General features: G+C 41.5%; 1 protein-coding gene across 2 annotated transcripts; it reads right to left on the bottom strand.

Moving 5' to 3' along the window:
* Positions 1 to 7,598: 7,598 nt before the first annotated feature.
* Positions 7,599 to 30,832, bottom strand: LOC110529330 (tumor necrosis factor alpha-induced protein 2). Of its 2 annotated transcripts, none has more exons than XM_021611462.2 (12): positions 30,679 to 30,832; positions 29,479 to 29,661; positions 25,964 to 26,651; positions 25,106 to 25,220; positions 24,681 to 24,803; positions 22,815 to 22,909; positions 19,704 to 19,796; positions 18,976 to 19,102; positions 12,419 to 12,544; positions 12,165 to 12,320; positions 11,296 to 11,417; positions 7,599 to 8,259 (listed from the first exon to the last, which is right to left on the bottom strand). In XM_021611462.2, exons 1-12 carry the CDS (start codon positions 30,728 to 30,730, stop codon positions 8,088 to 8,090), a joined length of 2,052 nt encoding a protein of 683 aa, XP_021467137.2. In that variant the 5' UTR covers positions 30,731 to 30,832; the 3' UTR covers positions 7,599 to 8,087. The 2 variants fall into 2 exon arrangements, with proteins under 2 accessions (XP_021467137.2, XP_036840587.1); XM_036984692.1 differs by lacking the exon at positions 30,679 to 30,832 and adding an exon at positions 30,086 to 30,183 and having other exon boundaries at positions 7,818 to 8,259.
* Between the last annotated feature and the right edge of the window lie 30,116 nt (positions 30,833 to 60,948).

Genomic DNA, 60,948 nt, shown 5'->3' with positions numbered 1-60,948 from the left:
ACACATTTGCTGATAACTACTTTATTGAGGCAAAATGCACTTGATATGTGGTTGTCTCACCCAACTATCTTAATAAGATGAATGCACTGTAAGTCACTGGATAAGACTGTCTGCTAAAATGACTGAAAGCTAAACAACATGTTGACAACATACAGTGGCTTAGCTGCAGAGTGGAACACAAAGACCGATGCAACACTGTCTATATCGATTCATAAAAGCCCCTCAAAACAATTTGATGACATTCGGATGTTATATCATTACAATAGATAGACATTTTTATCATAGTTCCAATAAATGCCAAAAGAACAACAGAAAATACATGACATGTTCACAATAGAATTGAAGGCTATTTGTAGTATAATTCTACAAGAAATGGGAAATTATTACATTAAAAATATATAATCTTACTCCTTTTCAAGTAATATCCATTAGGGGGCAGCATAGTTTCAAATATTACATTTATGAATGTATCTAGGAATGGTCTGCTCACCAAGGACACACTGGAACCAGGCAATGTAAATGAAACATAATTTGACATTTATTTTTCATGTAGTCATTTTTTACACATTTGTGTTTATAAGTGTCACAATCCATCGTCTGCTGTTGCTAAATCCATCTATCAAGAGAAAGCCTTTAATGAACATTTAGAGAAATACTAACTTGACATGTTGTTATTCATTAGGGTTAGTCTGGAAATGCTTGAGCTGAGGTAATGGAAATGTCAGCATTGTTCTACAAAATCAGGAAAATAATTCTGCCAGTCGTTTCTCCTCTATAAGCAATCATCACAGTCATAAGAACAGATTTCCCTCAACATCATCAACAACAAGAACACATTTCCTTTTTCACAATATGTTAATTCCCCCCCCCCCCCCCCTCCCCCCTCCTCCCCCCTCCCCCCAGAGTCTCATCTGAGAAATCATTCTGTTGAGTGAGTTCTCTTTATAGGGCTATTGTCATTTCTATTTCCTAGTTTTGATTAAATCAAATAAGTAGACAAATACTTTTTATCCCCAGAATTGACCAACAACTTCACAGAGGAAGGAGATTTCTTCTATTGGTCTGTACTGTGTTTCCCCTTATTCTAATGGTATGTATTGTATTGAAATATTGTGATACAAAGCCACTATGGCATTTTGACTTGACCACAAAACACCACCACCCTCTTCCTGAGGTGTGGCACAGTGAGAACAGATCATTGGCACCTATGTTTAGAGACCTATGGTCTCAATCTAATGTTAGTGTCACACCCTTATCAGTTTCCCCTGTCCTTGTTATTGTCTCCCCCCCCCCCCCCCCCCCCCCCCCCCCAGGTGTCACTTGTTATCCCTGGTGTATATATTCCTGTGTTTCCTGTCTCTCTGTACCAGTGTATTTATCCCTGTGTTTCATGTCTCTCTGTACCAGTGTATTTATCCCTGTGTTTCATGTCTCTCTGTGCCAGTTCGTCTTGTATGTTTCCAAGTCAACCAGCTGGGTTTTCCCATGCGCCTGCGTTTTCGATGATCTTTTACTAGTCCTCCCGGTTTGGACCCTGTTTTCTGGACTCTGTACCTGCCTGCCTGACCATTCTGCCTGCCCTGACCTTGACCCTGCCTGACCATTCTGCCTGCCTTGACCTTGACCCTGCCTGACCATTCTGCGTGCCCTGACTTTGACCCTGCCTGACCATTCTGCCTGCCCTGACCTTGACCCTGCCTGACCATTCTGCCTGCCCTGACCTTGACCCTGCCTGACCATTCAGCCTGCCCTGACCTTGACCCTGCCTGACCATTCTGCCTGCCCTGACCTTGACCCTGCCTGACCACTCTGCCTGCCCTGACCTCGAGCCTGTCTGCCACACTGTACCTCCTGGACTCTGACTGGTTTTGACCTTTTGCCTGTCCACAACCATTCTCTTGCCTGCCCTGACCTCGAGCCTGTCTGCCACACTGTACCTCCTGGACTCTGACTGGTTTTGACCTTTTGCCTGTCCACAACCATTCTCTTGCCTACCCCTTTTTGGATGTAATAAATATCAAAGACTGAAACCATCTGCCTCCCGTAACTGCATCTGGGTCTCGCCTTGTGCCGTCATAGTTAGATTATTATATAATGGTAATCACTCACGCTGGAGGGTAATGTAAGTATGATGAGTGCGAAAGGTTTATGGAATGTACTTTCAACACACTTTTTTTCAATTTCATCATAGCCTTGTCCGCTTGAAAACCTCTTTTGGCCATTTCTGGAAAGACTACAAATGTGTTAAGTAAGAATACAGACATAAATATTTTGGGCTGGTTTCACACACAGATTAATTCTAGTCCTGAACTAAAAATCATTCTAAAAGGACATTCTCCATTAAACATGTTTTTTAGTGCACGACTACATTGCCCTCCAACTAATATTCACACCTTTGGTAAATACGAGCAAAACGGGCTGTGAATTTTTTATTTGCTGTTTATCCTCTTGGTCCTTCATTCAAAAATATTCACATAAATCGAGCCTTTTAATAAAAAAAAAAAAGAAATATTTTTCTCCGAAACTTGTGTGCCACAATTATTGGCACCCCTAGAAATTCTTATGAGTAAAATCTAGCTGAAGTATGTTCCCATTCATATTTAATGTTTTAAGTTCACCCAAGTGATTAGCAACACTTAAGTGGTAAGCCATGGCTTCCTGTTTCACTGGGGTCTAAATGTGAGGAGACACACAGGCCAAGTTTCCTTAGTCATCCATCACTATGGGAAAGACCCGAGAATACAGTAATGATGTACAACAGAAGGTTGCTGAGCTTCACAAATCAGGAAATGTCTACAAGAAAATATCTCAACGGTTGAAAATTCCCATTTCCACGATCAGGGCAATAATTAAGAAGTTTAAAACAACTGGAGATGTTAACAATCAACATGGAAGAGGACGTGTGTCCTATTTTGAACCCCCCACGCACAGTATGGAGGATTGTGGTCAAAAAATCTCCAAGGATCACAGCTGGAGCATTGCAGATGTTAGTTGTGTCTTGATGTCAAAAAGTCTCCAGCACTATCAGATTGCCTTTGTCTGATACTACAGGCTAGTTATCTCAAAGCAACATTTGTCTCAGCACTCCTGTACCATAGAACGCTACTGTCATCGTATTTCCTGTGATACAAAATATCCCAGGAGACAGCAGTGGCTGTTACCCCCTACACCAGCATGGTTGGGTTGTTTGTGGCAGGTAGGACTGATGCTCCCATAGTCACTGTAATATCAAAACTGTTGTTGTGAGAGCACGTGCTTCTCTTGTTCTTTGGATCCAGACAGGGACAGGGTTCAAATCCACAGTTGAGCAGTTAAAGCCTGTACAATGGAATGTGGGTGATGACACATTTTCCACTCCGCACAATGGCTAGTAGTGACAATAAGGTGCATTTTCACTGAATTTGCACATAAACCAATACATCAAATAGGCATGAGTTTAGCAGGCAGACATGACCAGGCTCAAAACCAAATGACACAGTAATTTATGCGGAACAAAATTGCCTCGTTGGATTTGCAACATTAAAATGTTGACTCAGAGAGACCAGCTGCTATTGCTCATAACAGATTACATTCATATGCAAATATTTTAGTCAGAGACAACATTCAGGAGAATAGACAACAATTCTACGATAGAAACTAGAATAAAAAAATGTTGCGGGATGAATCTGTTAATCAATTTTATGAATTCCAGTGGAACCATTTTTCCTGTTGCTCAATTGGTAGAGCATGGCGTTTGTGGGGTTATGGGTTTGATTCCCACTGGGGACTAGTATGAAAATGCACTCGATCTGGATAAGAGTGTCGAAATGCATGACGTAAACAGACATGTTCTCACTTCAGTTTGATGTAAATCAGTTTCATGCTTCTCTGAATTTTCTCGTTTCAGCAAAATGTTTATCTGGATCTCAATGTTTTCAGGGTGTAGTTTTGTTTGACAATCTTCTTCAGCAACAAAATAGCTCACTTGTACAATATATCCTGCACACACACACACACACACACACACACACACACACACACACACACACACACACACACACACACACACACACACACACACACACACACACACACACACACACACACACACACACACACACACACACACACACACACACACACACACACACACACACACACACACACACACACACACACACACACACACACACACACTTCAAACATCTGCAAGATACCAGTCCAGGAATCCACTCATTTCTGTAGCAGAACATTCCAAGCAACCTACTCGGATTCCTTTGCTACTCTTCCAGATTGAGTAACTTCTAAAAATCTATCATATCATTGGTATGTGGATGACACCCAACCACTCGCTGTTGGCTGGACTCCCCACTTCTGCCATCAAACCACTGCAACGTATCCAGAACACCGCAGCCGCTCAACCTTCCCAAGTTCTCTCATGTTACCCCTCTCCTCCGCACACTCCACTGGCTTCCAGTCGAAGCTCGCATCCACTACAAGACCATGGTACTTGCCTACAGGGCAGCAACAGGAACAGTCCCTCCCAATCTTCAGGCTATGCTCAAACCCTACACACCAAGTACTCTGTTATGCCAACTCAGGTCTCTTGGCTCTCCCACCCCTACGGGAGGACAGTTCCTCTCAGCCCAGTCAAAACTCTTCTCTGTCCTGGCACCCCAATGGAGGAACCAGCTTCCCCCTGAAGCTAGGACAGTAGAGTCCCCGTCCATCTTCTGAAAACATCTGAAACCCCCTAACCTCTTCAAAATCCCACAGCCACCACCCCCTCTCCTTGTACCCCTCCCCCACCCAACATGTGTTTTGCCCTTTCATGAATTCACACTTGAGGGATATTCACCACGTCACTTACAGAACTGAGAGGAGGACAGAGAGTGGTTGTGTAACATGGGAGTCCATTAACAAAGTGCCTTTTGTAAGGGAGTATGGGAGGAAATCATATGGGTTGCATCTCAAATGGCCCACTATTATCTATTTAGTGCACTACATTTGACCAGGGCTCAAAGGGTCACAAGTAGTGCACTATGTAGGGAATAGGGTGCCATTTTGGGATGCAGTTTTAGAGTAATAAAGAAGCATGGGGGAGTAGCTATTGTCAGTGCCCTGGTGACATATTCGCTGTTGATTGGCTGAGGCATCGATTAATGTGAGGGTTGTGTGAGGAGATACTTGTTGCTTCAGACAACAATAAGGTCATTTTGAGAAAGTGTCGTGGACAGGGTGCAACACATTCACACATACGTACTATGACAATGGACCCTCTCATTTTACATGTCCAGGGGCTGACACTCTAAATTAAGATTATGTCATCAGGGTTTTTGTTGTTTCGTTTTACTAGAAAACATGTGAGTTATGAGTCAAACTGAGACAGACTGAGTCATCCATTGAAACAATTTAATTTATTCCACATTTGATATACAGTACCAGTCAATAGTTTGCAAACACCTACTCATTCCAGGGCTTGTATTTACAGTGGCTTGCGAAAGTATTCACCCCCTCTTGGCATTTTTCCTATTTTGTTGCCTTACTACCTGGAATTAAAATCGATTTTTTGGGGGGGGGTTTGTATCATTTGATTTACACAATATGCCTACCACTCTGAAAATGCAAAATATGTTTTATTGTGAAACAAACAAGAAATAAGACAAAAAAACAGAAAAATTGAGCGTGCATAACTGTTCACCCCCCCCCCCCCCCCCCCACCCCAAAGTCAATACTTTGGTAGAGCCACCAGTCTCTTGGGGTATGTCTCTATAAGCTTGGCACATCTAGCCACTGGGATTTTTGCCCATTCTTCAAGGCAAAACTGCTCCAGCTCCTTCAAGTTGGATGGGTTCCGCTGGTGTACAGCAATCTTTAAGTCATACCACAGATTTTCATTTGGATTAAGGTCTGGGCTTTGACTAAGCCATTCCAAGATATTTAAATGTTTCCCCTTAAACCACTCAAGTGTTGCTTTAGCAGTATGCTTAGGGTCATTGTCCTGCTGTTAGGTGAACCTCTGTCCCAGTCTAAAATCTATGGAAGACTGAAACAGCTTTCCCTCAAGAATTTCCTCATATTTAGAGCCATCCATCATTCCTTCCATTCTGACCAGTTTCCCAGTCCCTGCCGATGAAAAACATCCCCACAGCAAGATGCTGCCACCACCATGCATCACTGTGGGGATGGTGTTCTCAGGGTGATGAGAGGTGGTGGGTTCGCGCCAGACATCGGGTTTTCCTTGATGGCCAAAAATATCAATTTTAGTCTCATCTGACCAGAGTATCTTCTTCAATGTTTGGGGAGTCTCCCAGCTGCTTTTCGGTGAACACCAAATGTGTTTGCTAATTTTTTCTTTAAGAAATAGCTTTTTTCTGGCCACTCTTCCTTAAAGCCCAGCTCTGTGGAAAGTAAGGCTTAAAGTGGTCCTATGGACAGACACTCCAATTTCAGCTGTGGAGCTTTGCAGCTCCTTCAGGGTTATCTTGGGTCTCTTTTTTGCCTCTGATTTATGCCTACCTTGCCTGGTCCGTGAGTTTTGGTGGGCGGCCCTCTCTTGGCAGGTTTGTTGTGGTGCCATATTCTTTCAATTATTTTATGATGGATTTATTGGTGCCCCATGGGATGTTCAAAGTTTCTGATATTTCTTTATAACCCAACCCTAATCTGTACTTCTCTGACCTGTTTGGAGAGCTCCTTGGTCTTCATGGTGCCGCTTGCTTGGTGGTGCCCCTTGCTTAGTGGTGTTGCAGACCCTGGGGCCTTTCAGAACAGGCGAAAATATACTGAGATCATGTGATAGATCATGTGACACTTAGATTGCACACAGGTGGACTTTATTTAACTAATTATGTGACTATGTGAATAATTTTGCACGCCCAATTTTTCAGTTTGTTGATTTGTTTGTTTGAAATATCCAATAAATGTCGTTCCACTTCATGATTGTGTCCCACTTGTTGTTGATTCTTCACAAAAAAATACAGTTTTATATCTTTATGTTTGAAGCCTGAAATGTGGCAAAAGGTTGCAAAGTTCAAGGGGGCCGAATACTTTTGCAAGGCACTGTAGTTGGTTGCACCAGCTCTTATTTAGGGGCTTCATATCAAAGGGGGTCAATACACATGCACGCACCACTTTTCTGTTGTTGTTTTTTTTAAAATATTTTGTTGTTGTTGAAACAAGTAATTTTTTTCATTCCACTTCACCAATTTGGACTATGTTGTGTATGTCCATTACATGAAATCCAAATAAAAATCCATTTAAATTACAGGTTGGAATGCAACAAAATATCAAGGGGGGGTGAATACTTTTGCAAGGCACTGTATTTGTACTATTTTCTACATTATCGAATAATAGTGAAGACATCAAACCTATGAAATAACACATATGGAATCATGTAGTAACCAAAAATATGTTAAACAAATCAACATATTTTACATTTTAAATTCTTCAAAGTAGTGCCTTGATGACAGCTTTGCACACTCTTGGCATTCCATCAACCAGATTCACGAGGAATGCTTTTCTAACAGTCTTGAAGGAGTTCCCACATTTGCTGAGCACATCAATTTATGAAGCATTGGAAAGCAGCATAATCACAAATAAAACAAGTATTGGACCAATGTATTTCAAATCAAACTTTATTTGTTACATGCTTTATAAATGTCATGACCCATTCCCTTTAAGGTGAATCACCATTTTCTTAAACAATGTTAAATATGACATCTTTTATGAAAAGCAAAGGACATCTTTATAATCTGGTTAGATGATAAGATAACAACCAACATAACCAAAAAAGGACATCAGACTGTTAAATAGCCATCACTAGCCGGCTACCTTCTGGCTACTTAACCATGGACTGAAGAGGCTACTGCCCTACAGACTGCGAATCATTAGTCCCTTTAATAATGTTTACATGCTTTACTCATCTCATATATATATATATATACTGTATTCTATTCTACTGTATTTTAGTCTTTGCTACACCTGCAATAACATCTGCTAAATATGTGTGTGACCAATACATTTGATTTGATAACAGAGACCAGTGAGTTGTAATCTGGATAGTCTTCTCAACCAGAAAAACAGTTTACAACAAGAAAATAACACAATTAAGATGGCATGTGCCAAAATTTGCCTGCTGGAACCTTGGAAAAGAATGGTGGGTTGGTATTGGAGGAGGTGACTGAAGGACGGTTCACTTCCAGGCTCTCTTTGATGCCGCGGACATCAGCAGTGGATAGGTTGGCTTTGAGGGAAAGTAGAGCCGAAATATGTCTCCAACTGAGAAAGGTGGAAGAGCAAAAAATAAAAGTTCATCAACAAAGTTCAAAACGGTCATTTTTTGTCCATTATATTAATCAACTGGGCTCCAAAGTGGCGCAGCGGTCTAAGGCACTGGATCTCAGTGCTAGAGACGTGACTACAGACCCTGGCTTGTTTCCAGGCTGTATCATAACCGGCCGTGATTGGGAGTCCCATAGGGCGGTGCACAATTAGCCCAGCATCGTCTGGGTTTGGTCTGGGGTAGGCCTTCATTGTAAATAAGAATGTGTTCTTAACTGATTTGCCTAGTTAAATAAAGGTTAAATATAATAAAACATGTATAATGTTGCATCAACATGTTTTGACCATGCCAGTTTTACAGTCCAAATAAAAATAAACAGTTCCAAATGTCTACATTAAGTCATGCTAAGCTAAGCTAAGGAGAGGCGGACCAAAACGCAGCGTTGTTATTGTGATACATCTTTAATAAAGATGAAAATAGAACAATATACAAAAACGTGAAAAACCGAAAACAGCCCTATCTGGTGTAACAAACACAAAGACAGGACGAATCACCCACAAAACCCAACACAAAACAGGCTACCTAAATATGGCTCTCAATCAGAGACAATGACTAACACCTGCCTCTGATTGAGAACCATATCAGGCCCAAACACAGAAACAGACAAACAAGACATCCAACATAGAATGCCCATTCAGATCACACCCTGACCAAACAAAACATAGAACATACAAAGCAAACTATGGTCAGGGTGTGACAGCCAGTATAAACAGAATGTGCCAAATTTACAGTATAAACAGAAGGACATTTTCGTTTAAAAAAAAAAGGAGCAGAATAGTGGTAGAAAAAGTAGCAAGACTACTGGACCTGCCCACTAGCAGAGGTAACATTACTGTTGACTGTAGTAGGACAGTACTACAGCAGTAGTAGTAACGGTAGCAATAGTAACGGTACCATCAGTGGCAGTAGTTGTGTTAGTTCAGTAATAGTGATAGAGGAAGAAGTACTACAAATAGTAAAGCAACATTTAGTAATAGTACTGCTTGGGTGTGTCTGGCATCTCTGCCTCAAAACACTATTAGAAAAGAAGGTGCTATCTAGAGCCTAAAAGGGTTCTTCAGCTGTCCCCATAGGATAACCCTTTTTGGTTCCAGGTAGAACCCTTTTTGGTTCCATGTAGAAATGTTTTGGTTCCATGTGGAACCATTTTGGTTCTACCTGGAACCAAAAAGGGGTAGAATAGTCTCAAACGGCACCCTATTCTCTACATCGTGCACTAATGTTGCACTATAATGGGAATAGGGTGCCATTTGGGATGCTCTAGCCCTGGCCTGTATTTTTCCACTGCACAGTGCTGGGGATAGCAGGGATCGCTGGCCAGTTCTAGACATCAGACAGGAGTCATATTACACCCCTTCTCTGTGTATCTCCCTCCCTCCCTCCCTCCATCTCTGTACTAGTACATGACAGAAGAGATGCCTCATATTGTGTAGTCAGCCAGACACCTGAGATCTGCAGTGAAGGCCCTTGTTACCTAGGTTACCGCCCGGTGATACCTGACTTGCCCAGAGTTACCTCACTGCAACAACCCCCCCCCCCCCCCCAATAGGGTTTCATTTTAAGATATTGTGAGAGGATTAGAGGGAAGATAAAGAGATAATTGGATTCAAGGGACTCAAAATAACTAAGGATCAGCTATGGCTTGTATTTATAAATCAGCAAGGCATTCATTGTCAAATAGAAATCAAAAAGCCTTTGTTTCAATTTGGCTTATATTCACAAATATAAAGGTGTGGCTCAGCTACCAGGGAGTCATTATCTGTATTCTATTTCCATTCTGTCTTCTATTTCCATTCTGTCTTCTATTTCCATTCTCTGTCTTCTATTTCCATTCTCTGTATTCTATTTCCATTCTCGGTCTTCTATTTCCATTCTGTCTTCTATTTCCATTCTCTGTCTTCTACTTTCATTCTCTGTCTTCTACTTTCATTCTCTGTCTTCTAGTTTCATTATCTGTATTCTATTTCCATTCTCTGTATTCTATTTCCATTCTCTGTATTCTATTTCCATTCTCTGTGTTCTACTTCCATTCTGTCTTCTATTTCCATTCTGTCTTCTATTTCTATTTTCTGTCTTCTATTTCCATTCTCTGTCTTCTATTTCCATTCTCTGTCTTCTATTTCCATTCTCTGTCTTCTACTTCCATTCTGTCTTCTATTTCCATTCTCTGTCTTCTACTTTCATTCTCTGTCTTCTACTTTCATTCTCTGTCTTCTAGTTTCATTATCTGTATTCTATTTCCATTCTCTGTATTATATTTCCATTCTCTGTATTCTATTTCCATTCTCTGTGTTCTACTTCCATTCTGTCTTCTATTTCCATTCTGTCTTCTATTTCTATTGTCTGTCTTCTATTTCCATTCTCTGTCTTCTATTTCCATTCTCTGTCTTCTATTTCCATTCTCTGTCTTCTACTTCCATTCTCTGTCTTCTATTTCCATTCTCTGTCTTCTATTTCCATTCTCTGTCTTCTACTTTTATTCTCTGTCTTCTACTTTCATTCTCTGTGTTCTAGTTTCATTCTCTGTGTTCTAGTTTCATTCTATGTGTTCTATTTAAATCCTATGTGTTCTTTTGAGTGGGAACAACATCATGCAAGAACAAGTTTAGACAAAGAAAGTGCAAGCAGAGATGTTGAGATCAAATTTGGCCCAAACAGCTGTTCAGCAGGATTAAGGCCAAGTTGATCTTTGACCACACAACTTTTATAATGGCGTTGCTGCTTATGTGAAATATGAAAGATATACAGGCAGACATGCCTTTTACACCTGGCCAACCCCACATTTAATCTGAGGGACCCATTTTATGTTAGTCTTGCGTCATGTGACTGAGGTACTGTGAAAGTAGTACCAGGTTATGTCACTGGGATACTGTAAATGTAGTACCAGGTTATGTGATTATGTGAATGTACTGTAGGCAAACTCTCCATCTATGTCGTTAGCCTTGTGTGGAGGATCTGTCTGTCTGTCTCACCTAAGGTCTGGGAAGTCCCTAGCCAGGGTGACGATCTCCAGCTGGATGCTTCCTGGGTCCTGCAGTCTGACCACCTCCGCCATTTTAGGGAGGACCTCACTCAGCCAGCATATTTTGGACCCCTGTGGACAGTGGATAGGTCAAATCATGCATACTTTCATGTACAGTATTTAATGTCTTCCATGTACTGTGTTATGGCTACTTTACTCTATCGAGATGTTTACATTCACTTTAAATAAAGTTGGATTTGATTTGATACTAATATCTATTGAGTGTCTAAATAAATAGAAGTTTAGGGGAATCAGACCACAGCTGTTGTTTATGATACATGGGCGATTTTATTTAGAGACTCGGCCTGGAGTCTGCCAAGTCATAACATGACCCAGGTGGTGGTGGTTTTCAACATCTTTCCATGATGGGCTACAGAAAAGGCTCTCATGCATTCCAGTGGGCTTAGTCTAACTTGGGAGAACAACTTAACAACCAAAAGAACGCTATGTATAAAGTACCAGACAAAGGTTTGGACACACCTACTTATTCAAAGGTTGAAAAACCCTGGAATGAGTAGGTGTATCCAAACTCTTGACTGGTACTGTACATCTCTAGCTTAAATTTACATTTTGATGGGGATTTTTTAAAATTATGTTACTCTAGGGGGTTAATTTGTTGTTTAAATTCTTTATTTCTTTGTTATTCTTCATGCATCATAAACATTTAAAATAAAACAATTCTTAGGATAAATGTTTTGAACTGTGTGTTTGAGTTGGTTTTGTGTGTATCATGCTATTACTTTCATGTGTTTGTGTACACACACGCTCAAGCTATATTAACTGCAATATGAGGTGTGTGTGTGCGTCTTCGGTGCTTACCGCTTCAGTAAAGTAGGTGCTCAGTTTGCTGCTGTCTTCAGCCAGTAATTTGGCTGCTGTCTCCTGCTGCTCCTTGTCCTTCAGCCTCATCTTCCTCTTCATCATCCTCTTCACATACTCCACCATCATCTCCATGTGGAGCCGGCCCAGCAGCTCCTACACACACACAGACACACAAATATCACTGTGTGTTTGTGTGTACACGTGTCTTTGTTTTCACACATCTGTTGGCGTGTGTGTGAGTGTAAACTTACCTCCACACAGATGGGTTTGAGGTCTGTGAATTGCTGCATGTGTCTGTCCAGTGTCCCCAGAACTTCATCCAGTACCATCTGACCCCCAGTAAACCAGGCCTGCGTCCACAGCCTATGGTACTGCACCTGAGGATACAGGAAGTCATGCAGAGGTCAATATCTGACCTTGAAGCAGTGGACACCAGTGGGTCAGAACATGATCGGTGACCCGGATGAGAAAACGTTGCAGTTGTACTGCCATAACAACTTCATAGTTCAAGTTAAAATCAATTCCCTCTCTATTCCACTAATTTGTAAATAATTATAATAAAACAAATGTGTTTTATTACTAATATGCATCAACTGTTTCATCACAGCTGAAGTGCAAAAGTAAAAACATTATGGAGAATAACATGGACAATCTGTAACCCACAAAGATGTGATGTGATTTGAGTGGTCACTTGGATGACCACATTGTACCATTGTAACCTACAGTCACACTTTGCACTTCAAACATTGTGGCCTTGATAATGTTGGTCGGAAACCATTTAGGAGGGAATTCTCCTGAAGGCTTATATTCATTCAGAGAATTGTCCCGAAGCCACTCCTGCATTGTCTTGGCTGTGTGCTTAGGGTCGTTGTCCTGTTGGCTCCTGAATCTTCACCCCAGTTGGAGGTCCTGAGCACTCTGGAGCAGGTTTTCATCAAGGAGCTCATAGTACTTTGCACCGTTAATCTTTCCCTCGATTCTGACTAGTCTCCCAGTCCCTGCCACTGGAAAAACATCCCTACAACATGTTGCTGCCACCACCATGCTTCAGCGTAGGGATGGTGCCAGGTTTCCTCCAGACTTGACGCTTGGCATTCAGGCCAAAGAGCTCAACCTTGGTTTCATCAGACCAGAGAATCGTGTTTAGTCTTTAGGTGCCTTTTGGCAACTCCAAGAGGGCTGTCATATGCCTTTTACTGAGGAGTGGCTACCGTCTGGCCACTACCATAAAGGCCTGATTGGTGGAGTGCTGCAGAGATGATTATCCTTCTGGAAGATTCTCCCATATCCACAGAGGAACTCTGGAGCTCTGTCAGAGTGACCATTCTGACATCTCTCTGACCAAGGCCCTTCTCCCCCGATTGCTCAGTTTGGCCGGGCGGCCAGCTCTAGGAAGATTCTTTGTGGTTCTAAACTTCTTCCATTTAAGAATTATGGAGGCCAATGTGTTCTCGGGGACCTTCAATGCTGCAGAAATGTTTTGGTACCCTTCCCCAGATCTGTGCCTTGACACAATCCTGTCTCGGAGCTCTACAGATCATTCCTTTGACCTCGTGGCTTGGTTTTTCGATTGTCAACTCTGGGACCTCATGTAGACATTTGTGTGCCTTTCCAAATCATGTCCAATCAATTGAATTTACCACAGGTGGACTCCAATCAAGTTGTTGAAACATCTCAAGGATGATCAATGAAAATAGGATGCACCTAAGCTCAATCTCGAGTCTCATAGCAAAGGTTCTGAAAATGTATGTCAATAAGGTATTTCTGTTTTTATAAGTTTGCACACATTTCTAAAAACCTCTTTTCACTTTTTCACAAAGGGGAATTGTGTGTAGATTGATGAGGGAAAAATGTAATTGAATCAATTTTAGAATAAGGCTGTAACGTAACAAAATGTGGAAAATGACTAGAGCTCTGGATACTTTCACATTTCACTGTACGTGTAACTGATAGATACATTCAAAAACATGAACATGTAGTGTGTGTATGTAAATTGTAAAGTATTTAGTCTACAATGTATTTTTCATTATATGTCGGACCCCAGTAAGACTAGCTGTCGCCGTTGGCGTCGGCTAATAGGGACCCTGATGAGTCAAAATCAAACCAATCAAAGGTAGTGGAAACATTCCAGTGATCAGACTAGAAATACCTGTTTTGTTGTTTTCCTCTTCGTAAACAGATGTTATAAAGGCAAATTCTATTTTCTTCCATTTTGTTTCAATGTTGTTGTATTTTTGGCAAGCTGTTGGTATTATAATATGTCCTTTAAAAATATATATATATAAAGTAAAACTGTGGTACAATTCTGCACATTCAATAACACCTCATTTAAACGCAACTTTATGTTAAGGGAATATGACATACTTCTTCTTATTCTAAAATAAATTCATAAAGAAAAATCCTAATCAATCTACACACAATACCCCACAATGACAAAATGAAAATAGGTTTTAAACATTTTTGCAAATGTATTAAAAATGTAAAACTGAAATACCTTATTTACATAAGTATTGAGACCTTTTGCTAGGAGATTCGAAATTGAGCTCAGGTGCATCTTGTTCCCATTGATCATGCTTGAGATGTATCTACAATTTGATTGGATGGCGCCGACAGATATGGCAACTCTGCTTCTAGCTCCTAAGCAACTTTGCAGTATTTCGTTTTTTGTGTGATATTTATTACATTATCAGCCCTGAATTGTTTTTGTTTTGCAGCCGTACCCTCCAGGGCAATTTAACTTATTCCAGAGGCAGCTCCGAAACACCACCGGCAGAGAAAAGGTAGTCAGTCAGACTCAGGAAGTGTGCACACCATCCACCGCTTCCGAGTATATTACTCGCTAATGTTCAGTTTCTGGCTAATATAGTAGATGAGCTCAGGGCGAGGATCTCCTTTCAGAGAGACATCGGGGATTGTAACATACTCTGTTTCACGTAGACATGGCTCTCACGGTATTCTATCTCAAGTCCTTTTATTCACCTGACCTAGAATACCTCACAATCAAATGCCTACCGTATCAACTCCCAAGAGAATTATCTTTGGTTATAGTCACAGCCGTGTATATTCCCCCCTCAAGCCGATACCATAACGGCCCTCAAAGAAAAACACTGGACTTTATGCAAACTGGAAACCACACCCTGAGGCCACATTTATTGTCGCTGGGAATGATAACAAAGCAAATTTGAGGAAAACGCTACTGAAGTGCTACCAACACATTGACTGTAGTACTCGCTCTGGAAAAACATTGGACCACTGCTATTCAACTTTTTGAAATGCCTACAAGGCCTACAAATCTGATCACGACTATTTGGCTCCTCCCGTCCTATAAGCAGAAACTCAAACAGGAAGTACCCGTGCTAAGGTCAATTCAACGCTGGTCTGACCAATTGAAATCCATGCTTCAAAATTTTTTTGATCACACGGACTGGGATATGTTCCGGGTAGCCTCTGAGAATAACATTGATGAATACACGTATACAGTGAGTGAGTTCATCAGGAAGTGTATAGGAGCTGTTGTACCCACTGTGACTATTAAAACCTGCCCAAACCAGAAACCCTGGATAGATAGCAGCATTCGTGCAAAACTGAAAGTGCAAACCACCAAATTTAACCATGGCAGGGTGACTGGGAATATGGCCGAAAACAAACAGTGTTATTCCCTCCGTAAGGCAAACAAACAGGCAAAACACCAGAACAGAGACAAAGTGCAGTCGCAATTCAACGGCTCAGACTACAGACAATCACGGAATACAAAGCGAAAACCAATCACATCGCGGACACTGATGTCTTGCCGCGGGACAAGCAAAACACCTTCCTCGCCTGCTTTAGGGACAACACAGTGCCACCGACACGACCCGCTACCAAGGACTGTGGGCTCTCCTTCTCCGTGGCCGACGTGAATAAGACATTTAAGCATGTTAACCCTCGCAAGGCTGCCAGCCCAGACGGCATCCCAAGCCGCATCCTCAGAGCATGCGCAGACCACCTGGCTGGAGTGTGTTTAATCAATCTCTTCCTATCCCAGTCTGCTGACCCCACTTGTACCCAAGAAAGTCAAGGTAACTGAACTAAATGACGATTGTCCTGTAGCACTCACTTCTGTCATCATGAAGTGCTTCGAGAGGCTAGTTAATTAACCTCTCTGGGATAGGTGGGACGCAATCGTCCCACCTGGCCAATAGCCAGGGAAAATGCAGAGCACCAAAATAAAATAAATGACTATAAAAATCAATCTTTCATTAAATCACACATGTAAGATACCAAATTAAAGCTACACTCCTTGTGAATCCAGCCAACATGCCAGATTTTAAAAAAATCTTATGCTTTCAGCGAAAGCATAAGATGCTATTATCTGATGATAGCACAACAGTAAACAAAGAGAGTAGCATATTTCAACCCTGCAGGCACGACACAAAATGCAGAAATAAAAATATAATTCATGCCTTACCTTTGACAAACTTCTTTTGTTGGTACTCCAATATGTCCCATAACATCACAACTGGTCCCTTTGTTCGATTCATTCCGTCCATATATATCCAAAATGTCCATTTATTTGGCGCGTTTGATCCAGAAAAACACAGCTTCCAACTTGCGCAACGTCACTACAAAATATCTAAAAAATGACCTGTAAACTTTGCCAAAACCCTTTCAAACTACTTTCGTAATACAACTTTAGGTATTTTTGAAACGTTAATAATCGATCAAATTGAAGACGCGATGATCTGTGTTCAATACAAAAAGAAAACAAACTGACGCTACTTTTCTGGTTATGCGCCTCTCTCAAACAGTCCACATGAAGTGACTGTCATTCAAGATGGCCGTACTTCTTCATTACACAAAGGAACAACCTCAACCAATTTCTAAAGACTGGTGACATCCAGTGGAAGCGGTAGGTACTGCAAACAAGTCCCTTAGAAATCTGGTTTCCCAATGAAAACCCATTGAAAAGACAGTGACCTCAAAAACGAAAAAGTCTGAATGGTTTGTCCTCAGGGTTTTGCCTGCTACATAAGTTCTGTTAGACATGATTCAAACAGTTTTAGAAACTTCAGTGTTTTCTATCCAAATCTACTAATAATATGCATATCTTATATTCTGCAGATGAGTAGCAGGCAGTTGAATTTGGGCACGCTATTTATCCAAAAGTGAAAATGCTGCCCCTTATCCTGAAGAAGATTTAAGGATCATATCACCTCTACCTCTTGCTTATTGCCCCAATAGATCCACAGACAATGCAATCGCCATCGCACTGCACACTGCTCTATCCCATCTGGACAATAGGAATGCCTATGTAAGAATGATGTTCATTGACTATAGCTCCGTATTCAACACTATTGTACCCTTCAAGCACATCATTAAGCTCGGGGCCCTGGCTTTGAACCCAACCCCTTGCAACTGGGTCCTGACGGGCAACCCCCAGCTGGTGAAGGTAGGAAACAACATCTCTCCTTCGCTGATCCTCAACACAGTGCGTGATCAGCCCCCTCCTGTACTCCCTGTTCATTAATGACTGCATGGCCACGCGCGCCTCCAACTCAATCATCAAGTTTGCAGACGACAGAACAGTAGTAGGCCTGATTATCAACAATGATGAGACAGCCTACAGAGAGGAGGTAAGCGCCCTGGGAGAGTGGTGCCAGGAAAATAACCTCTCACTCAACAAAGCAAAGGAGCTGATCATGGACTTCAGGAAACAGCAGAGTTTGTTTTTTTGGGGTTTTATGCAAAGGTCAAAAGGAGCGCAGTTCAACGAACCACCTCTGCAACACACACACACCTCTGCAACACACACACACCTCTGCAACACACACACACCTCTGCAACACACACATGCTCTCTTATTGATTGTAGGATATGCTATCAGTTTGCCCACAGTGGAATCGGCCTTGATGTCAAAACAGAGTTTGTTTACGGTCAAAAGAGGATAGCGGATAAATAACCTGGCTTGATTGACGAGTCTAAAACCAAAAGGAAACTACATTGGAACTATTACACGTGCGGAAATAAGTCCGTGGAGCTTCGAGACAGAATTGTGTTGAGGCACAGATCTGGGGAAGGGTACCAAAACATTTCTGCAGCATTGAAGGCCCCCAGGAAAACACAATGACCTCCATCTTAAATGGAGCAAGTTTGGAACCACCAAGAATCTTCCTAGAGCTGGCCGCCCGGCGAAACTGAGCAATCGGGGGAGAAGGGCCATGGTCAGAGAGCTGACCAGAACACGATAGTTACTCTGACAGAGCGCCAGAGTTGCTATGTGGAGTTTGGAGAATCTTCCAGAAGGATAACCGTCTCTGCAGCACTCCCACCGATCAGGCCTTCATGATAGAGTGACCAGACGGAAGACAATTCTCAGTTAAAGGCACATGGCAGCCCTCTTGGAGTTTGCCAAAATGCACCTAAGGACTCAGACCATGAGAAGCAAGATTATCTGGTCTGATGAAACCAAGATTGAACTCTTTGGCCTGAATGCCAAGCATCACATCTGGAGGAAACCTGGCACCATCCCTACAGTGACGCATGATGGTGGCAGCAGCATCATGCCGTGGGGATGTTTTTCAGCGGCAGGGACTGGGAGACTAGTCAGGATCGAGGGAAAGATGAACAGAGCAAAGTACTTTGGTGGCTTCGGGACAAGTCTCTCAAGTAACTCCTGGGTAAGGAAAAATCATCTAATTTGAGAAAGGTTGTCTGGGATTTTGAACTAGATGCCAAAAGTCAACCAAATTAACAGTGCAGATGTAACGTTGTACATTGGAGTATTGCTAGAGTATTATGCTTGGTGTCTCTGCTGTCACATGTAGCCTACCCTGAGCTCCTCATGTATGGGGCCGGTGAAGTATCCGTAGCCACAGTCTCTCAGGTCTGCCAATGTGGACATACAGCTTGTCCTGATCTCTTCTGGGATTGACTCCTCTCTTCTCACTATGAAGTCTCTGTAAAGGAGGAACCAATGTCATGACATCAATGTTGGATTTATGAAGTCAAATAAGAGGTTGGGAGGATTGGAGGGATAGAATGACAATGGACAGTTCAAAGGTACTTTCAATCATCGAGCTGACAAGGTCAAAATCTGTCGTTCTGCCCCTGAGCAAGGCAGTTAACCCACTGTTCCCCCGGGTGCCAATGACGTGGATTTTGATTAAGGCAGCCCCTCGCAGCTCTCTGATTCAGAGGGGTTGGGTTAAATGAGGAAGACACATTTTCAATTGAATGCATTCAGTTCTACAACTGACCTTTCCCTTTCCTGGAGTGTCTACAAGTAGCTAGATAAGTAGAACAAATGATACAACTTCAGATTAAGAGACGACATGCATATAGATCAAAACTGTTTCATGAGATCGGGGATTAGTAGAAACAAAAAGCATTTATAAAATGCTTATTTAGTGCTTATGAATGCTTTATGTAAGGATTATACATGTGTTATGAAGCTCGTATGTAGCTAGCTACCCTTCAAATACCAAGGAAATGAACACAGAAAATGTGATTTTTATGAAACAAATGACTTGGTGAAATGAACAACAGTTTTTGGCCTACCTGAATTGTTCGATGTTAACCAAGTTAGCTTTCACGACTGCCTGAGTGTTCTCCCGTCTTGCCTTCACAAATTCTTCAAGAGATTTCTTATAGCTGCAAATATACATTGTACAAAATGTCAACAGGCATCTCCAGGTTCTTTTTCATTATGTCAGTAAAATGTTGAATAGTAACACTGCAGTTCATATTCCTCATTTATGCAACGGCTGGGTCTAATCCTGAATGCTGATTGGTTAAAACTGCATTCAAGCCGGTGTCTATTCCACAAGTTAACACCGGCGAAATCTATGACGTTAAAATGCCTATTTACTCTGTTCCATCTGACTGCGCAATCCACTGTCTCATCAGCCCAGCCAAGCAACTATAAAAAGCAAACATTATGTCACATTTCTTTTAGACTAACATTTAGTTTTCAACAGCGGAGATTTGTATAAACCTTGCTGTCTGTCTCGCCGACATTTGCAATATTGTTTCGATATTCAAATTTGATCTTGTCTGTCAGAACGAGACAGACAGGCAGGCAACGTTTCTTAGCCAGTCGAAAAATCATGTCAATTGAAAAAAAGGTCAAACGAAACGAAGTGCAGCTAGTTTGCTGTCCTTCCAGCTTCTGTTTGAAGTTATTGTGTTAGCTGTGTTGTTGGCTAGCTCCTCTGAACAACAGTGTCCTGACAAGTGAACACGTTTTTTTATGCCAGCCGAAATCGCGCCTCATTAGCTAATTGTTATGGATGTATCCAAATAAATGTCACTAGAAAACAGCTTAAACAAATGCAAATATAGATACTTTGCTGTTATTCTGGCTTTTTGATGTGACTGTAAGTGAGCCGTAGTTGACTAGCTAGCAAGCAAGGGATAAGAACGTTGCCAGCAAGTATGGCAGTGGAACATTTAGAATGAGCAACTGGGTCGCGTCCATAGATACAGAACAAAAAGACTGAGCAACTGGGCCGCGTCCATAGATACAGAACAAAAAGACTGAGCAACTGGGTTGCGTCCATAGATACAGAACAAAAAGACTGAACAACTGGGTCTCTGGCAACCAAACCGATAGAATGAACAACCAGCCGGCTTGGGTAGCAACCCTAGATTTGTTTTGGGACTATATCTTGTGGAAGGATGAAATGGTATGAATAGATTAATAAAAAGAAAGTTATTTGAATATGTTGGTAACCCGTTGTATAAAAGTGATAATGCCTTCGAAGCCGACATCTCAGGCCTAACAACACCCTTGTCAATATACCCTCCAAACACTGGCTTCTCATATGGAACGCCGTTTGGGTCTTTGCGTGTCAAAAACAAAACACGTCAAATAACACAATTCTATTATAGAATGTTGTGTGTGCTGAACTGTCACGTGCAAGCCAAGCTCCACCACTACGATCAGTAGCACTGTCAAAGCTGTACAAAAAAATAAGTCTGCAAACAAGCACACAGAGTGACATACCTGCCAAGAACGATGAGTTTACAATACCGTGTTGGTAATAAGGCATTCTTTTTTCAACCGAATGGGGAAAACGTCTGTGTGAGCATTTGAAATACGATCAGGATCAAATTGATCAGGATCAAACTGATTTTGCTAATATCTTTGACAACTTCTGTGGTAGCTAGCTTGACTGGTACAATGAATGTGGCTCAATTCAGTGGTTTCAGAGTCCCGCAATAAGAGCTACGATGCTAATGTTCTCTGGGTGTCACTGAGTAGTCTGATACCCCATGTCATTGATCCACAATGCACCGGTAAGGCTGTACAGTGAAATAAGTATGCCCCCAATGCAATTCTAAAGTATAATGCATCCAGTGTGATTTCAACAGATTTGTCAAATTAACTAATTATTGTATTTTTTTGAATTTATATAACAACATTTAAACCTTGTTTAGCATGGTTTATTCAATTATGGAATAATTCTACTATCTGTATTCATTTGCATCACTGTCAATGACAGACTAGCGAACTGCTAATTCCACTATTGTGGCTAATCCTTATTGTGGCTAGCTTCATATAGGTGGGTCCGACCACCATTGATCAAATAAGACCTATATTTTGCAACAGCTAATGGGGATCATAATAAAATACCAAAATTATAAATGAGGAGTATTTTAGATGATGAAACCTAGCTAGACAGTTAGTCGGCTAACTATAAACCTAGCTAGACAGTTAGTCGGCTAACTATAAACCTAGCTAGACAGTTAGTCGGCTAACTATAGCTACTGAAACAGATTATGTAGTTTTGCTATGTTTTTGGGGAAGAACTTTGTTGGCATCCATCAGCTAGCTAGCTCTTTTTATGACCAGCACTGTCCAGAGTTAGTGGAAGTGTGTCTGCGCTCGTGCAGCATTGGCGGGTGTGCGAGACAAAACTATACCAGCATCATAGCATACGTGTCGGTGAATCGTTATGACATATGAAATACGAGTGATAGTGTAATCAATGTGTAATAACTAGGTAAAAAATGTATGAACGTGTTAAATTATTATGTGATGTGCAGTCATATTCAGGTCCTGATTGGTCAACAAACTTATTTGACAAATACTGTTATTTGCAGTGTATCTTTTTGGACATGCAAAGACCCAAAACGGCGTTCCATATTCTCTGACATTATCACTTAATTGTAGCATACTAAACAAGGTCAAAGACCGTCTGCAACAAGACAGTGTAGATAGAACACCAAGGTTGAATTACCAACTTTTCCCAGGAAAAAAGGCCAAGTAGAATTACGCAATTTGTCTGTGTGGCTGTGAAACCAGAACATAGTAAGCTAATTGAAGGGCTTTGAGCATGATGCTGGATATCAACGTGCATGTTCATCAGTAAAATATTAGATTGGACAGCCCTAAGCCAAAGCATTCAAACTTAATGGAAAAAGTTTTGTTTTTCAATAGAAACTTGGTGAATAAGTTAAGAAGCACAATGGAAAAGTAAACGTTCAACTACAACAGGATGTGTTCATTAAGGCACACAACCAAAATGTTTTGCAATGGAAAAGGAAAATCAGTGTTACTTATTGGACAAGTCCAGGTAGTCTCTCTCTGTTTCAGTCTGCTTTATTCTATTTGGTGTGTAAGGAACACAACCCAGTGGCCAGAGCAATAAGAAATGGGTATACTACCTTATCAAGAAGCTGTCCAGCTGACAAAGGATTCTTTGGGCTTTAGCCTCACTGCCCAGAATAGTCCTGGCCTCTCTCATGGCCCCATCAACAGCCTAGTAAACAGAACAACATACAGTATTAGCACATAAAACCTGACCCTGTACAGTCAAAATAGCTTAGAGCAGGGATGGGATTAATTCCATGTCAACTCAATTCAGTGTAGAAACGTATGAAATTCAGTGCATTTATTAAATATTTCTGATTTATGGTGCTCATTGTTTTGAAGTCTGAAAATATCAGACAAATTTGGGTTTTGAAGGGTAATGTCAGTTTAAATAGAATTATGTCAAGGTTGACATGTTAATATGAAGCTTATATAAAACCATGCGGGAGAAAAAGCTACTTCATATACAGTGCCTTGCGAAAGTATTCGGCCCCCTTGAACTTTGCGACCTTTTGCCACATTTCAGGCTTCAAACATAAAGATATAAAACTGTGTTTTTTTGTGAAGAATCAACAACAAGTGGGACACAATCATGAAGTGGAACGACATTTATTGGATATTTCAAACTTTTTTAACAAATCAAAAACTGAAAAATTGGGCGTGCAAAATTATTCAGCCCCCTTAAGTTAATACTTTGTAGCGCCACCTTTTGCTGCGATTACAGCTGTAAGTCGCTTGGGGTATGTCTCTATCAGTTTTGCACATCGAGAGACTGAATTTTTTTCCCATTCCTCCTTGCAAAACAGCTCGAGCTCAGTGAGGTTGGATGGAGAGCATTTGTGAACAGCAGTTTTCAGTTCTTTCCACAGATTCTCGATTGGATTCAGGTTTATTTCTCCGTTATTTTACCAGGTGAGTTGACTGAGAACACGTTCTCATTTACAGCAACCGTAATGGTTTGAGGGCCAGATTGGGAATTTAGCCAGGACACCGTGGTTAACACCACTACTCTTACGATAAGTGCCATGGGATCTTTTATGACCTCAGAGAGTCAGGACACCCATTTTAACATCCCATACGAAAGACGGCACCCTACACAGGGCCCCCAATCCCCAATCACTGTCCTGGGGCATTGGGATATTTTTTAGACCAGAGGAAAGAGTGCCTCCTACCGGCCCTCCAACACCACTTCCAGCAGCATCTGGTCTCCCATCCAGGGACTGACCAGGACCAACCCTGCTTAGCTTCAGAAGCAAGCCAGCAGTGGTATGCAGGGTGGTATGCTGCTGGTAAGCTGCTGGTAAGCTGCTGGCACCACAAGTATATATATTCCAATTTAGGCACAACTCCTTCTCTCCAATCCTTACATCTATTATGGTTTGACAGGAAGACAAAGTAATAGGGTAATAAACCATCATTTCTTCTTTAAGGGCATCTGACCTGACCTCAACCTCTCATTTGCCTAATCCACAGATGTCCACCCGTCTCCCCTATAGCAATCGTGTGACTTCCTCCCATCCAACCAGCACATTCCAAAGCCATCTGGCTCCTACGGATAACCATTAACTTCTGATGTAAAACCCCTCTAAACCTCAGCACTCCATCAGTGACATGAATAAGTATATTTTCATATTCTCAGAACCCAACAGTAGAAATGTATGAAATTCAGTGCATTTATTAAATATTTCTGATTTATGGTGCTCATTGTTTTGAAGTCTGAAAATATCAGACAAACTTTGGTTTTGGAGGGTAATGTCAGTTTAAATAGAATTATGTCAAGGTTGACATGTTAATATGAAGCTTATATAAAACCATGCGGGAGAAAAAAGCTACATATATGTAGTATGAAAATGAAGAAGAACATGTTCAGGTCAAAGAAAGAGTAGGGCTGAACACAGACAAGTACTAGAAGAAGTAGTAGTAATCCAATAGGTTTCAACCTGTATGATGTCAATGGCCAGAGGACAGAAGCAGTACCCATCAATGAGTTCTGGACTCTTTCCACTGAGCCAACCCTCCTCCTCCTTACTGAGAGCCTTGGAGAACCAGGTCCTGACTCTACTCTGAAAACGACATAGCACAGGTCATCACAAGTCTGTAAGTTTGACACTATAGTTCTGAAAGACATTGTATACAACATTATAAAATAATACATTATTTCCAATTCTAAAGCACTCTGAAAGTAGCCTGGTCCCAGATATGTTTGTGCTATCTTGCCAAGCCCTATGGTCATTAACACACCATAGCAGTTGGCAAGACAGCACAAATAGATCTGGGACCAGGCTACTCTGAAAGGATGGTCTAGACGTATACACATGGATTTAGCCTGTTCATTAGATTTAGCTGTTTCTGGCATCCTGTTTACCTCTTTTTGTAGTAGATACTGCTCCTCCAATGTTGTGAGATCCTTCTCAGATAAAAGAGTTCCCAAAGACTCCATGTTGATGTGCCCCTCAAGGTCTTTGTGTTTTAAGATGTCACTGAAACAGATATAAACATGTTGTAAATGACATCAAGTCATTGATAGAAACCATACGAGACATCTCAGAATCACTCAAAGACTGTACAAGGCAGGACAATAATGTAGGCAACCTTGAGCAATCAGCTATGCCAAATATGCAGAATTTTAGTTTGCAGACATTTAAAAAAAGGGGGGGAACTAGCCTTTTTTTCAGGATGTTCAGGATTTTAATTTAAATGTTCCCTCACCCTGAAAATAGTGAGCATCTTAGCATCTGCCACAAACAGTAGTGGCTTCCCACTGGGCACAGACGTTAGTTAACATCTGGTTTTGATTTACATTTGGTTGAGTTGTCAACCACCCGTCAATTCAATGTGAAATCAACCAAAAATGTCACTCTGTCATTGGATTTTGTATACATTTGGGTGAAAACAAAATTCCTTTAAGTTGAAGACTTTTTGGAAATCCAAATAGTTTTCCACGTTGATTCAACCAGTGTTTGCCCAGTGGGATGGTTCCAGCCACTACAAACTTCAGCTAACTTTAGCCACTGCTAGCTAACAATCAATGGAAATGATAGGCGAAAGCGTTCAATTTTCTAAATGTAATGGCCCAATCAACTCAAATCAACTACATATGCAGTTTGACATCACTTAAATGTGATTTGGACATTTTAAAAAGCAAATTGGCCATTTCACTTTCACTGATTGTTAACAAGCCCTTCAAGAATCCAGGGCAACTACCCTCCCATTTCCCACTTACTTTGGATAGTAATTGTTCACCCAGCAGAGGAGGTAGTTACAGTCATCCACATCGAGCCCAGAGCGGGCCAGTTCTGTTAACCTTGCTGAGAACTTCTGATGGTAAAGTCTCACATACAAGTTGCACACGTCAAAGTCTGGGGGGTAGCAGTCCCTTATGTCCCTGGCCACCCTGAGAACGTCCTCCTTCAGACGCTTGCCCATCCTACATACCTCCCTTTTCATGGACGTTGACAGGTTGTCCACACTGCTAACGCTAATATTGTCCTCCTCCACTGTTGCATTCCTCATTTGAGAATCCACCATTTTTTCAAGCAGGTTGTCGTGGGTGTGCCGGCACTGGTGTGGCCGCCACACGGGGGCCTCGCTGCTGCCCTCGGGCCGCCCTTCCCATTGCTGGTCCTTCTCTTCCAGCAGCGTTATTGTTTCCACCGCACTCCGAAGTATCTCTAGGTGTTCTCCCGAGGGTGTGGAACTAAAGGTGGTGTGAACTGCCATCCATAAGTGGAGCAGCAGGGTTTCATAGTCTTTTTGCAGCGTGTCTTTATCATCCTCGTTGCAAACCTGAACCAACCCCTCTACTGTCATGGTTTCTTGGCCAAAGAGCTGATCCTCTCGCAAGAGCAACTGCTGGCAAGCCTCCACCAAGCGATTTTCCTTCAGGTTCTCCATAAAGTCCATAACCACCTCTGAAAAGAAACAAGTAGAATTCAGGTGAATGGTTACTACAAATCACACACCACAAAGTATTTGAATAGTTATTTTAGTGCAGTCTGTACGTGACAATGAACGGTGACATAAATATATTGTGGCAATCATTTCTCATGGTGAAGGAAAATATAATATGAGTGATTTCTTTCATTTAGAGTTCCTCTTTAAGGATGATAAATCTGACAAATCAATATATTGAGGTAGTAGGCTAGTACTTCATACAGGCTACATCATAGCGCATGTATCGTATCCGGCTAAAGTTTGAACACACCTACTCATTCAAGGGTTTTTCTTTATTTTTACTATTTTCAACATTGTAGAATAGTGAAGACATCAAAACTATGAAATAACACATATGTAATCATGTAGTTACCAAAAATGTTACAATTGTTCAACAAATCAAAATATATTTTAGATTTTAGATTTTTCAAAGTAGCCACCCTTTGCCTTGATGACAGCTTTGCACACTCTTGGCATTCTCTCAACCAGCTTCACCTGGAATGCTTTTCCAACAGTCTTGAAGGAGTTCCATATGCTGAGCACGTGTTGACTGCCTTTCCTTCACTCCGCGGTCCAACTCATCCCAAACCATCTCAGTTGGGTTGAGGTCGGGTGATTGTGTAGGCCAGGTCATCTGATGCAGCACTCCATCACTCTCCTTCTTGGTCAAATAGCCCTTACACAGCCTGAAGGTGTGTTAGGTCATTATCCTGTTGAAAAATAAATGATAGTCCCACTAAGCGCAAACCAGATGGGATGGCGTATCGCTGCAGAATGCTTTTGTAGTGTGTCTTGAATTCTAAATAAATCACTGACAGCAAAGCACCACCACACGTCACACTTCCTCCTCCCTGCTTCACGGTGGGAACCACACATACAGAGGTCATCTGTTCACCTACACTGCGTCTCACAAAGACGTGCTGGTTGGAACCAAAAAACAAACATTTGGACTCATCAGACCAAAGGAAACATTTCCACCAGTCTAATGTCCATTGCTCTTGTTTCTTGGCCCAGTCTCGTCTTATTATTGGTGTCCTTTAGTAGTGGTTTCTTTGCAGTAATTTGACCATGAAAGCTTGATTCACGCAGTCTCCTCAGAACAGATGATGTTGAGATGTGTCTGTTACTTGAATTCTGTGAAGCATTTATTTGGGCTGCAATTTCTGAGGCTGGTAACTCTAATGAACTCATCCACTGCAGCAGAGTAATTTTGGGTCTTCCATTCCTATGGAGGTCCTCATGAGAGCCAGTTTCATCATAGCGCTTGATGGTTTTTGTGACTGCATTTGAAGAATCTTTCAAAGTTCTTGACATTTTCCGGATTGACTGACCTTCATGTCTTAAAGTAATGACTGTTGTTTCTCTTTGCTTATTTAAGCTGTTCTTGGCATAATATAGACTTGGTATTTTACCAAATAGGGCTATCTTCTGTATACCACCCATATCTTGTCACAACACAACTGACGGTCTCAAATGCATTAAGATGATTGTGGACTTCAGGAAACAGCAGAGGGAGCACCCCCCTATCCACATCGACATCGACGGGACAGTAGTGGAGAGGGTAGTAAGTTTTAAGTTCCTCGGCGTACACATCACGGACAAACTGAATTGGTCCACCCACACAGACAGCGTTGTGAAGAAGGCGCAGGAGCGCCTCTTCAACCTCAAGAGGCTGAAGGAATTTGGCTTGTCACCAAACGCACTCACAAACTTCTACAGATGCACAATCGAGAGCATCCTGTCGGGCTGTATCACCGCCTGGTACGGCTACTGCTCCGCCCACAACCGTAAGGCTCTCCAGGGGGTAGTGAGGTGGCAAACTACCTGCCCTCCAGGACACCTACACCACCCGATGTCACAGGAAGGCCATAAAGATCATCAAGGACAACAACCACCCGAGCCACTGCCTGTTCACCCCGCTATCATCCAGAAGGCGAGGTCAGTACAGGTGCATCAAAGCAGGGACCGAGAGACTGAAAAACAGCTTCTATCTCAAGGCCATCAGACTGTTAAACAGCCACCACTAACATTGAGTGGCTGCTGCCAACATACTGACTCAACTCCTGCCACTTTCATAATGGAAATTGATGTAAAAAATGTATCATTAGCCACTTTAAACTATGTCACTTAATATAATGTTTACATACCCTACATTACCCATCTCATATGTATATGTATATACTGTACTCTATATCATCTACTGCATCTTTATGTAATACATATATCACTAGCCACTTTAACTATGCCACTTTGTTTACATAACATACATTACTCATCTCATATGTATATACTGTACTCGATACCATCTAATGCATCTTGCCTATGCCGTTCTGTACCATCACTCATTCATATATCTTTATGTACATATTCTTTATCCCTTTACACTTGTGTGTATAAGGTAGTAGTTTTGGAATTGTTAGGTTAGTTTACTCGTTGGTTATTACTGCATTGTCAGAACTAGAAGCACAAGCATTTCGCTACACTCGCATTAACATCTGCTAACCATGTGTATGTGACAAATACATTTTGATTTTATTTATATTTTGATTTGTTTAACACTTTTTTGTTTACTACATGATTCCATATGTGTTATTTCATAGTTTTGATGTCTTCACTATTATTCCACAATGTAGAAAATAATAAAACATGAAGAAAAACCCTTGAATAAGTAGGTGTGTCCAAAACATCCAAAACATTGATGAACCTTAAAGTAGGATATAGCCTATATAAATTATGCGCACATTCTAACACCAGAGAGAACGCCGAATACAACTTATGACCACTTAATACTGTAGCTAAATATACCTGTTTGAGGTGGATTGCTCTCCACTATGGGTTTGGGGCTCCGTGGTCTTGGCACAAAGCCTAGTATTTGGGGCATCTTCAGTTTATGCCTAAACCTCCCATGTACTGTTTTGGCACTGCCCTCCATTACAGGTGATAGAACAGTCGCTGCCACCGGGTCGTGTCCGACCGCACCCATTTCCTCTGTGAAAAAAAATGTGACGTTATACAGTCTTTTCTCTTCATAAAACCTATCATGGCATTGCACAATTTTTTTTAGAGCACTTATTATCAAACCACACCTTACTTTTCATTGTGGCACGTGTAAAATCAGGCAAACAAACTGGATATGATGTTATAGGCTACAATAGTGGGTTCGCGTTATAGGCTACAATAGTGGGTTCGCGTTATAACATAGGCATAACTGAACACACGGTTTCTATTAAAACTATTTCACCGCAGGCGCATTTTGCGCAAAATATCTTTGCCGTTCTCTCTCTTATAGCCGAAGTTGAGTGAAGCTTGCTTAGCCAAAATAAAACCACACAGGCAGACATATATTTGATGTTATTTAATATTTAATAACGTGCCCAAAAAGGTGCACAAAGGCCAATAAAAATGTCCCTACCTTTCATGCTCTCAGAACATTCGGTACCTACTCGTAACCTAATAGTGACAGATAGACCTGTAGACTAGGCTTTGGTATAAATAATTGCTGGCCAGAGGGCGGAGACATTGGCGTAGATAGCCTACATTTGACAGACGACTGCTATTCATCATGAATACTTTACAAAACTTAATGTATCTTTAGGAAAACATACATTTGAATGTCATTCTTATGTTGACACTTGCAGGTAAAATTTAAATCATTATTAAAACTAACAACATTGTTGTTATTGTTCGGACTGTCCCTCCCACATAAGTTGCATCAAATATTGAAAAAAACACGTTTGATATTCCCCTCATCATTTGCCACTCCACTCTTCAATCTCATCTTCCAATGTGATGAAAGTCAACCTCTTACAAAATCACTGGACAAATGTCAAATGATCACATGCTGTATATTGCAACCACTAAAAATGAAATCCTATTATTTAGAATGTGCTGTATATCATAGTAGTAGTGGGCATCAACAAAAGGCTATTCATATCAATGAATACATTACAACCTTTGTATATTGTAGGCTATTTATATGTGTTATGCTATATGTATTTATCTTACCTTTGGTCTTCCTCTGTCTTCTGGGCAGTATGTGGAGAACAGAAAACTTCATTGTGAATAGCCGAATGAACAATGCTTGCAGTAGCTCTTCAATATCACACTCTACTCAAGACTGAAGAACTCCACTGTGTCAGCTGTTTATATTGATTGCCCACATATCGGAGCGTTTCTCTTTGTGCGCATGGTAGGGGGATACCATGGGTCTTTCTGGAGGAAGTCATTTCCCCCTTCAGTTTCTATTTATCTTAAATTCGCTTCCCTGCTTTCCACTCACTGCAATTGCCTCACCTTTTGCCAAAAGGAAAATAATGTATACCTTAAAGAGGCCATCTGGGATTCAAACAACCAGAAAGCGGCCACCCTGCCACTTTTTGGTAAACAGTTGGTGCTGGAGAAACGTTACCATTCTCAGATTCATTGACATAGCTCAACATGAGATCAAAATGATAGTTTTGAACCATGTTTTCAAGATACACAATGTTTGTTTACAGTTTACTAACATTGGAGTAAAAATCAAGCTTATATTTTGGGTTGTGAAAGAATAAGACTAAGTTGAACTAAGCTGGTGAGGCATTTATAAGTTATATCATTCAATAATCAATGGCTATATATCATTCATTAAAAAGTCCCAAAAAGGATGTACCAATCACATATGGCCTCATTATAAGTATAAATTAGAGCATGACATCTTCCAATAGATGCAGTGAGAACTCCACAACTGCATATGTTCTGTGTGGAGTGCTACAAAATATGGAGGACAGTTATGCCCCTAGCCGGTATTGAACCTGTAGCTAGGGCTAGGAATTGGCAGGGACCTTAGGGGTGAGTGTAACCGATGTGAAATGGCTAGCTAGTTAGCGGGGTGCTCGCTAATAGCGTGTCAATTGGTGACGTCACTCACTCTGATACTAAGGAGCCGATACGATATGTATTCTATATGCATCGTCATTCTACATGTACTGCGATACAATACTGCTTTAAAAAAAAAATGAAATTCGATGATTCAAACGTATTGCTGACTATATTTGTCTGCTGCAGAGGGACAAGAGAGAGCCATAAGAAAAGTTTTAATCAGTCATGAAAATAAAAATGCTTAAAACATGTTAGCTCACTATTTTAAAAAGAAAATGGAGAACAACCTATAGAAAGAGAAATAGTTTTGGTGCGGGTACAGCTGACTAGCGCTAGCTAACGTTAATTACCTAGCAATTGATATTTGGTGTCATAGTATCGTTATAATATCATCATAAATAATATTGCAATACCGTACAACTGCATACATGTTTTCACCATCAATACCTGCGACCCATCCTGTCAAGGCTGTATATAGCCCCAGTGAAACTGTTCCAAGGGAAAATATAATTGTTAGAGGTGTAGTGTACTTAACCCTGTGAATGCTACAGTAGGAGTTCAGAGGGGGTAGTCTCTAGACTTTAGGGCGGAACTTGAGACCAATTAATACTGTAGCTAAATATGCCTGTTGGAGGAGGATTGGTCTCTACTCTGCAGGTGGTGCTGGGTTTGGGGCTCCGTTGACATCGCACAAAGCCTGGTATATTGGGTATTTTTAGTTACTACCTAAACCTCCCATGTACTGTTTTGTGACTTTCCAGCATTGCAGGCGATGAATTGACATCGCTTCTGTAACCGATGTGAAATGGCTAGCTAGTTAGCGGTGGGGCGCACTAATAGCGTTTCAATCGGTGATGTCACTCGCTCTGAGACCTTGAAGTAGTTGTTCCCCTTGCTCTGCACGGGCCGCGACTTTTGTGGAGCAATGGGTAATGAATTGCTTCGAGGGTGGCTGTTGTCTATGTGTGCAGAGGGTCCCTGGTTCGAGGAGAGGAGAGGGACAGAAGCTATACTGTTGCACTGCCACCGGGTCATGTCCAACCGCATCCACTTCCTCTGTGAATTTGTGTTTTATTTTTACATTCTTTAATATTTTACACATATGATGATGTTCATATGATACCCTAGTGACTCAACAAAATCAATGGGGGCCCCCTGAGGGTCGAGGCCCCTGGGCACGCAATATAGCCATTATAACTACGAGATGTAGATAGCTGACTAGCCTAACTTATCTAACTAACATGGGCTAGTAGTAGATCAACTGGACATTTCTGACAGTTTATAAAGAGGAAAATTGCCCATGCACTACCAGCTTAAAAAAACTGCACCTTGTGCATTCTACTATCACAAATGTCAACAGCAGTAAGTACGAGGTCCATATTGACTCTGTTCTCGGTCTGGATCCAGACCGTGGTCCACATATTGACTATGGCTGCTCTAGGGACAGTGACACTATTATACAGTGACCTAGTGAAAATCTGCACACACTGTATTCACATTTTGCTGCCTTAAAGTGACGCTCCGAAACTTCTGTATAATTTCAGCCAGTTGTTTTGAAAACGGTGCTCACAAACCAAAACAGGTCCCGGTTTTTAGTGTACTACTACTGTATGTTATTCAGTTCTGTACTAGATCATTCCTTTCATATTATGATGTTACTTCCTGACCCTAAAATGTATGGGGGAGCAATTCGTATGATGCAGTATGTTACGAACCCAATTCGTACAATATGTTACGAATGTGTTGTGCTTAAAATCCCTGACTGCATTTTTAAAGTTGAATTAAAAAATGGATTCAAGTAGATCTTCAGAACCTACTCATTTTCAAAGTGAAAGAAAATTATAGAAAATGTTACAAATTATAATTATTTTCAAGTATTGTGGTTGCAGCATTATGTTATGGGTATGCTTGTCATCGGCAGGGACTGAAGAGTTTGTCAGGATCAAAATAAATATGTGAGGAGCAAAGCCCAGCTAAAAAGTTAGGGGAAAACTCTCCTTAGTCTTCTGAAAACCTAACCCTAGGATAGAATTGTATTTTTCAGCGGGACAATTGCACACATTTTTATGACAAAGACACATCAGAATGTCTATCCAAGAGGCGGTGGGTGTTCCTGAATGGTCTAGTCTCAGTCCTGCCTTAAATCTGCTTTAAAATCAAAGACAAGGTTTGAATATTGCTGTCCATCAATGATACCCAACCAAATTTACTGAGCTTGAGCAATTCATTTTGGATATACTGTATGTTTCCCTAAGAGCTATGCAAGGTTGGAAGAATCGTATTCAACATTTTTCACATCAGTAATAGCTGCCAAAGGCACTTAAACCAAGTATTAAATATGGGGTGTGAAGATATACACCATGAATACATCTTCAGTTCAATCCCTTGTTAGATTTAATTTCAAGACAGAATAATGTGAACACTGTTCCAGGGGTATGTAGACGTTCCACTAGGCACTGTATGTGGGACAGTCTAAATGTTACCCACATCACAAGGTCAGTTTTTGTTCATCCCTCTTTGTATAGAGAAGAGTAGAGTGGGTGCCAAGAATCCATGACTCACTCGACCAAGGCATCCAGTGTCATCACCCAACAGTTTATCATCACACTCAGTGCTATAAAAATACTTTCCCTAAAGAGAATGATACATGGCGAGCTGTAAACCAAGGACCCTAGTTGAGTGGACACTACCGGACAGTATTCAGCAGTATGGATATGAGAGAGTGTGAACAACTGGTGACTGCATGTCCTAATGCAGCGTTTCGCAAAGGTTGGGTTTTCCCAATGGTAGGTCGGGACTCACTGATAACTTTTGGGTCCTACTGTGGTTCGAGATTTGTTTTTGCTTATTTTACTTTCGGTTTCGTGCACCAGCTTTAAACAGCTTAAACAACAATAATTTTGGTTATGGAAAAGATATTTCACAGCAGCTAAGGTGGTTAAATGATTATCTACACTATACTAGCTAATTTTGTCACAAACTGAAATTAGGCTAACTCTTAGAGTTTCAGCAACAAGGAAATGCCAGAGCGATTTGTGTACTATAGTGCAACTTTAAAAATGTTGCAAGACTTTTAATAACACTGTTAGCTTGGATGAACTGTTTGGAACTCCAAGCACAGATAGGACAAACAGAAGCACTCATTAAGATCAGGTTGGCCAATTAGACATTCTTAGAATGGTCTTTGAACATTCATGTTTTCTTGTGGTTTTTATGAAACTTTTCTTAATGTTCTGAGAACGTAACTTTCAATAGATCAAGGAGGAAACCTGAAGAAAACATGATTCTGAAGTACTGAAATTCTCTCAGAAGAACGTTGTTTCTTAACATTTTCTGAACGTTCGGAAAACATTACTTTAAATAGGAAACACGTAGGAAACGTTATGTTGAAGCATTTAGATTATCACAGAAGAACATTGTTTCTTAACACTTTCTGAACTATTTGAGAACATTCCTAATGTCAAACCAGTTGGAGATCTTTACTAGAACATTACCAAAAATGTAATTAAATGTAACCATGTTTGAACTTTTGTGAAACATTCTGTTAAAGTAATGAAATACCACGAAAATAACATTATTTTGTCAAGTTCCTTAAATGTGCTGAGAACGTTCCCAAAGCCAAGCAACTATCCTGCAACATTCCCAGAACGTTGTGGGAAGGTTGTATGCAAAATAACCATAGGACAACCACACTCTCACCATTCTCTAAGAAACATATGGTTCTCAGAACGTTATGTGCTCGCTGGGTGACTACGCAGATCCTCATTTCTTGAGAACATCTTCTATTGGATCACAACCCCTGAGGCTGTAAAGCTATGTGTACACATTGTGGTGACAACCCATTACTCAAGATCCTGATAAGCTGAAGGGCTCGGCTAGAACAAGAACCTGCACACCCCTTGGCTCTCTAGAACTATGGTTTGGACCTCTGTTGTAGATGCATGAAACATGCATGAGAGCATCAGCTGGTCCAGATGACTGTGATCACGCTCTCCGCAGCCTATGTGAGTAAGACCTTTAAAACAGGTCAATATTTACAAGGCCGCTGGGCCAGATGGATTACCAGGACGTGTACTCAGAGTATGCACTGACCAACTGGCAAGTGTCTTCACTGAAATGTTCAACATCCAAAACCTAGGAAGAAACCTAGAGAGGAACCAGGCTATGAGGGGTGGCCAGTCCTCTTCTGGCGGTGCCGGGTGGAGATTATAACAGAACATGGCCAAAAATGTTCAAATGTTCATAAATTACCAGCATGGTCAAATAATAGTAATCACAGTGAACAGGTCAGGGTTCCATAGCCGCAGGCAGAACAGTTGAAACTGGAGCAGCAGCACGACCAGGTGGACTGGGGACAACAAGGAGTCATCATGCCAGGTAGTCCAGAGGCATGGTCCTAGGACTCAGGTCCCCGAGAGAGAGAGAGAAAGAAAGAAAGAAAGATAGTGAGAAGGCAGGATATAACCCCACCCACTTTGCCAAAGCACAGCCCCCACACCACTAGAGGGACATCTTCAACCACCAACTTACCATCCTGAGACAAGGCTGAGTATAGCCCACAAAGATCTCCTCCATGGTACAACCCAAGGGGGGGGGGGGGCACCAACCCAAACAGGAAGACCATTTTCAGTGATTCAACCCACTCAAGTGACGCACCCCTCCTAGGGACGGCATGGAAGAGCACCAGTAAGCCAGTGACTCAGACCCTGTAATAGGGTTAGAGGCAGAAAATCCCAGTGGAGAGAGGGGAACCGGCCAGGCAGAGACAGAGTAACAGAGTAGTTGCAGTAGCAGTACCCTTATCTGCATCAATATGAACAATATCATACAGTTATAAGGGAGACTCATGTAAGTGTATTCCACTTGGTTAATTGTACTAGATAGAGAACATGACAAACTTATTTATACACAGGGGAAATAATTGGGGCCTTTTCTATACATTTATATCTGATATTAGTTGTGATTGAATAGGGCCAGTAGTGTTATTATAAAAAGCAAATCAACAACATCCATTTTGTTTGTGAAAAGCAGCCTCAGTGGAAAAGTGCTTATAGTGTTGGACACTGTATAAATAATTACATTGAATATGTATTGTACTTACCTGCAGTGTAGTTTAATTGCTGTTCATGTGTGCATGGTTATTATTGGCATTGGCATTGACCGTGACCTTTCCCCTTTGATGAGGTCATCATCCAGAGTCAGATCTGTACAAGGCCACATGTTGAGTGGGCTGTATCGCTTTGCTGTATTTTGTACGGTTTGTACATTGGCTGTACACCTTTTATTTCCCAGGTTGAAAATAAAGGAAAGCCCAAAAGAAATGTGTGTGGGCATTCCTTGTCAAGTTACTGCACTCTCTAATGCCGTATCCAATGCAGTGGTTTCACTTCTCTTTTCTCTAAGGGGTCACACTGCCAAATAAAAGTAAATGATTTTTTTGATGTTCATGCATTCAATTGGGTGAGTCATTGCAGAACATTTGGAGGCCCTTTGGTTTTCCTGGAAATAAGCCACATTTCAAAACATGTATAAGCACCAAGCTCTTAGAATTGCACAATATAAATGCTAACAGATTTACCGTTTATGCATTTCACAATTTCTCCTTTCTTGCTCGCATTGCATGCGAGAGTAAATGCTGTTAAAATAATGAGCAGGACACTAGGGATAAATGTCATAGAATATAACCAGCTTTAGTAAGAATACGAAGATAAATAACAATAAAGAAATCCTGTATGCACATCAACACAAAAGTATTAATTCACAATTCAAAAAACAATAAATGGCCTATTGGTTTAAATATAAAAATACCTTGAGCAAAATTCAATATTTGACCCAGGTCAATTAATAACCTACTAGTTATAAACAAGTACCATGTATATGTTAGAGCATCTTCCCACAAACTCAATATGACTGTACAGTTAGGAGGATCGGTTCACATGGATAGTCTTCACTTCACTAGTGAAAGAATATAATTATGGGCCTCCCGGGTGGCGCAGTGGTTAAGGGCGCTGTACTGCAGAGCCTGCTGAGAGCCAGGCTCTGTCGTAACCGGCTGCGACTGGGAGGTCCGTGGGGCGATGTTAGGGAGGGCTTGGTCGGTAGGGATGTCCTTGTCTCATCGCACACATTGGCTTCCGGGTTGGACCTGTTACAAAAGATGGAGTCAAGCATGATTCACCAAATTATATTATTTCAAAATATAATTTGGTGAATCATGCTTGACACCATCTTTTGTAACAGGTCCAACCCGGAAGCCAGCCCCACCAATGTGTCGGAGGCACCTGGCGCGATGAGACAAGGACATCCCTAAAGTACTTTAAGAATATGTTTTCATATCGGTTATTTGAAAACAAAATTGTCTCCAAAGTTATTTTTTAATCCACCTGAAAAGACAGAACAAATAATACAACAAATATTGTGGTTAATCTAAAATATACTATTTGATAAAAACCTTATTTTTTCGATATTTTTTTTAGAAAAAGTATAATTTTTGTAAATTATATCATTAATAGGACCGGTGAAGTTATGTCACACATGCAGCTAACACAGACATATGGAAATGCATACACTTATGGAGTCATTTAAACTAGTTTTTCAACCACTCCACAAATGTCTTGTTAACAAACTATAGTCGGTTAGGACATCTACTTTGTGCATGACACAAGTAATTTTTCCAACAATTGTTTACAGACAGATTATTTCACTTATAATTCACTGTATCACAATTCCAGTGGGTCAGAAGTTTACGACACTAAATTGACTGCGCCTTTAAACAGCTTGAAAAATACCAGAAAATGATGTCATGGCTTTAGAAGCTTCTGAAAGGCTAATTTACATCATTTGAATCAATTGGAGGTGTATCTGTGGATGTATTTCAAGGCCTACCTTCAAACTCAGTGCCTCTTTCCTTGACATCATGGAAAAATCAAAAGAAATCAGCCAAGACCTCAGAAAATAAATTGTAGACCTCCACAAGGTTCATCCTTGGGAGCAATTTCCAAATGCCTGAAGGTACCACATTCATCTGTACAAACAATAGTACGCAAGTATAAACACCATGAGACCACGCAGCCGTCATACCGCTCAGGAAGGAGACGCGTTCTGTCTCCTAGAGATTAACTTACTTTGGTGCGAAAAGTGCAAATCAATCCCAGAACAACAGCAAATTACCTTGTGAAGATGCTGGGAAACAGGTACAAAAGTATCTATTTTCACAGTAAAACAAGTCCTATATCGATATAACCTGAAAGGCCTCTCAGCAAGGAAGAAGCCATTGCTCCAAAACGTCCATAAAAAAGCCAGACTACGGTTTACAACTGCACATGGGAACAAAGATCGTACTTTTTGGAGAAATGACCTCTGGTCTGATGAAACAAAAATAGAACTGTTTGTCCATAATGACCATCGTCATGTTTGGAGGAAAAATGGGGATTCTTGAAAGCCGAAGAACACCATCCCAACCGTGAAGCACGGGGTTGCAGCATCATATTGTGGGGGTGCTTTCCTGCAGGAGGGACTGGTGCACTTCACAAAATAGATGGCATTCATGAGGAGGAAAATTATGTGGATATATTGAAGAAACATCTCCAAACATCAGTCAAGAAGTTAAAGCTTGGTTGCAAATGGGTCTTCCAAATGGCCAATGACCCCAAGCATACTTCCAAAGTTGTGGCAAAATGGCTTAAGGACAACAAAGTCAAGGTATTGGAGTGTCCATCACAAAGCCCTGACCTCAGTCCTATAGAAAAGTTGTGGGCAGAACTGAAAAAGCTTGCGCAAGCAAGGAGGCCGACAAACCTGACTCAGTTACACCAGCTCTGTCAGGAGGAATGGGCCAACATTCACCTAACTTATTGTGGGAAGCTTGTGTAAGGCTACCCGAAACGTTTGACCCAAGTTAAACAATTTAAAGGCAATGCTACCAAATACTAATTGAATGTATGTAAACTTCTGACCCACTGGGAATGTGATTAAAGAAATGAAAGCTGAAATAAATCATTCTCTCTACTATCATTCTGACATTTCACATTCTTAAAACAAAGTAGTGATCCTAACTGACCTAAGACAGGGAATTTTTACTAGGATTAAATGTCAGGAATTGTGAAAAACTGAGTTTAATGTATTTGGCTAAAGTGTATGTAAACTTCCGACTTCAACTGTAAGTACCTTGGTACATACGGCCTAGTCAGATGGTAAAGTACCTTGGTGCAATGGGCCCAGTCAGATGGTAAAGTACCTTGGTGCATACAGCCTAGTCAGATGGTAAAGTACCTTGGTACATACGGCCCAGTCAGATGGTAAAGTACCTTGGTGCAATGGGCCCAGTCAGATGGTAAAGTACCTTGGTACATAAGGCCTAGTCAGATGGTAAAGTACCTTGGTACATACGGCCCAGTCAGATGGTAAAGTACCTTGGTGCAATGGGCCCAGTCAGATGGTAAAGTACCTTGGTGCATACGGTCTAGTCAGATGGTAAAGTACCTTGGTACATACGGCCTAGTCAGATGGTAAAGTACCTTGGTACATAAGGCCTAGTCAGATGGTAAAGTACCTTGGTACATACGGCCCAGTCAGATGGTAAAGTACCTTGGTACAATGGGCCCAGTCAGATGGTAAAGTACCTTGGTGCATACGGCCTAGTCAGATGGTAAAGTACCTTGGTACATAAGGCCTAGTCAGATGGTAAAGTACCTTGGTGCATACAGCCCAGTCAGATGGTAAAGTACCTTGGTACATACGGCCCAGTCAGATGGTAAAGTACCTTGGTGCATACGGCCCAGTCAGATGGTAAAGTACCTTGGTGCATACGGCCCAGTCAGATGGTAAAGTACCTTGGTACATAAGGCCTAGTCAGATGGTAAAGTACCGTGGTGCATAAGGCCTAGTCAGATGGTAAAGTACCTTGGTACATACGGTCCAGTCAGATGGTAAAGTACCTTGGTGCATACGGCCCAGTCAAGTGGTAAGAATGGAGCATTGTTTTGTTTCTTTCATTACCTCTTTTGACTAAAAGTGTCCTTCTGCCTTTTGCAGCAGGGTGTCAGCTCTCAGGACCATGTAGTACTCCAGGCACGTTGACAGATGTTTTTTAATTAGTATTTTTTGCAATTAATTGTTATTTATGTAATACTATGCAACTTTTGAATTTTTATTCAGATATGCAAATAGAGTTGAAAAAACCTCAGAGAAAATTTGTAACTGTGAATTAGTGTACTTTGTCCACTAGTTAAATGTGAATGTGAAGTAGTGTACTTTGTCCACTCTAGTTAGCGGATTCATTGTATTCAATTCGTCTTTGTCTGTTTTTATCTCGACTGAAAAAATATGTTTTTCTGATTCAGGGGCCCCATTGTAAAGTATGAAAACAATGTTCATTGTGCAACGTTCCCATTAGCCACAATGTACTCCAAAGGGAAACACTATTTTCACGCATGTGATGGAAAGCAACACTTATGAGGAAGTGTGGTGCGGTTAAGATTAATAATGTTTCCCCAGTTTGAGAAAATACATTTTGACGTTATTCCCCTTCTTCTTATCGCTTGGAGGGTAAATGGGCAGTCGGGGGAAACACTTGAACTAATGTGTTTATTTCAACCCGTCAGTCTGCGTCACGGATGGCCTACTGCAGCAGACGAGAAGCGGCTCCAGGGGGCGCCAAATCACCAACCCATGACAATTGAGGAGTGGTAAACACCACCTGGTCCGATGAATCCCGTTTTCTGTTGTGTCATGCTGATGACAGAGTCAGGATTTGGTGGCAACAGCATGAGTCCATGGCCCCATCCTGCCTTGTGTAAAAGGTACAGGCTGGTGGAGGTCGTGTAATGGTGTGGGGAAGGTTTTCCTGGTTAGGTCCTTTGATACCAATTGAGCAATGTTTGAACATCACACCTTGTAGAATCTATGCCCCAAATAATTCAGGCTGTTCTGGAGGCAAAGGGGAGGTCTGACCCGGTAATAGATGGGTGTACCCAACCAACTGGCGACTGAGGGTACATTTATTTAGTGTACAAAACATTAGGAACACATGCTCGTTCCATGACATAGACCGACCAAGTGAATCCAGGTCAAATCTATGATGACTTGTTGATGTCATCTATTAAATCCACTTCAATCAGTGTCAATGAAAGGAAGGAGACAGGTAAAACATTATCTTTAAGCCTTGAGACGATTGAGACATGGAATGTGTATGTGTGCCATTCAAAGGGTGAATGGGCAAGACACATGGTTTGAGTGTGGGTGTGGTAGTAGGTGCCAGGCTCACCAGTTTGAGTGTGGGTGTGGTAGTAGGTGCCAGGCTCACCGGTTTAAGTGTGGGTGTGGTAGTAGGTGCCAGGCTCACCAGTTTGAGTGTGGGTGTGGTAGTAGGTGCCAGGCTCACCGGTTTAAGTGTGGGTGTGGTAGTAGGTGCCAGGCTCACCGGTTTAAGTGTGGGTGTGGTAGTAGGTGCCAGGCTCACCGGTTTAAGTGTGGGTGTGGTAGTAGGTGCCAGGCTCACCAGTTTGAGTGTGTCAAGAACTGCACCGCTGCTGAGTTTTTCATTCTCCGTGTGTATCAAGAATGGTCGACCGCCCACAGGACATCCAGCCAACATGACACAACGATGGGAGGCATTGGAGTCAACAAGGTCCAGCATCCCTTTTGGAAAGCTGTTGTGGAAATTCAACACCAGGGACACCTGAAGTCAATCTTAAAATGAATCACTCTTTATTATCAGCAAGCTGGATAGGTTACAACAAACTCTGCACACCGTATAAGTCTATCAGAAGCTCCCTTCGGGCGGGCCCAGCAGTTGTCTTATATACGGGTATACGCAGATGAGTTATATTTGCATGATTTAGCATAATTAATTAATCACTACCGGTGGCTCGCACATGTGACTGACTAATACCTCACGAGGCTTTCTCTTCCTCCAAGTTGAGACCTTTAAACTGAGATACCGTGGTTGTTCCCATAGCAACATTCTGGACGGTGATAGTGAGGATTCCTCCATACACAATCAGTCAGTCACCTGCATGAACCTTCCCAATCAGTTATTAGAAAGTAGCGTTGATTCGATACTTCGTAGCATTGATTCGATACTTCGTAGCGTTGATTCGATACTTCGTAGCATTGATTTGATACATAAAACATAACATTTCCCTCACAATGCTTTCGACATAAATACATATACATATAAGAAACATATACAGTATATATACAGTATGTATATATATATACAGTATATATATATATATACAGTACATGTATTTATTTTCCAGTCTCTGACATTGCTTGTTCTGGAATTTCTACATTAGTCTTTTTTTTCTTCTTCTGAGTTTATGTGTGTATTGTTTTGTTGTTATATTGCGAGGTATTTTACTGCACTGTTGGAGCTAGAAACGCAAGCATTTCGCTGCACCTGCAAGGACATCTTCAAATCGGTGTACGTGACCAATACATTTTTATTTGAAGAATAAGTACACGGTTATGAGACACAATAAGGCAACTACCAAGATAAGCATTTATCGCCGTCCAAAAATAAAATAAAAAACTGTGGTGGATCATGTTTTTCATATGTGTGTCGTGAAGAATGACTGAAGCCGAACTACAAGTAACTAGGACGTTTTTTGTTTGTCAACACCCTCCATTCGTGTTATGCATTGCATATCTTCTACAGGGACCAAACAGTGGCACTGGGTGTCAGTAGTCCCCCCCCCCCCCCCTCCCCCCAAAAAATTCTCAAATGTTTTAGATCTTTCAACGTCCCAGGACATCTGTTTTAAGGAGTCAGCTCTTTGCCACAATCCAAATTGAATGGAAAAGTTCATCGCTGTGTAATTTGTAGTGCTTGTCTTTTCCAATCACTTGGGGTTGAGACTTGTATGTACCTTTACAACCGATGTGTTAGATGTGGACTTGTCTTTACATTAGACTGAAACCATACTAGAGAGCATCTACTAAATGTTAAATGTATTACCTGGCAGGTATTTTAATTGTATGTAATGTCTACATGTTAAAAGTTTCTTATGTCTTAACGTAAATTGTAATTGTTTGTAATGTATTTTTAGTTCTGTGTCATGGCGTCAGCAAATGGGGATCCTAACAAAAAATGTACCTTTAATTGAATTTCCAATACAACAATTGAAATTAGCTCTATATTTTCAATTAGTTGATTTTCCTTCTTTCATTTTTTTTTGTTCACTTCCTGAATTGAAACGCAATTGACCCCTATCTTGTGATGAAAAGCTGTGTCTGCCTTCTTTAAACACTAGATGGCGACTGAAGCACAGTTACAGTGAGCTGCTTACAAGAGAACATAGTTCCCAAAATGTCAATGATCCCTTTGCGTTTATATATATGCATTATGCTAATACAAAGGAATGTTTATTATTCAGAAATGTTCAAATGATTTCCAAGGAAATACCGACAATCAGGAATAGAAAAGCATTATTCATTATTTAGAATTCGCTAGGGAAGGCGTTCACAAACATTTTGTGATAGCAAATTCATCAGGGACCCCCCTCGAGTGAGATAAAAGATGGCATACAAGGAGTTTTACTATGACTTCTGCAGTGCATGAGCCAAGTATCGGGCCCTGGGAAGGAACGTTTAAAAGTTCCACATCTTTGCATTGAAGAGAACATTTTGCAAGTTCATTTCCTGCAATTCTACACATTTTGCCACGAGGCAGAGAGAAAAATGTGCAGTTTTAAAGCCAAAAGCTAGAGTCCTTAATTGAAACAATAACAAAGCGTGAACTGTTTTGGTAAAAAGCTGAGGGATGGGCCTGGTGAAATGTAACCACTCTCAAAATCATAGACAGAGCTATGGATACAGGTACTGACCAGCCATGATATCAAAATGACTGTTTTACCAATGCTTTGAAGCTATACGGTGTTTGTTTACATATACATTCCATTACAAACATTGGAGTAAAACAAGTTATTTTGGGGCACGACAGTTGAACTAAGCTTAAGTTATATTTCTCATGAATCAATAGGTATATATATCATGAAATTCCATACCAAAAATGGATGTAGCAACTAAGGGTTTTTACTTTAAATTACAGTGCGTTTTGCACAATACAAGAACTCTATAGAAGAAGTAGGCTTACTCAGCTGAAAAATTGATAATTGGTGGAACACTGTGGATACCAATATCACTGTGAGTGTCCCAGGCCCATGTTGCCCAGGGTTAAGAACATAAACTGTAGATTAATACTATTACATTGTATTACATTGCACCCTCTAAACTTATTCCACGGATCCCTTGGCCAAAATTAATTTAATTTGTTTGAAATATTCATTCAAATGTACAATTAGGAAGAAAAAAATAAATTATATTTTGAGATCTCACCATGGACCACCGGAAGTACCTCCGCAGACCCCTGGAGACCCCACTTTGAGAACCCCTGCTCTATCTGGCATACCTGTAGACTTCCAGTCATTGTGCTAACACTAGTTAGCATTGGCTTGTTAACTAACCATCTTGGTCTCTGGAAAGGCTACCAACATTCTCAACTCCGGAGGATATAAAAAATAAAAAATAAAAAAAAAAACATGGGAAAGTGACTAGACATCCCCGCTTTTCAGGGACAGTCCACGATTTTGGTGGCCTGTCCCCGGCTAGATCTATCGCCGGAAATGTCCCTGACTTCCCCTCAGAACGTAAAAAAGGACTGTGGCTTGAGTGAATCGTTTTGAGCTGTTATTACCGGTATTGGCTTGCCATTCATGTTGTGCTTGTTTCGGCCAGCTGAGGGGGCCACTCGCTTTAGTACAGGGCTCTCCAACCCTGTTCCTAAAGAGCTACCCTCCTGTAGGTTTTCGCTCTAACCCCAGTTGAAACTAACCTGATTCAGCTTATCAACCAGCTAATTATTAGAATCAGGTGGGCTAGATTAGGGTTGGAATGAAAACCTACTGGATGGTAGCTCTCCAGGAACAGGGATGGAGTTGAAAGCTACTGGATGGTAGCTCTCCAGGAACAGGGATTGAGTTGAAACCTACTGGATGGTAGCTCTCCAGGAACAGGGATTGAGTTGAAACCTACTGGATGGTAGCTCTCCAGGAACAGGGATTGAGTTGAAACCTACTGGATGGTAGCTCTCCAGGAACAGGGATGGAGTTGAAACCTACTGGATGGTAGCTCTCCAGGAACAGGGATGGAGTTGAAACTACTGGATGGTAGCTCTCCAGGAACAGGGATGGAGTTGAAACCTACTGGATGGTAGCTCTCCTGGAACAGGGATGGAGTTGAAACCTACTGGATGGTAGCTCTCCAGGAACAGGGATGGAGTTGAAACCTACTGGATGGTAGCTCTCCAGGAACAGGGATGGAGTTGAAACCTACTGGATGGTAGCTCTCCAGGAACAGGGATGGAGTTGAAACCTACTGGATGGTAGCTCTCCTGGAACAGGGATGGAGTTGAAACCTACTGGATGGTAGCTCTCCAGGAACAGGGATGGAGTTGAAACCTACTGGATGGTAGCTCTCCTGGAACAGGGATGGAGTTGAAACCTACTGGATGGTAGCTCTCCAGGAACAGGGATGGAGTTGAAACCTACTGGATGGTAGCTCTCCTGGAACAGGGATGGAGTTGAAACCTACTGGATGGTAGCTCTCCAGGAACAGGGCTCCAGGAACAGTTTTGCTCTACTGATGGCACTCACTCTACAGTAGTTCTCAGGATAGCCTGCCTAGACTGTTGAGTGAGTGTGAGAGAGCCAAAAGGGAATTGAGAAGAAGCAATCCACCATATAAATTCAAGACCTGATGCCCTCTCAAATCAAATCAAATTGTATTTGTCACATACACATGGTTAGCAGATGTTAATGCGAGTGCAGCAAAATTATTGTGCTTCTAGTTCCGACACTGCAGTAATATCTAACAATAATATCTAAGAGTAATATCTAAGCAATCTAACAGTTCCCCAACAACTACCTAATACACACAAGTCTAAAGGGGTGAAGGAGAATATGTGCATGTAAGTATGTGGATGAGCGATGGCGAAGGTGCAATAGATGGTATAAAATACAGTATATACATGTGATATGAGTAATGAAAGATATGTAAACATGATTAAAGTGGCATTATTTAGAGTGCATTGTATAAAGTGGCCAGTGATTGAATCTCAATGTAGGCAGCAGCCTGTGATATCACTGTGATAAAGGGGTTTTAAGTGTCTATTGCATGAAAGCATTTAGAGGTTTTTTCCTCAAAATGCTTTCATGCAATAGAAACATAAAACCCCTTTTAGCAATGGACTGCAATGTAGCCAGAGAAAGTCATTAAACCACTTCGCAGGGAAAGATTAAGCTTTGTTTGACAGCACTTGGGTCTCTATAAACCTGGGGTGTGGCTGATAAGGCTCTGTGCTGTGACTTCTGTCGTCTGTCAAATCCTTCGCTGTGAAAGCAGACTATGCATTTATCAGTACTGGCTTCAGAAATTGGAGTCATACCCACTGCCACTCAGTCACTGTGAGTGTGCATGAATGTAACTCTGTGGAGGCACAGTTATGAAGTGCTAGGGCAAGACAACTGGAGGAGAATAGCCACTGTCCAGGAAAAATAGTCAGTTCAGTTAAGTATTTAGCAACATGGGCAAGCCCTGAGATGTCATGAGGAAGAACATTTTTACTTTTATCAGAATTTAAAAGACAAAAACAGATGTCTTTGAAAAAGCCCCGCAAATATTACTTGAGCCCACAAATACAACCAACACTGAATCATACTGATGTTGTGTCTTTGGCTATGCCGGATTAAGTGATATAACATGCTATTCTATAAAATAATTTATCCGTAATTAATATCACCTGATTGAGCTAATCATGTAAATGTAATTAACTAGAGAGTCAGGCACCACGAAATAATATTTATAGAGCTGTTATCTTCCGAATAAACTCTTAAAGACCTAGTAATATTTTACATCAATAGCAGTCAACATTAATCTCCATCTTACTTCAGTCACATTATCTGAAAGTTGTAAATTCTTGGTTATCTGCAAGAACCCTGGCTAACAATTTTAATCAGCAATACAAAATTGGGTTAAATTATTTATTTACTAAATACCTAACTAATCACACAGAATTCACATACACACAATTAATCATAACTTGATTACAAATTACGTCATAAAGGAAAACGTCCCTAGCGGGCAGAACAGATATGACAGCTTGTTACACAAAGAAAAGTGGCTGGGTTTGAGTGAAGGAGCGGGAAGACTGAGGAACAAAGGGAAGAAGCTGGGCTATCGTAAATACAGTATCTCATGCATTCTAAATTACCGCCCATTTGGAAAAGGAAAATGCAATAAATATTTACTCTGAGCTGCGCTTCAGTAGGTTGGTGGTAGATGGAAGACCGTGTTGCCAAACCAAGTCCTCTGTCCTTTGAAGAATGTCTCTGGTGGTCACTTGGATAAGTTGTAGTAACGTTGTTGTGTATTTGTATCCCATTTGTAGATGGGATACTCTGTCTGTTCCTTCCTAACCTGCGTTTGCAGCTGCGGTCGCTAACTCAACGGCTAGGAGGTACAGTATCACTTCTGTCGTGAATAAGAGTTCAAAGTGCATACAATTCGCAACAAAAGCTCATGCTGATGTTGGCTTCGTTCTGTAGTTATTATCTGAACCATTCTGCCATAGGACCGTCATCCTACCTCAACGGAACAGGAAGTTATGTTGTCGTCAAAGTTTTATATAGGAAGGGAGAAAAGGGGTGTGTTTCATAGTTTACAACCTCTGTCTCTTCACGTGGGCGGGCCACTGAGTGAGCAGCAATATCTTTATAATATCCCACATCTCACATTTTAGAAGCTAAAATCACATTTCATCCCATCACAAATAATTTCATATTCAAACATTTAAATTGAACAACAATTCTATGTGAATCCGATAACTCTAATGTGTAGACTTTCCACTGTAGAGTTTATGTCATCTTATCATTGATGAGAATGTCTCAGATGACAACCGAACTGACATCATATTCATTGAGTACCACCGCATATGTTCAATTGTTCGGATTACCAGAATATAGTTCATTTCCCCCCACATTCTGACGTTCCCAGAATCTCTATGTTAACCAAGGGTTTTGCAACTGTAACCTCAGTAGGGTAGAGAGAGAGGAAAAAGGCGGGAAGAGGTATTTATGACTGTCATGAACCTAACCCCCGGGCCAACGTCATGACACTGATTTAGAATGGTTGTGATGGCTTTGTTGTGTACCGTCTACCTGGTTGGACAGTGGTTTTATAGTGGTGTAAGGCATGTAAGCCATTATCCTCTTGGCTGCTGTAGATAATGGCTGCTCTATTAGCTGTACAATTAGCCGCTACACAGTAACTCAGCATCGGGTTTAAAAACTATAATTAAATACATTCTGAGGGATCTGATATCAGAAAAAGTATTTTATTAACATATGGTAAACAGATGTTATTTTTTTCTTTAGTTTTACCACAGATTTCCTGCAATTCTACACGGGCCCAGCCAGAGCCCGAACTTGAACACGATCGAACATCTCTGAAGAGACCTGAAAATAGCTGTGCAGCAATGCTCCCCGTAAAACCTGACAGAGTTTAAGAGGATCTGCAGAGAATAATCTGAGAAACTCCCCAAATACAGGTGTGCCAAGCTTGTTGCATTTTACCCAAGACTCAAGGCTGTAATGGCTGCCAAAGGTGCTTCAACAAAGTATTGAGTAAAGGGTCTGTATACTTATGTAAATGTGATAATTCCGTTTTTTGTCGTTATGGGGTATTGTGTGTAGATTGAAAGGGAAAAAAAACAATTTGATCCATTTTAGAATAAGGCTGTAACGTAACAAAATGTGGAAAAGGTCAAGAGTCAAGGGACTTCCAGACAGAGATTGGTGTTCCCCTATCCTTCCAACTTTCACCTGTTTTGCCTCAATAACTGACTTGCCTAGTTAAATAAAAAGGTAAAAATTACACCTTGAAAATATGTGAGAGTGGAATTACCCTCTATTTATTTTTTCATGCAAAATTACTAAATTAAATTGTGGCTATAATTGGGCTACTCATTTTGAATCCACAGGTGGCACATTTTGTCACCATAAATGTCTTTGTGACTGAACACAGCTATAATCATTAGGTTGCAAAAGTTATGGGCCTGCCCTAAACAATGTGGGATTACGAAAACAATACACAGTGCCTTCAGAAAGTAGTCACGCTCCTCTGCATTTTACACATTTTGTTGTGTTACATCCTGCATTTATCACTGGCCTATCCCATAACGTTTTTACAAATTAATAAAAAATTAAAAGCTGAAATGTCTTGAGTCAATAACAATTCAACCCATTTGTCATGGCTAGCCTACATTAGTTCAGGAGGAGTAAAAATGTGCTTAAGTTGCATGGACTCACTCTGTGTGCAATAATAGTGTTTAACATGATATTTGAAGGACTACCTCCTCTCTGTAACCCACAAATACAATTATCTGTAAGGTCCCTGAGTCGAGCAGTGAATTTCAAACACAGATTCAACCACACAGACCAGGGATGTTTTCCAATGCCTCACAAAGAAGGGCACCTATTGGTAGATGGGTAAAACATACACATAAAATTGACATTGAATATCCTTTTGAGCATGGTGAAGTTATTAACTACACTTTGGATGGTTTATCAATACACCCAGTCACAACAAAGATACAGGCGTCCTTCTTAACTCAGTTGCCGGAGAGGAAGGAAACCACTCAGGGATTACACTACGAGGCCAATGGTGACTTTAAAACAATTACAGTTTAATGGCTGTGACGGGAGAAAACTGAGGATGAATCAACAACATTGTAGTTACTCCACAATACTAACCTAATTGACAGAGTGAAAAGAAGGAAGCCTGCACAGAATACAAACATTCCAAAACATGCATCCTGTTTGCAACAAGGCACTAAGGAAATATTGCAAAAAAATGTGGCAACACAAAGTGTTATGTTTAGGGAAAATCCAATACAACCCATTACTGAGTACCACTCTTCAGATTTTCAAGTATAATGGTGGCTGCATCATATAGACATAATTTATAAACAAAGCCTGTGTGTTTAATGAGTCAGATCAGAGGCAGTAGATGATCAGGGATACTCCGTTGATAAGTGTGTGAATTGGACCATTGTCCTGTCCTGCTAAGCAGTCACAATGTAACAAGTAATTTGGGGTGTCAGGGGAAATGTATGGAGTAACAAGTAGAATAATTTATTTAGGAATGTAGTGAAGTAAAAGTTGTTAAAATTATAAATAGTAAATTAAAGTACAGATACCCCAAAAAACAACTTAAAGTAGTACTTTCAAGTATTTTTACTTAAGTACTTTACACCACTGGTTTTCAGGATAAAAATAAATGAATAATGTATGCACGGGCTAAATTCTAGAGGAAAACCTAGTTCACTCTGCTTTCCACCAGACACTGGGAGATGAATTCACCTTTCAGCAGGACCGTAACCTAAAACACCAAATCTACACTGGAATTGCTTACCAAGAAGACAGTGAATGTTCTGAGTGGCTGAGTTACAGTTTTGACTTAAACCTACTTAAACCTATGGCAAGACCTGAAAATGGTTGTCTAGCAATGATCAACAACCAATGAAAGCGCAGAACATACTGCTCTACATACTTATTTTTAGCATAAAATTAAGAAAATCGGTGCACAATTGTAGTAAACCCTCCCTGTGCTGCTGTGTGGAGGAGGTTGAGCGCAAGCGGCAGCCCAGGTAGGTTCGGTGGGTGGACAGGCCTGAACATCAGGCTGGACATCTGGCACTTCATGCAGCATATGGCAGAAGGGTGCACCACAGACTCCCATCCCCTGTACTCTACCTTCTACCCTACTGTCACCCTTCCTCCACCCTACCTTCATACTCTACTGTCACCTGACAGTACCTTCTACCCTACTGTCACCATACCTTCATACCCCACTGTCACCCTACCTTCATGCCCAACTGTCACCCTACCTTCATAACCAACTGTCACCCTTCCTTCTACCCTACTGTCACCCTACCTTCCACCCTACTGTCACCCCACCTTCATGCCCAACTGTCACCCTACCTTCATGCCCAACTGTCATCCTACCTTCATAACCAACTGTCACCCTTCCTTCATACCCCACTGTCACCCGTCCTTGTACCCTACTGTTACCCTACCTTCATACCCTACTGTTACCCTGCCTTCATACCCTACCATCATTCTACAGTACCTTCTACCCTACAGTCACCCTACCTTCATACGCTACTGTCACCCTACCTACATACCCTACTGTCACCCTACCTTCATACCCTACTGTCACCCTACCTTCATACGCTACTGTCACCCTACCTACATACCCTACAGTCACCCTACCTTCATACCCTACAGTCACCCTACCTTCATACCCTACTGTCACCCTACCTTCTACCCTACCTTCATACCCTACTGTCACCCTACCTCCATACCCTACTGTCACCCTACCTTCATACCCTACCTTCTACCCTACCTTCATACCCTACTGTCACCCTACCTCCATACCCTACTGTCACCCTACCTTCATACCCTACTGTCACCCTACCTTGTACCCTACTGTCACCCTGCTGTCACCCTGCTGTCATCCTACCTTCCACCCTACTGACACCCTAATGTCACCCTTCCTTCTACCCTATTGTTACCCTACAGTACCTTCTACCCTACTGTCACCCTACCTCCATACCCTACTGTCACCCTACCTTCATACCTACTGTCACCCTACCTTCATACGCTACTGTCACCCTACCTACATACCCTACAGTCACCCTACCTTCATACCCTACAGTCACCCTACCTTCATACCCTACTGTCACCCTACCTTCTACCCTACCTTCATACCCTACTGTCACCCTACCTCCATACCCTACTGTCACCCTACCTTCATACCCTACTGTCACCCTACCTTGTACCCTACTGTCACCCTGCTGTCATCCTACCTTCCACCCTACTGACACCCTAATGTCACCTCTCCTTCTACCCTATTGTTACCCTACAGTACCTTCTACCCTACTGTCACCCTACCTCCATACCCTACTGTCACCCTACCTTCATACCTACTGTCACCCTACCTTCATACCTACTGTCACCCTACCTTGTACCCTACTGTCACCCTACCTTGTACCCTACTGTCACCCTGCTATCACCCTACCTTGTACCCTACTGTAACCCTTCCTTCTGCCCTACTGTCACCCTACCTTGTACCCTATTGTCACCCTACCTTCATACCTACTGTCACCCTTCCTTCATACCTACTGTCACCCTACCTTGTACCCTACTGTCACCCTACCTTCATACGCTACTGTCACCCTACCTACATACCCTACAGTCACCCTACCTTCATACCCTACTGTCACCCTACCTTCTACCCTACCTTCATACCCTACTGTCACCCTACCTCCATACCCTACTGTCACCCTACCTTCATACCCTACTGTCACCCTACCTTGTACCCTACTGTCACCCTGCTGTCATCCTACCTTCCACCCTACTGACACCCTAATGTCACCCTTCCTTCTACCCTATTGTTACCCTACAGTACCTTCTACCCTACTGTCACCCTACCTCCATACCCTACTGTCACCCTACCTTCATACCTACTGTCACCCTACCTTCATACCTACTGTCACCCTACCTTGTACCCTACTGTCACCCTACCTTGTACCCTACTGTCACCCTGCTGTCACCCTGCTATCACCCTACCTTGTACCCTACTGTAACCCTTCCTTCTGCCCTACTGTCACCCTACCTTGTACCCTATTGTCACCCTACCTTCATACCTACTGTCACCCTTCCTTCATACCTACTGTCACGCTACCTTGTACCCTACTGTCACCCTACCTTGTACCCTACTGTCACCCTGCTGTCACCCTACTGTCACCCTTCCTTCTACCCTATTGTTTCCCTACACTACCTTCTACCCTACGGTCACCCTACCTTCTGCCCTACTGTCACCATTCCTTCTACCCTACTGTCACCCTACCTTCTGCCCTACTGTCACCCTACCTTCTACCCTACTGTCACCCTTCCTTCTACCCTACTGTCACCTTACCTTCATACCCAACTGTCACCTTACCTTCTACCCTACTGTCACCCTACCTTAATACCCTACTGTCACCCTATAGTAACTTCTACCCTACTGTCACCCTACCTTCATACCCTGCTGTCACCCTACCCTCATACCCTACTGTCACCCTATAGTAACTTCTACCCCACTGTCACCCTACCTTCATACCCTGCTGTCACCCTACCTTCATACCCTACTGTCACCCTATAGTAACTTCTACCCCACTGTCACCCTACCTTCATACCCTGCTGTCACCCTACCTTCATACCCCACTGTCACCCTACAGTACCTTCTACCCTACTGTCACCCTACCTTCATACCCTACTGTCACCCTACATTCTACCCTACTGTCACCCTTCCTTCATACCCTACTGTCACCCTTCCTTCTACCCTACTGTCACCCTACCTTCATACCCTACTGTCGCCCTACCTTCATACCCTACTGCCACCCTACCTTCATACCCTACTGTCACCCTACCTTCATACCCTACTGTCACCCTACCTTCTACCCTACCTTTACACCCTACTGTCACCCTTCCTTCGTACCCTACTGTCACCCTTCCTTCTACCCTACTGCCACCCTACCTTCTACCCTATCTGCATACCCTACTGTCACCCTACCTTCATACCCTACTGTCATCCTACCTTCATGGGCAGTCTGTCAGGGTGCATCTTCAAGCAACAGATGTCAAATCAAATCAATCAAATTATTTGGAAATATACACATGGTTAACAGATGTTAATGCAAGTGTAGCGAAATGTTTGTGCTTCTAGTTCCGACCGTGCAGTAATATCTAACAAGTCATCTAACAATTTCACAACAACTACTACTTTACACACAAGTGTAAAGGAATGGATAAGAATATGTACATATAAATATATGGATGAGCGATGGCCATGCAGCATAGGCAAAGTGCAGTAGATGGTATAGAGTACAGTATAGAGTATGTTGCCCTGCTGCGCCGAGCGAAGAGGGAGTAGTCCCTTTATACTAGACAGAGGAATCCACCATCCAGTGCATCGAACACCTGTTGAAGGAGGTGATGTTGGAGAAGGGTAAAGACTTTCTCGCCGTTCCCCTGTTGGACAGGGTTAGGCTGGAGAACATCTGTCCAGAGGCGGCATGTGAAGTGCATCCAGTAGGCTTGGGCTGCATACTGTATACCGGGGTATTTGGAAATAGCCACGGGATGGTTTTTCAACCGTCAATACTTTGTAATAATTTGTAGCTATTCTTTAAGTAAATACCAGCAGTAACTTGTGCAATGCGTTAGGAGATAAAGCAGATTGCGCTCTTAATTTCACCGGTCACATTATTTTACATTATGAAGCTCACCGTAGTTCTCCAGAACAGTTGAGCCAGTCACATTATTTTACATTATGAAGCTCACCGTAGTTCTCCAGAACAGTTGAGCCAGTCACATTATTTTACATTATGAAGCTCACCGTAGTTCTCCAGAACAGTTGAGCCAGTCACATTATTTGACATTATGAAGCTCACTGTAGTTCTCCAGAACAGTTGAGCCAGTCACATTATTTTACATTATGAAGCTCACCGTAGTTCTCCAGAACAGTTGAGTAAGTCACATTATTTGACATTATGAAGCTCACCGTAGTTCTCCAGAACAGTTGAGCCAGTCACATTATTTGACATTATGAAGCTCACTGTAGTTCTCCAGAACAGTTGAGTCAGTCACATTATTTTACATTATGAAGCTCACCGTAGTTCTCCAGAACAGTTGAGTCAGTCACATTATTTGACATTATGAAGCTCACTGTAGTTCTCCAGAACAGTTGAGCCAGTCACATTATTTGACATTATGAAGCTCACCGTAGTTCTCCAGAACAGTTGAGTCAGTCACATTATTTGACATTATGAAGCTCACTGTAGTTCTCCAGAACAGTTGTCAGTCACATTATTTTACATTATGAAGCTCACCGTAGTTCTCCAGAACAGTTGAGTAAGTCACATTATTTGACATTATGAAGCTCACCGTAGTTCTCCAGAACAGTTAAGCCAGTCACATTATTTTACATTATGAAGCTCACCGTAGTTCTCCAGAACAGTTGAGCCAGTCACATTATTTTACATTATGAAGCTCACCGTAGTTCTCCAGAACAGTTGAGCCAGTCACATTATTTTACATTATGAAGCTCACCGTAGTTCTCCAGAACAGTTGAGTAAGTCACATTATTTGACATTATGAAGCTCACCGTAGTTCTCCAGAACAGTTGAGCCAGTCACATTATTTGACATTATGAAGCTCACTGTAGTTCTCCAGAACAGTTGAGCCAGTCACATTATTTTACATTATGAAGCTCACCGTAGTTCTCCAGAACAGTTGAGTAAGTCACATTATTTGACATTATGAAGCTCACCGTAGTTCTCCAGAACAGTTGAGCCAGTCACATTATTTGACATTATGAAGCTCACCGTAGTTCTCCAGAACAGTTGAGCCAGTCACATTATTTTACATTATGAAGCTCACTGTAGTTCTCCAGAACAGTTGAGCCAGTCACATTATTTTACATTATGAAGCTCACTGTAGTTCTCCAGAACAGTTGAGTCAGTCACATTATTTTACATTATGAAGCTCACCGTAGTTCTCCAGAACAGTTGAGTCAGTCACATTATTTGACATTATGAAGCTCACTGTAGTTCTCCAGAACAGTTGAGCCAGTCACATTATTTGACATTATGAAGCTCACCGTAGTTCTCCAGAACAGTTGAGTCAGTCACATTATTTGACATTATGAAGCTCACCGTAGTTCTCCAGAACAGTTGAGTCAGTCACATTATTTGACATTATGAAGCTCACTGTAGTTCTCCAGAACAGTTGTCAGTCACATTATTTTACATTATGAAGCTCACCGTAGTTCTCCAGAACAGTTGAGTAAGTCACATTATTTGACATTATGAAGCTCACCGTAGTTCTCCAGAACAGTTGAGTCAGTCACATTATTTTACATTATGAAGCTCACCGTAGTTCTCCAGAACAGTTGAGCCAGTCACATTATTTTACATTATGAAGCTCACTGTAGTTCTCCAGAACAGTTGAGCCAGTCACATTATTTTACATTATGAAGCTCACCGTAGTTCTCCAGAACAGTTGAGTAAGTCACATTATTTGACATTATGAAGCTCACTGTAGTTCTCCAGAACAGTTGAGTAAGTCACATTATTTGACATTATGAAGCTCACTGTAGTTCTCCAGAACAGTTGAGTCAGTCACATTATTTGACATTATGAAGCTCACCGTAGTTCTCCAGAACAGTTGAGTAAGTCACATGTTTGTTTGTCAACATCACAACAGGAGAAAGCCGGAGCAGGTGAGTCCAGCTGTGTATTGACAGAGGTCGTGTTTTATATTGATTATTCTAATGTTTATCATCGTATAAATAACGTAGCTAGCTACATTTCCTAATATTTATCTTAAAGTTAATCTTGCAATTTACTGGAGAAAAATAGGCTGGCTACACTGAGGAACGTACCAGACAAAAGTAGCTACACATCAGTCAAAGTGATGTCGTCTCATCCAAGTTTACATGTGTAACTGAAGCACAAAATTGCTCTGATCCCAAGCGGAAATGACAACAAGAAGCATTTTAGATCTGCGTTCACAAAACGCAGCAAGATATTTTGTGTGTGTTATATATTTTTTTTCTGCGTGAAAAACATAGAATTCTGCTTTAACATGACCCCTAAGTTTAACTTGCTATCTAAGTAAGTGGCTGAATTAATAAGGTGATGGAGCATCATATTGTGTAAGCTTTCTGACGTATTTGTGAAGTCAAAGCCCTTTGGATGAGTTATTTGTACATCTGACTATCTTGACTTTTCTCTCGGTACTCTGCCCGTCTGCCCCCGGCCATTATTCCTCCTCCACCAAACTTTGCAGTTGGCACTATGCATTGGGGCAGACAGCTTTCCTCCTGGCATCCGCTAAACCCAAATTCGTCCGTCGGACTGCCAGATGGCGAAGCGTGATTCATCATTCCAGAGAACGCGTTTTCACTGCTCTAGAGTCCAATGGTGGTGAGCTTTACACCTCTCCAGCCGACGCTTGGCATTGCGCATGGTGATCTTAGGCTTGTGTGCTCCTTCTCGGCCATGGAAACCCATTTCATGGAAACCCATTCCACAAACAGTTATTGTGGTGACGTTGCTTCCAGAGGCAGTATTTAACTCGGTAGTGAGTGTTGCAACGCTTCAGCACTCATGGTCTCGTTCTGTGATCTTGTGTAACCTACCACTTCGCGGCTGAGCCGTTGTTGCTCCTAGATGTTTCCACTTTGGAGTAACAGCAATTACAGTTGACTGGGGCTGCTCTAGCAGCATCCTATGACAGTGCCACGTTGAAAGTCACTGAGCTCTTCAGTAAGGCCATTCTACTGCCAATGTTTGTCTATGGAGATTGCATGGTTGTTTGCTCAATTTTATACACTTGTCAGCAATCGGTGTGGCTGAAATAGCCGAATCCACTATTTTGAAGGAGTGTCCACAAACGCCATTTCCTAAATACGTATATACAAAAATAAGTGTCTGTTTCACCTGCCTTCTGCTTGTCTCTACCCCCTCCAGGTGTCGCCCATTTCCCCCCGTTATCCCCTGTGCATTTATACCTGTGTTTCTGTTTGTCTGTTGCCAGTTCATCTTGTTAAGCCTACCAGCATTTTTCCCTCTAGTCCCTGTTTTCTAGTTTTGCCGGTTTTGACCATTCTGCCTGCCGTTCTGTACCCTGTGACACTGCCCTGAATTACTGAACTCTGCCTGACCTGACCCTGCCTGCCTGCCGTTCTGTACCTTTCAGACTCTGCCCTGGATTACTGACCTCTGCCTGCCCTTGACCTGTCATTTGCCTGCCCCGTTTTTGTAATACACTTTTGTTACTTCGAACTGATAGTAAGAGAGAAAAATAATAGTTCAGGTGCAAACTGTAGGGAATGATGGATAATTAGAACGGTCTGTTATAGCAACCCACAATCTGAAAATATTATAGAGAACCTGACTGAATATCTACATATATTCATTGCAACAGAAGTAGATAACGTTAGTGTTTACAACCGGACAGGGAGGGCTAGCTAGCTAGTTAGCTGACAGCTACTAGGAGAGCTAAACAACTTTCTGAAGCATTATTAAATGTGGTCAGAGATATTTCACGTTGTGATTATTATTAGCCAGAGACAGCTAGTTACTCCTACAGAGAACACATTCACGTTACCTGTAATGAAGTACTGCAAATGTTCAAAGTGTTTTAATATGCCTAAATACCTCCCTGCACGTTCTCATTCTCACTCTCACTCACTCAAAGCTGCAGATTAGGAGCAACGTCCAAAGGGGTGGGTGTGTATGTGTCCTCAACATGCAGCAGGCAGCCAAGTTTGCTGTCACTCAGTCAGAATGCGCATTAGCGTTTCACCTTTTTTTTCCTACCCTTGCCACACGTGTTAGATATTATGCACATTGATAGCATTTATCATAGTAGCAATCTAAATGATCAAACTGAAAAGATGCGAGGAAAAGAGGCTATTTGTCAACTATAGCGGTCAACAATACGCACGGCCACGCATCAGGTAGTGGTCAGGGGCCAATAGTCAACAATTTTAAAACATTATTTAAAAAAATGTTCATTGCCAACTACAAATTTAACCTGCCACATGAGTGTGTCTACGCCACATTTAGTCAGATATTATTCATCCTATTCAGACAGGCTTTTTACATGGACGATACACTGGAGATAAGACAAGTATTGGAACACTATGAAATATCAGAGAAACCAGTCCCGGTTTTCATAGATGACTTTGAAAAGGCTTTTGATAAAGTACGACTGGAGTTTATATATAAATGCCTAGAATATTTCAATTTTGGAGAATCTCTTATAAAATGGGTTAAAGTTATGTATAGTAACCCTAGATGTAAAATAGTAAATAATGGCTACATTTTAGAAATAGAAAATAAGACAAGGTTGTCCACTTGTCTTATCTCCAGTGTATCATCCATGTAAAAAGCCTGTCTGATTAGGATGAATAATATCTGACAAAACCTTTTTAATTCTATGCGCTCAGCAGCTAGCTAGAATTTTTGCATCACAACACTGAAGTGTAAGAGGCCTACAATTTTTTCAATGGACTGGATCTTTATACTGTATATACCTCTCACAAAAATTATGTTCTCAATGTTCATTCAGTTAACTACTCAGCCTGAAACCCAGAATTAGTAAGAAACGGGTTGAAATTAATCAGACGGAGGCCCAGCTACAATAGTCAGAAAGTTTATTTACGAGAGCGCTCCTCTGTTGTACAAAACAATTAATTTTATACTGGCTTCTCACGCACACACACTCACACTTAACATTAGCACACAATGTCCTGCTACCCAGCCGACAAAGATTAAGGATTGTGAGAATCACTCCATGTTCTTTCCCAAATCTCTCAGTGGCCCCTAGCCAAGGTCGGCACCGAATTCTGCTCAGTCTGTTTTTAAGACACTATAAAGACATAAACATTAGCTATATTGTTTTACCCTAATTCTGACTAGAACTACACCTTTATTGGTTATGATTTTATACATTCTAATCAATTCCATACAATTACATGTTTCAGGGCGGAATATTCTAATCATTCAATTAACAGATAAATCCCATTAACAATACCACTTGGATCCTGTTTCAGTAATAATGAAATCGAACACTATGTCCGATAATCTACCATTTATATATGTCATGTGTCAGTGTGCAGCGGGTAGGACGGAGTCAGGCGCAGGACACAGAACTGAGTAAAAACCTACTTTACTCGCAAATAATCACAAACTAATTCCATACAGGGAATAATAATCCAGCTCAACACAAAAGAGCGACCACATAACAAAGAACAAACACGCACAAAACCATGTGGGAAGCAAAGGGTTAACTAGGGAATTAAATTATGACATCATGGAAACCAGGTGTGTGCAATCAAGACAAAACACACAGAAAAAGAAACGTAGATCGGCGATGGCTAGAAAGCCGGTGACGTCGACCGCCGAACGCCGCCCGAACAAGGAGAGGCACCAACTTCGGCGGAAGTCGTGACAATATAGGAGTGGTTAAAACATGCTAATAATAGTCCTCTGAGTATATAAAAAAAAGTTTGGTATTCCTCCACTGGTATGCCATGTTGTTTATTAATCCGGGTCTTGATATGCCACACCTGTCAGATGCATGGATTATCTTGGTAAAGGAGAAATGCTCTGTAAAAGAGATGTAAACTAATTTCTGCACAAAATTTGAGAGAAATAAGCTTTTTATGCGTGTGGAACATTTCTGGGATCTTTTATTTCAGCTCATGAAACATGGAACCAACCCTTTACATGTTGCATTGATATTT

This window comes from Oncorhynchus mykiss, chromosome 8, assembly GCF_013265735.2.
Source record: "Oncorhynchus mykiss isolate Arlee chromosome 8, USDA_OmykA_1.1, whole genome shotgun sequence".
In the NCBI taxonomy this organism is placed as follows: domain Eukaryota; kingdom Metazoa; phylum Chordata; class Actinopteri; order Salmoniformes; family Salmonidae; genus Oncorhynchus; species Oncorhynchus mykiss.
This window is presented reverse-complemented; position numbering and strand designations above follow the sequence as displayed.

Coding starts and splice junctions, on each gene's coding strand:
- LOC110529330 (XM_021611462.2), bottom strand. CDS start 30,730: ATGAAGTTTTCTGTTCTCCACATACTGCCCAGAAGACAGAGGAAGACC. Junction 24,804..25,105: donor AGTATCTACTACAAAAAGAG/GTAAACAGGATG, acceptor TGTCGTTTTCAG/AGTAGAGTCAGGACCTGGTT. Junction 12,545..18,975: donor CCATACATGAGGAGCTCAGG/GTAGGCTACATG, acceptor CTGTATCCTCAG/GTGCAGTACCATAGGCTGTG.